The 72,089-nt window shown below is 33.3% G+C and overlaps 3 protein-coding genes, 1 long non-coding RNA gene and 1 pseudogene across 4 annotated transcripts; all 5 read right to left on the bottom strand.

The window, feature by feature from the left end:
- Window positions 1–918: 918 nt before the first annotated feature.
- Window positions 919–2,753, bottom strand: LOC116029688 (putative late blight resistance protein homolog R1B-8). The gene is made up of 2 exons (XM_031271731.1): window positions 1,185–2,753; window positions 919–1,104 (listed from the first exon to the last, which is right to left on the bottom strand). Exons 1-2 carry the CDS (start codon window positions 2,751–2,753, stop codon window positions 919–921), a joined length of 1,755 nt encoding a protein of 584 aa, XP_031127591.1.
- An 11,552-nt stretch (window positions 2,754–14,305) lies between these two features.
- On the bottom strand, window positions 14,306–16,229 carry LOC116029687. Its single transcript, XM_031271730.1, has 7 exons — window positions 15,996–16,229; window positions 15,661–15,915; window positions 15,313–15,575; window positions 15,121–15,222; window positions 14,854–14,962; window positions 14,514–14,609; window positions 14,306–14,413 (listed from the first exon to the last, which is right to left on the bottom strand). Exons 1-7 carry the CDS (start codon window positions 16,227–16,229, stop codon window positions 14,306–14,308), a joined length of 1,167 nt encoding a protein of 388 aa, XP_031127590.1.
- Window positions 16,230–28,000: 11,771 nt separating this feature from the next.
- Window positions 28,001–28,295, bottom strand: LOC116028372. Its single transcript, XR_004100137.1, has 2 exons — window positions 28,230–28,295; window positions 28,001–28,141 (listed from the first exon to the last, which is right to left on the bottom strand). It is a non-coding gene; the product is annotated as an uncharacterized LOC116028372 (long non-coding RNA).
- An 8,106-nt stretch (window positions 28,296–36,401) lies between these two features.
- LOC116029686 lies at window positions 36,402–55,338 on the bottom strand. Its single transcript, XM_031271729.1, has 8 exons — window positions 55,119–55,338; window positions 50,413–50,502; window positions 40,056–40,129; window positions 38,083–39,594; window positions 37,718–37,885; window positions 37,481–37,618; window positions 36,553–37,374; window positions 36,402–36,500 (listed from the first exon to the last, which is right to left on the bottom strand). The coding sequence occupies exons 1-8, from the start codon at window positions 55,336–55,338 to the stop codon at window positions 36,402–36,404; spliced, it is 3,123 nt and encodes a 1,040-aa protein (XP_031127589.1).
- Window positions 55,339–59,455: 4,117 nt separating this feature from the next.
- Window positions 59,456–60,700, bottom strand: LOC116029685 (annotated as a pseudogene).
- Window positions 60,701–72,089: the final 11,389 nt, after the last annotated feature.

Raw genomic sequence — 72,089 nt, 5'->3', positions numbered from 1 at the left:
CTAATCATCCCATACAGGCCCAGATGAAATATGAATTTACCTTCTTAGCAAGGAACTTGCCCCAGTCACCAACACATGATTTCTTCAAAAAGGCAAAACATCAATATTCGATCTCTTTCACAATGTTTGGTGGTAAAAAAATCAAGCATCGTCTTTTTTTGACAGAAAGCTCGATCTTGAGCCCATGTTTCAGTACCATCTATTACCAACTTCTAGATACTCTGCAGTAGTAATTAATCATAATAATGTTGTAGTAAGTTTATTGCATTCATGAGGAATCATTAACTTTTAGCCAAAGAAAGTAACTGAATGAGCTATTTATTGTCTTGACAATACTGCAGTGACAAAACCAAGTTAAGCAATACTTACATAAAATAAAATAACCTAACACATACCATGTTCTAACTGTTATCCAAAAATCAGCACTTGTAACGCCTTACATAGACACTTCTGTATGTTTATTCAGTGATTCATCAGATTTAGGGTCCAAAAAAATTAAAATAGTAATTGAATAGAAAAGAAATAAAAATTAAGAATGAAACATGCTTTAGCTTCTAACCTCAAAATCTTTGAATCTTCTATTCTTCTGTTGTAACTGCTTGGTAGAAGCGACAAGGGAAGAGTGACACCGTACCCCTCCAACCCAATTGACTCCAGTGACAGTATTATTTCAAAACACTCCGGGATCTGTTCCAAACAATTGCAGGATCTTAAGATTAACTGTTTGAGCATCCGAAACTGATTCGACCTAACTACCCACTGCTTGAGTTCTTTAGCTTCAAGGAGCAAGAATCCTAATTTAGGAAATCCTCTGTCAGCTACTTTCCAAACTGTTCCATGGAAGGCATTTTGCAATTTGAGCACCTCAAGTTGGGGTAACCAGGCAATTACATTTAAATCCCTCTCAGCTCAGAAATATTAATCCCACTCAACTTCAACTTCGTTCTTCAATCCTGAAGGATACATACACTCTTCTGGAAGGGCTGCATTCAAACCAATAGAATCCGAAATGCTAAGCTTCTTAAGCCCTTCCAAATAGTCAAAATGATCCAAAATAATAGGATTGCTGCAAGATCCTCCAATGTGACTGGGCTCTATGCCATCCTTCAGAAAAATTTTCAGATTCTTTAATTTATGTTAAGGAACTTGTTGTACACCTTTTGTCTGCAATGAATTGGTCTCACCACCCAAGATAATGTTTGTAAATTCTTTTTATCTGCACTTGGAGGATCTACCATATATGAATTGCCAAGTTCGAGATGCTTTAAGTTTGGTGGCTTCCAAATACTAGATGGCAAATGGACTATTGGTGCTCCATTACCGGAAACAACAAGTGTCTCTAAATTTGGATTATTTGACACTACATCATCCAGATCCTCAAACCATTTTGTTATGGATAGGTATCTCAGAAAAACTAAACCTCCTAATTGCACTGGCACTCTTTGAAGTGATATAGAAGTATCAAAAGCCAAAACTCTTAACAACTTGGGAGGAACAAACATTTCAGGATTTACAAGAAAGAAGAAAATGGAGCGAGGGATGTTTGTACCAAAGAGCACATAATAGTCAAAACTGTGTGAGTAAGAACTTAGCCAACGGCATGAATTTGTAAATGCTTTTAATGATAATCCTGAATGTTGCTGAGTATTCACTGCACATAAAATACCTCCTTTTTGAGCTTCTACTACACAAAAGCTATGTAAGGCACTGTGCATTCTGCAAGTCTTTATTTTGCCGTTACAACTTCGATCTTCAATTAAGAGAAGACTTCTATCAGTAAGCTCTTGTAAGTAGTCATAAACTTGATCTTCTAACTCCTTACATTTCAATGGCTTCACAAATCCCTCAGCAATCCACAACCCTATAAGCATTTTAACCAGAATTTTTTTACGTTTTGGGAAGACTCCAAAGTATAGAAAACAAACTTTCAAATGATGTGGCAACATATTGTAACTAACACTGAGTGCATTGCGATCTAGAAGTCCCAATGACTCTAATTCCTTTTCAATCTTTTTCCACCCTTGTTGTATGTTGTTGCATTTAGATAAACGCTTGGCAACTTCAACAATTAACTGGGGTAATCCATCACATTTCTCCACAACATGATTCCTAATTTTTTCAAATTTAGGGGCCAAGTGCTCTTCATCAATAGAAAGGATATTACAAAATAGTTCCCAGCTTTCTTTTGGATCTAGCAAAGTCATCTTATGGATATGGACATTTAGGTTGAAGTGTCTAGTGGTTAGTAATATGTAACTTCCATTTAATCCATTATCCACCCACCTTCTAATGTGAATCCAAGCTTGGTTCCAAATTTTCTTGCTCATAATGTTGTCCAAAACAATTAGATACTTCTTACCACCAAAGCATTTGCGTACCTGCATTTCTAGTTCATGAGGAGTGCTTCCCTTTTCAATTACATTTGGGTCTTCTACTGGTGTAATTGACTGAAGAAGTTGACTTAGAACTCTGCTCTTATTGTAATTTTGAGGAGGAGGCATAGTAATCCAAGCTCTTACATCGAAATAGGATGCAACTGATGGATCTTCATACACATTTCTTGCTAGAGTCGTCTTTCCAATACCCACCATTCCAACAATTGAGATTACATTTGGTCCATAACTGTCGAAAAAGAGTTGTTTCTTTATGACTGTACAGTCACGGTGACGACCAACCATTCTGCCCTCAGGCTTTAGAAAACCATAATGCGAGGTGGATCCATCAGAATAAACATTCGCAGCGCTATCATGCATGTTTTAACCAAGTATTTGATGGTTGAGTTTGATTTGCCTCATCATCATCAACATCAACTTCATTGCTGCTTCTACTTTTGATTATGTTCAACAATGCTTTGCTGCTTTTTGCAAGGTGTGATGGAGTTTCTGGGAAGCTTTTTCTTGATGTACGGTGTGTTTGACTAGAAGGACGTTTTTTAGTTGTATTTGGAGGTCATCTTGAGTTTTGAGTGCAAAGTTTGTGATTTTGGTTCCCAATATTTTGATTGCAGCAGCAGAATTATTGGAATTCCTCTCCTGCAATAAGCAGCGTCGCAGGGTAGAAAGCTTTTGTGAGAAATATAGCATTGCTATTGCTGTTTCATCACAACCATGCACCGTTGGGAAGTGTTGCCAATAGTAATGCTTAATTTTTTTGATGAGAGCAGTTAAAGCACTACCCGTTTTTGATGACTCCAACAGGTCTGTTGCATATTTTGCAGCTTGTTGCAAAGTTTGATGGAGGAGGAATTGATGTTGATGGCAAGCTGCAGCTTTTTCTCCTCCGTGTTGAAGGATGAAGAAGTTGCTAATGTCGTCTTCAGCTTTGAGTGCAAAGTCTCTTATCTCGATTTCTAAATCTCTGAGTTTGAGTACTGCATCACCATCACCATCACCACTGGATTCCTCCTGGAGATAGGCCAGATGGGCTTGCAAAGAATAAAGTTTTGCAATGAAAGACTTGATTATTCCTGCTCGATCATGATCATGAAGAAACAGGCTTACCCTTGTTGTTTGCCCAACAAACTCAATCTCAATGGTTTGAATGAGAGAAGTTAAAGCAACACAAGCCATTGATCTCTCAATTCCAATCTTTAATTTGCTGGTAAGAGTATGTATGTAGTTTTATGTTTGGTATTGCACACTGAAAACTAGATCGATCGATCAAATATGCAAGCAAGTGAGCAACACTCTGATCTGATCTGAAAACAAAAAAGAGTACTACAATTTTTTTTTATTATAGTCAACTTCATATTTGAATGGTAAAGGAGACATCCAAACAACTCTAAATTTATTTTATTATATACTAGTATTTTCGCCTGTGCGTTGCACGGAATGGATTTGTTATAATATTTAAAGAATATTTGGATCAATATACAATTATATATATTATAACATCGAATATTATATAGCGCAATTGATGAAATTGATTGGATCGATTATGTTTTCTGATGTTTTCCTTTGAATTAGAACAAATAATTGTCCAATTACCCGGGTATGGACAAATTTTTTTTATTATATATTGAGATAATAAAAATAAAGATGAAATTATAAAAAATTCTAATATTGAACGTGTACATTTATTTGGTTATAAGATTAGTACAAAAATATTACTCAATTAATTGAATAATATATGACTTGTTTGTCTAAAATTATCTTAAAAAGATCTAGAAGTAATATGACTTATATAATTATATTATGACTTATATAATTATATTATTACTAAAATAAATATGAGAAAATGAGAAATAAATTAATTGTAATTATTATAAAAATAAATTCAACGATGCTTAACTTAATTATCATAATAATTATTAGGCAATTATTATTAGTCAATTACACTAATATATGTGTAATTATACTTTTATACTTTAAGTATATTCATTTTCCCCATATTGCATTTAGTTTTATCTTCCTCCTCCATATTTGAATGAATTAATTTTGATTATTATAAAAATCTAACAACCCATGTTCAATTAATTTTTTTAAAGTTTAAATAACTTAGAGTTTTCAAAAGGAAAGTATAATTAACTATTAAAGTTTTTAAATAATTTTCAGTCAATTAGTAATATCCTTTTCTTTTCCCAATAAATGATTTTACTTTTATTAATAGTGTTGATACGTGAGTATACATATTATCAATTTATAGATATTAGTTAATTTCTATTTTACATTTTCTTAACAAATAAGCTTTATTAATTATTTGACCAATAAAATATTTCATTAATTGACTACAAAAGTTTAGGCGGGGAATGAAATAGGAGGATTTTACTTTTATATACAGTACTAGTTTTATACGCGCATTGCGCGAATGGTTAATGCCCAATGTTTATATTTAAATAAATATTTGAAAGTATATCAATGCAAGATTATATAGGAGAATAAATATTTGAAAGTATATCAATGCAAGATTATATAGGAGAAGTTTATTTTGAAAGTATATCAATGCAAGATTATATAGGAGAAGTTTATACATAAAGTATATCAATGCAAGATTATATAGGAGAAGTTTATACATAGATAATTGAATGTCGAATTTGTTTATTTAAATATGTAACTCAAAGAATATGAATACAAGATAATATAGGAAATTCATTATAATTGTCACTAAAATAAATGTTTGCAACTTTGTAAAATCGATAGTCTAAATATTTGGTCTAAAAATGATAATCTAAATAAATACTATTTTTGGTTTGAATTTTTCTAAACGGAGAAGTTTATACATGGGTAATTGAATGTCGAATTTTTTTATTTAAATATCTAACTCAAAGTATATGAATCCAAGATAATATCGAAAATCCATTATAATTATTACTAAAATAAATGTTTGCAACTTTGTAAAATCGATAGTCTAAATATTTGGTCTAAAAATGATAGTCTAAATAAATACTACTTTTAATTTGAATTTTTCTAAGTGTTCTAAATTCTCTTTGCCTTCATCTTTACTATTTGTTCTCTTCCTTTTTGTTGGTAGTGTGTTATTTGCAATTCGGATATTGTTGGTAGCATAGACCAATCCCCAAGTAGTTAATATAATTAGCTTCAAATTTTTAAAATTTTTTTTTTCATAGTATTAATAAAATACTTGGTAAATAAATATATAACATTATTTTGTACTAGAACTTTGATATTTAATAAAAAGATACTGTAAAAATAAGATAATGGACAATTTAATGAATATCAATTGATAAATTTGAATGTAAAGAATCTTTGTATGAGAGAAAATAAAGACAATATAACTAATTAAATTATTTCTCTTATTTAATTTAATTTTTTGATAATGAATAATTTTTTCAAATAAATGTATTGTAGACGCATAATTCTAAATTAAAGAAATACATATGTATCATTTTTTGTTGTAGCTACTAATTTATTTAATTTAATAAGAGTAAAATAGAGTGAGAAACTTAATTATGTCAAATTTGATTGAGATGAGGTTCGAACCTAAGACCTTTCTTATAGAAATTAATGAATAAGTTAAAAGTTAACGGAATATTAACGGAGAAGAGAATATTTAACGGAAAACTTAACGGATAATCATAAAAGTAAGGTTAAATTAGGTAATCTCTATTAATAATATTAATCTGAATTATCTTAACCATCTATTTGATTAAATAATTCATCTGAACCATCCATTTGATTAAATAATTTGACCGCCATTTTTTTTTACCCATTTTAGGCCTAACTCTCTTTTGCTCTTATTAGTATAGTAGATAGAATATAGATTACAATCTTTTTATATTTTAAATCAATTAGTAATATCATTTTTCTCGGAATAATGGTCAAATAAACCACTGAACTACACACAAAATTGCAATTAGGCCATCGAACTCAAAAAGAATGCAATTGGATTCCTGAACTATATTAAGTACAAATTGACATGTTTTCAAAAAAAAAAAAAGAAGTCCAAATTGACATGTTTATCTACAATTGTGATGACATGGTGGTTATTAATTTTAAAATAAACTTTTTAAATAATTTTAATTAAAATAATTAAATAATAATAATAATAATAATAAAATTTAAAAAAGAAAAATAGACGTCTCCGGCAGTTCTTCTATTTTTTTAATTTTTTTAAATTATTAGTGCCGATTGTTATGTATAAATTAATATCAGGCAACCTTATCTAGGAAAAATGAAAAGAATTACATAGTAATATTTACCTAATTTTCGTTCCATTTTTAATTGATGATGTAGAATATTATTATTGAAATATTTCCGTTTCATTTTTAATTTCCGTTCCTTTTTTAATTTATCTTTAATATTGTTTATAATATGCCTTTATTATTTATGATGTAGAATGTTTTCCTTTTTTTAATTAAATTGCAATGNACTAAAATAAATGTTTGCAACTTTGTAAAATCGATAGTCTAAATATTTGGTCTAAAAATGATAGTCTAAATAAATACTACTTTTAATTTGAATTTTTCTAAGTGTTCTAAATTCTCTTTGCCTTCATCTTTACTATTTGTTCTCTTCCTTTTTGTTGGTAGTGTGTTATTTGCAATTCGGATATTGTTGGTAGCATAGACCAATCCCCAAGTAGTTAATATAATTAGCTTCAAATTTTTAAAATTTTTTTTTTCATAGTATTAATAAAATACTTGGTAAATAAATATATAACATTATTTTGTACTAGAACTTTGATATTTAATAAAAAGATACTGTAAAAATAAGATAATGGACAATTTAATGAATATCAATTGATAAATTTGAATGTAAAGAATCTTTGTATGAGAGAAAATAAAGACAATATAACTAATTAAATTATTTCTCTTATTTAATTTAATTTTTTGATAATGAATAATTTTTTCAAATAAATGTATTGTAGACGCATAATTCTAAATTAAAGAAATACATATGTATCATTTTTTGTTGTAGCTACTAATTTATTTAATTTAATAAGAGTAAAATAGAGTGAGAAACTTAATTATGTCAAATTTGATTGAGATGAGGTTCGAACCTAAGACCTTTCTTATAGAAATTAATGAATAAGTTAAAAGTTAACGGAATATTAACGGAGAAGAGAATATTTAACGGAAAACTTAACGGATAATCATAAAAGTAAGGTTAAATTAGGTAATCTCTATTAATAATATTAATCTGAATTATCTTAACCATCTATTTGATTAAATAATTCATCTGAACCATCCATTTGATTAAATAATTTGACCGCCATTTTTTTTTACCCATTTTAGGCCTAACTCTCTTTTGCTCTTATTAGTATAGTAGATAGAATATAGATTACAATCTTTTTATATTTTAAATCAATTAGTAATATCATTTTTCTCGGAATAATGGTCAAATAAACCACTGAACTACACACAAAATTGCAATTAGGCCATCGAACTCAAAAAGAATGCAATTGGATTCCTGAACTATATTAAGTACAAATTGACATGTTTTCAAAAAAAAAAAAAGAAGTCCAAATTGACATGTTTATCTACAATTGTGATGACATGGTGGTTATTAATTTTAAAATAAACTTTTTAAATAATTTTAATTAAAATAATTAAATAATAATAATAATAATAATAAAATTTAAAAAAGAAAAATAGACGTCTCCGGCAGTTCTTCTATTTTTTTAATTTTTTTAAATTATTAGTGCCGATTGTTATGTATAAATTAATATCAGGCAACCTTATCTAGGAAAAATGAAAAGAATTACATAGTAATATTTACCTAATTTTCGTTCCATTTTTAATTGATGATGTAGAATATTATTATTGAAATATTTCCGTTTCATTTTTAATTTCCGTTCCTTTTTTAATTTATCTTTAATATTGTTTATAATATGCCTTTATTATTTATGATGTAGAATGTTTTCCTTTTTTTAATTAAATTGCAATGATATGAACATTTCCTTTTTCATTTTAGTTAATTATGGATATTTTTTTTATTTACAGTCAATTATTAATATTCATTTCCTTTTATATATTCAATCAATTAGTAACATCAGATTCATTTTTAGTCGATTTTTTTTTATTTTCAGTTAATTAGTCAATTAGAATAATAGATCCACTGGTATTTTTACCTAATTTCTGTTCTATTTTTAATTAATGATGTAGAATATTATTATTGAAATATTTTCATTCTATTTTTAATTTACCTTTACTATTGTTTAAAATTTAAAATATGCCTTTACTATTCTTATGTTTTTATATATAGTATAGATTAATATTATGCTAATTATGACGTCCATGTATTATGAATAAGTATGGTAATTAAGGAGTATATATTATAATTAAAAAATAATGTATATTTTAATTTCGTTTAATTATGGACTTAATATGTGTATGTTTAATTTTCTTTAATTTTATCCGTAATATATATGTGTATGTTTAATTTTCTTTAATTATGTCCGTAATATGTGTACCATTAATTTCTTTAATTGATTAGATAAAATTACGGCAAGTATAAAAAACCGTTTAATAAAAGTATAATGTTTGAACTAATTTCTCAATGANATATTGGTACGTTGTGAGAGAAGAGTCATTTCTCATCATTATATAGTGGAGGATAAACATAATATGGAAGATTTTTCAAAAGGAAAGTATAATTAATTTTAATTTTATGTAAATATAGATGATTGACATGTAAAAATTTTACTACAATATATTATATAATTTTTTCATTCTAATATAGTTAATCACATGTCAATTATATAAAGATATATAGATATATAGATATAGATTATCATATCACTAATCATCAATCACCAATTAATTAATTAATATCAATATCAATCTATATAGATATAAATATTAATATATAACAATATTACCATATCACTAATCACCAATCACCAATTAATTAATTAATATTAATATAAATAAATAAATAAATATATATATATATATTAATTAATTAATATTAATATATAACAATATTACCATATCACTAATCACCAATCACCAATTAATTATTCTTTTTTAAAATAATCACCAATTAATTAATTAATATTAATATATTATATATATTAATATATTATATATTAATATATTAATATTAAGAATATTACCATATACCATATTATCAATTATCAATTATATATCACCAATCATCCATCACCCATTAATATTAACAATATTACCATATTATCATATTATCATTATCATATATTACCATAATAATATTATAGGATGGATAATTAATAAAATAATAAAATAATAAATAAATAAAATAAATGATTTTACCAAAATACCCCTAAGTTTTAGGGGGAAAATTTGGGAGGAGGAAATTGTTTTTATATATAGTATAGATAGATTACTAACAACTTCAAATTTGTAATTTGTATATTGATATTATCATCAACCAAATGGAATACATTATTCACATTTTTAATATAGTTATGCTTTAATATGTATGGTCAACTTGTATTAAAAAATTTTCTAATTATTGAAGCTTCAGAAGACTAATTACCGACAACTAATTAAGACAGTTTAATAATTAATATAATGTTGGTCGGGCAGGCCGGTTATAATAATTTAAAAAATTACAATATGAACACTAACATTGAAAGCTTCAACACACGTCGACTAAAACCTCCAAATATGTTTTTTTATATATTACTAACAACTCTAAATTTGTCCTATGTATTGGCATCATCATCAACTTGTAAAATAAAAAAATTTAAGAGTCTACAAATGGTTGCAACTTGTAGGAGAAGAAGGAAAACAATGTCAACAAATAACAAAGAGAAAAATTCTTAAGAACCAAATTAATTAAGAAGTTTTTTAATCGTATTCAAAATTGGAACAAACTAAGTGTTGGAAAAAATAACAAAAATGATATTGTAAGTGTCTATTTTGTGGTACAAATATATGTATGGTCCACTTTCGATTTGTGTCGGGTCAAAGTGGATTCGGGTTCTTTGTAATGAGACGAAGATTAGAGATCGATATATTATACGTTCAAAATGGATAATGGGTGAATGAAAATTTGATTCTCAAAGTAGACCCATTTGAGTTGGAAAATAGATGTGGAAAGGCTTGTAAAAAAGCACTTGCACCACATTAGAAAAAGAAGGGGATTTGCACCACTATATATACAATAGTCTTTTAGCTATATATATATATATATATATATATATNTATATAACAATATTACCATATCACTAATCACCAATCACCAATTAATTATTCTTTTTTAAAATAATCACCAATTAATTAATTAATATTAATATATTATATATATTAATATATTATATATTAATATATTAATATTAAGAATATTACCATATACCATATTATCAATTATCAATTATATATCACCAATCATCCATCACCCATTAATATTAACAATATTACCATATTATCATATTATCATTATCATATATTACCATAATAATATTATAGGATGGATAATTAATAAAATAATAAAATAATAAATAAATAAAATAAATGATTTTACCAAAATACCCCTAAGTTTTAGGGGGAAAATTTGGGAGGAGGAAATTGTTTTTATATATAGTATAGATAGATTACTAACAACTTCAAATTTGTAATTTGTATATTGATATTATCATCAACCAAATGGAATACATTATTCACATTTTTAATATAGTTATGCTTTAATATGTATGGTCAACTTGTATTAAAAAATTTTCTAATTATTGAAGCTTCAGAAGACTAATTACCGACAACTAATTAAGACAGTTTAATAATTAATATAATGTTGGTCGGGCAGGCCGGTTATAATAATTTAAAAAATTACAATATGAACACTAACATTGAAAGCTTCAACACACGTCGACTAAAACCTCCAAATATGTTTTTTTATATATTACTAACAACTCTAAATTTGTCCTATGTATTGGCATCATCATCAACTTGTAAAATAAAAAAATTTAAGAGTCTACAAATGGTTGCAACTTGTAGGAGAAGAAGGAAAACAATGTCAACAAATAACAAAGAGAAAAATTCTTAAGAACCAAATTAATTAAGAAGTTTTTTAATCGTATTCAAAATTGGAACAAACTAAGTGTTGGAAAAAATAACAAAAATGATATTGTAAGTGTCTATTTTGTGGTACAAATATATGTATGGTCCACTTTCGATTTGTGTCGGGTCAAAGTGGATTCGGGTTCTTTGTAATGAGACGAAGATTAGAGATCGATATATTATACGTTCAAAATGGATAATGGGTGAATGAAAATTTGATTCTCAAAGTAGACCCATTTGAGTTGGAAAATAGATGTGGAAAGGCTTGTAAAAAAGCACTTGCACCACATTAGAAAAAGAAGGGGATTTGCACCACTATATATACAATAGTCTTTTAGCTATATATATATATATATATATATATATATGCATGAACGTGATATATTCAAGAAGAGTTTGGTCATCGTCTTTTAATTTGGACAAAAAAGACACTTGACACGCAATAATCCTTCCGTTTGTGGTCAGCTAGTTAAGTGTTATATGTGGGGGTAAATGAGTCTTTTCATGTTATTGTCTTCTTCTCCCCCATTTTTCACGTGATTTCCTCATCTTTAATTACACAATCTTCCTTATAATAAACGGATTCTACCGATTCTATTCTATATATAATTACACATCTTTATATATACGTATTGTAAACCCTTTTTCATCTTTAATTACACAATCTTCCTTCACTACTACACATACGGCTTTTAACGTCGGCTAAGTAGACCCTTTAACGTCGCCTAAAGCCGACGTTGATCTGGCCGACGTTGTAAGTGTACACATACAACGTCGGCTAATTACAAATAGCCGACGTTGTAGGTAATTTGAAAGCTACTAAAATACCCTACAACGTTGGCTAATTACAAATAGCCGACGTCGTAGGTACCCTACAACGTCGGCTATTTGTAAATAGCCGACGTTGTAGGTAATTTGAAAGCTACTAAAATACCCTACAACGTCGGCTAATTACAAATAGCCGACGCCGTAGGTACCCTACAACGTCGGCTATTTACAAATAGCCGACGTTGTAGGTAATATTAAACCAAAAAAATTACCCTACAACGTCGGCTAATAAGACTAGCCGACGTGCCGACGTTGTAGGGTAATTTTTTTGTTTTTAAATATTAATTTTATTTTTCTATTTACATCCAAAACCTGCTCAAATATATATAGCAATCACAATCACATTCAAAACTTGGACAATTTATATTTATAATATCAAAATTAATAAAAGCAATAAATCTCACAATTGATAATAATTAATAATAGAAATTCATCAAAAATTATCTATATTAATTAATACAAGTCATAATATTATCCCAAACTTTGTACCGAATCAATAAAAGCAATACATCACATTACTATTTCACATACNAAAATTGGAACAAACTAAGTGTTGGAAAAAATAACAAAAATGATATTGTAAGTGTCTATTTTGTGGTACAAATATATGTATGGTCCACTTTCGATTTGTGTCGGGTCAAAGTGGATTCGGGTTCTTTGTAATGAGACGAAGATTAGAGATCGATATATTATACGTTCAAAATGGATAATGGGTGAATGAAAATTTGATTCTCAAAGTAGACCCATTTGAGTTGGAAAATAGATGTGGAAAGGCTTGTAAAAAAGCACTTGCACCACATTAGAAAAAGAAGGGGATTTGCACCACTATATATACAATAGTCTTTTAGCTATATATATATATATATATATATATATATGCATGAACGTGATATATTCAAGAAGAGTTAATTCCAGCAATGGTCTCCCGATTATGTTAATTTTCCAAAATTGGTCATCGTCTTTTAATTTGGACAAAAAAGACACTTGACACGCAATAATCCTTCCGTTTGTGGTCAGCTAGTTAAGTGTTATATGTGGGGGTAAATGAGTCTTTTCATGTTATTGTCTTCTTCTCCCCCATTTTTCACGTGATTTCCTCATCTTTAATTACACAATCTTCCTTATAATAAACGGATTCTACCGATTCTATTCTATATATAATTACACATCTTTATATATACGTATTGTAAACCCTTTTTCATCTTTAATTACACAATCTTCCTTCACTACTACACATACGGCTTTTAACGTCGGCTAAGTAGACCCTTTAACGTCGCCTAAAGCCGACGTTGATCTGGCCGACGTTGTAAGTGTACACATACAACGTCGGCTAATTACAAATAGCCGACGTTGTAGGTAATTTGAAAGCTACTAAAATACCCTACAACGTTGGCTAATTACAAATAGCCGACGTCGTAGGTACCCTACAACGTCGGCTATTTGTAAATAGCCGACGTTGTAGGTAATTTGAAAGCTACTAAAATACCCTACAACGTCGGCTAATTACAAATAGCCGACGCCGTAGGTACCCTACAACGTCGGCTATTTACAAATAGCCGACGTTGTAGGTAATATTAAACCAAAAAAATTACCCTACAACGTCGGCTAATAAGACTAGCCGACGTGCCGACGTTGTAGGGTAATTTTTTTGTTTTTAAATATTAATTTTATTTTTCTATTTACATCCAAAACCTGCTCAAATATATATAGCAATCACAATCACATTCAAAACTTGGACAATTTATATTTATAATATCAAAATTAATAAAAGCAATAAATCTCACAATTGATAATAATTAATAATAGAAATTCATCAAAAATTATCTATATTAATTAATACAAGTCATAATATTATCCCAAACTTTGTACCGAATCAATAAAAGCAATACATCACATTACTATTTCATGTACCGAATCAATAAAAGCAATACATCACATTACTATTTCACATACTAGCTAATGAAAAGCAATACATCACATTACTATTTCACATACTAGCTAATGCAATGTATTAATTCACATTACTATTTCACATACTAGCTAATGCAATGTATTAATACATTCATCAATGAAGTACTTGGCCCATGTGTCTCTAATTTCATCAATCTCTTGTTGATTGTAGCTCAATGAACCAACTCTCTCCACTATCTGTAATAATTTTGAAAAGTAATAAATAATAATTAGTAAGCTGATTTAATCTAGTATTTTTAAAATTTGAATGAGAAATGTATTTTCTTAAATTACTTGCCTTATCCATTCCTTCGTATGCTTCTTTGGAAAGAATTTCAAACATGTACTTCATCACATAATACCCGCATTCGGTAGCTCCAACTTGTTTGGCACACTATATATTTGAATTATAATACAATTAAGAATTCATTTAATTAAAAACTATGAAATATATGTAGTTTTACAAATGTATAAAATACTTACCAAACAATTAATCCATTTTGGTTGACGATTTGTTTTCCTTCCTTTGGAATGTAATGTTGATTTCATATACCTATAAATATAAGAGATATGTATATATAAATACTATATGGCACCGTACTTTATGTATAATAAGTATTAATTAGTTATAAGTTTACCGACGTTTCAACTATGTCTTTAATGTCCTGACGTGGTTCGCGTCCAACGGAATCAAACCAATAGATTTCATATAACAGTGGACAAATTGCCATCAACATCCAATGTTCCCTACAAACAAATAATTTATTAGTTGTAAGTAAATATAATATGTAATAAAAGCACATTGTATTTAAGCTATTTTATTTAAAGCAATTAAAACTTACTTATAAATGTAAGGGGCTAAATAACATTTTTTCTGTCCATATTGCATGGTGACATTTATATACCCTGTTCGTTGTGCTTTAGTCGTCAATTTTGGTTGAATGTAAAATGGATCTATAAAGCCATACGTGGTCTTGGATGCCAAATGAAATTCCTTATACAGACACCTATTACAAAAATACATCCAATTGTTTATATATTTATCAAATAATTGAAATGAAAAATATTATAAACAAATAATAACAAAGAACTTATACCTTATAAAGAACTGCATACAACAAATATCCAACGTCTCCATATTCAAAAACCGCATGGTCTCCAACTTCTCAACATATACATCATATTCAATGTCGCCCACAATACCACGAGACATTTGCACCACAAGATTTTGTTCTAGTTTTCGAGCAACTTTATATGCCTTTTGACATAAAGGACTCAAAGAAGTCGGATCAACTATAATCATATCAACATTAGGTTGTTGCACATCGGATTCAATCGTCAATTTGGACATTCTTTTTAACTGTTCAATATAAGTAATAACAATTACTATTTTTAAAGAGTAAATTAAATACTTTTTAAGAACCAAAAGTTTTGAGAATGCATACCTCATCAGCTTGAGTGCATAACTCTACCAACTTCTTTGACCAAATAACAAATTGGTGCATTGCAGCTCCTACTAGCTGAACCTCATCGGTAGGGAATGGTACAGGAGCTCTTGGATCAATAACTTTATCCACACTTACTTTCACTTGATCTGTATTTAATTCTACCCCGTGAACCGTTTCACCCTTGTAAGCTATCCCAAATGCCACTGCACGTCTAACGGGATCTTCCAAATACAATTGGCATCGTGCTCCTATCTACATGATTTCATATTTAAAAATCAGCAAAACTGTGTTTTAACATATAATAATAAGATTAACTATAAATGATTACTTACAGCCGGTAAATCAGCAAAAGGGTCTGGAGAACTAGCTTTGTCACTATGATGAGATTGTGGGTCGACATATATGTCATCCTCCCGCCTTGATTGTGCAGGTTGAAAAATGGGAGTCTGCATCAAACCAAATTGCTTCCTCAACTCATCCATGCTTGCTTGAAGTTGTTTAGAAAACTCCTCTTGCATTTCCATTTTTTGACTAAGTTGTTTAGAAAACTCCTCTTGCATTTCCATTTTTTGACTGTCTAATGCCTAAAACTCCTCTTGCATTTCCATTTTTTGACTGTCTAATGCCTCAGTAACTGCATGCATTTCCATTTTTTGACTGTCTAATGCCTCAGTAACTGCAGCTTTAATCATTTGTTTAACTTCTAGCGTAGGCGTCTCACTTTGACAGCGTTTTGCATAGCCAAAGTAGCTTTTTAAGCCATGCCGACAGCGTTTTGCATAGCCAAAGTAGCTTTTTAAGCCATGCCATCTTCCCATAGCTCTAACACGTCCACAATGCTTATCAGTACCTATGCCACTAGACAATATATCTTGTCTACCCGTCTCAACAAATTCTCCTTGAGAAGCTTGCAAAGTGAGAGAATCCTAACATATATTAACAATATTGAATAAGGATTACTATTATAGTTCAATTTACTCAACATATATAATTATTAATGTAAAAAATTATAACATATTTACTTACAATTTTTTCCACGACCAATCTAGTCGCTTCGTGGCGAATATTTCCTGATTTATCCATTCTTGCCCTTTTCCACTTTTCATGTCTAGGTGGTGGAGACAGAGGAGAAATTGTATACGATGGATCTGATTTTGCAGCTTCTTCTTGTTCTTTCATCTTCTCATCCATCATAATCTTCTCCAATCTCTTATAGCCTCCTCGAGCTAAATTATGTGGATGGATATTCTTAGCTTGTATCTCTTGATGTTTTTTTCTTGATGCCTACATAAAAAGAAACCATTAAGTAGTAATACATATTTAATATATTTGAGATAATAATAATGATATATATATACCTGAAATTGTGGAGTTTGACGAAGAACAACATATTGTTCCCATGTGGCTGGGTCAATGAATGAGTATGAATCACAAGGGTTCTTGCTTGAGTCATTGTTGAATATATAGTCTCTATTTAATCTTGATTTAAAGTCTTTCCACCGATCACCCGCATATGACAACATAGCCTTCCTCACACTATCTGTCTTGGGAATATCATAAACACTCTACAAGACAAGATTATTGATTAGTATAAATGTAATTATATTAATGTTTTTTTGTAAATATCTAAATATAAAAATAAGTTACATACCAAGATATCATCCCAAATGTTGTCTTGAATCTCTTCTGGGACTTCAGGCCATGAACCTATTGTGATAGGAATTTTGCTTCGTCCTAACAATGCAACATAACTTTTGAATTCAGACCTGTTTTTTCCAACTGGCTCCAGTCCTTCAAATTCAACTACCTTCTTATTTCGACAGTAGCACGCTGTAAAATTAATTTATTCAGTCGAGGGCACCCCTCTTTTTCTTAGCAGCGGGATTAGTATCTTGGGTGGTACTGTCATTAGTGGGATCATCTGATGAATCCATATGTCTGTTTACCAAAGAAATTATTAGTAAATGACAACACAAAATGGTATGCATAAATATAAATATTTAGATAGTGTAAACACAAGAACAACTTAAAAGCATTACAAGTAATATCAACGCTCCCATATCCCTTCATGATGATTATCCTGTGATGCATGCACTTCATCTATCTCATTATCCACAATGACTGGCAATAAACTTAAAGAAAATGGTGGGATTTCCTCAATATCAAAACTAACATCTTCATTCAAATCACCAGTAATTTGTTTCTTTCCATGAAGGACAATTGACCATTTTTTATCACAAGGATCAGTAACATAAAATACTTGTTTTGCTTGGGATGCCAAAATGAATTGCTCATTTTTGTGACCTTCTCTGTTCAGATCTACAAGTGTAAATCCTAACTCATCAGCTTTTACACCGTGTTTACTATCTACCCATTTACATCGGAACATCGGCACCCTAAACTGAACATAATCAACCTCCCATATCTCTTCAATCACACCATAATATGACAACTCTACAATCACAGGATTTTTATCTTTCGAACTATTGAAATGCATTGAATTTGCAACTAAAGAAACTCCACAGGTTTCCATAAGCTGGAAAGTCATTGATTGTGCAGAAAAGCATAGCTTGCAACTTAAAATTCTCTTTCCGGTATGCATCAAACACTATCACACCTTCATCCCACAATTTTTTCAAATCTTCAACCAAAGGGGCCAAAAAGACATCTATGTCATTACCTGGTTGTTTTGGACCAGATATCATCAAACACAATAATATATATTTGCGTTTCATACACAACCAAGGAGGTAGATTATAAATCACCAACATTACTGGCCACGAGCTATGCTTACTACTTAGGTTTCCGTGAGGGTTTATTCCATCAGTACAAAGTCCAAGTCTAAGATTTCTAGACTCATGGCCAAATTTAGGAAAAGCATTATCAAAAGTTTTCCATTGAGGAGAATCAGCAGGGTGACGAAGCTTTCCATCAGATATTCTTTTATCTACATGCCATGTTAAGTTTTTCGCGTCACTTAGATTTGAAAACAAACGCTTAAATCTTGGAACAATTGGGATATACCACAAAACTTTAGCTGGTGGCCCTTTTAAACTTGCCGTACCAACAACATGCTCTCTTGGTTTGTACCGAGATGCCCCACAGATTGGACATGCATGCAATTCTTTATAATCATTCCTAAACAATATGCAATTGTTAGGACAAGCATGTATCTTTTCATACTCCATACCCATGGGACACAGAATTTTCTTGGCATCATATGTATTCTTTGGAAGTTCATTATCTTCTGGAAGCATATCTTTTAATAACCCAAGTAAAGCTGTAAAACTCTTGTCGCTCCATCCATTTCCAGCTTTTAAATTGAATAATTTCAGAACAGCAGATAACCGAGTATATTTACTACACCCTGGCCATAAAGGTTGTTTTGAATCACTTAATAATTCATCTAACTCATTTGATCGATCGGTGAACTCTTCTCCAACATCGCGAAACATTTTATCCAACCGATCTTCAGACTCATCATCTTCATTTCCTTCGTTCTCAACATAAGTGTTAGATGTACTAGTTCTTTCCCCCCCTTCACCATGCCATATCCATTTTGTATAACTTAGATTAATTCCATCACAAATTAGATGATCATATATGTCATTTGCACTTAATTTTGTTAAATTGCAACACTTCTTACAAGGACAAAAAAACCTCCCATTATTATTCGGAAGACGGCGTTTTGCAAAGTCCAAAAATTCTTTAACTCCGTCATCATATTCCCTACTAATCCGAGAAGCATGCATCCAACTTTTATCCATGACAAGTCAATCTAAAATCATTATTAACTCTAATTAATCTAGTGTTAACATTCAATCATTGATTCAACAAATATAATAACTAAAACTTACTTCAGCACAGACCACGGTGTGGCTAATCACCGGATGCATAATAGAAAGCCGAAAAGTTAAAAAAGCACAGACCACGATATGGCTAATCACCGGATACATACGAGAAAGCCGAAAACATAAAGAAGCACAGACCACGGTGTGGCTAATCACCGGATGCATACGAGAAAGACGAAAACATAAATAAGCACAGACCATGGTGTGGCTAATCACCGGATGCATACAAGAAAGCCGAAAGTTCGTAGAAAAATAAATGAATAAAGATCTTACCTCACCAAAGCTTTGTCCACGTCGATAAGCTAAACCTCGAATAAAACAAATCACCTACAATGGAAAGGGTGATTTGATCATAACTACAACTATTTGTAATGTAGTATAAAGTAATGTTCTAGGAAATTAAAGGAGAAACTAAATACTTTAATGATTTTATAATTTTATAATGTTTAAAATTTAAGACATATAATACTCCTTAATGATATTGGTTCATTGTGATTCAAGATTAATTTAACTTTTTTTCCTTGAAACCCAACACAAAGAAGAAATATATTAATGAATAATTTAACTATTCTTATTTAATTTAGCTAACAAGCAAACATTAATCCATAAACATTAATGTTGTGAACAATTTAGCTAACAAGCAAACATAATCTAGTGAACAATTTAGCTAACAAGCAAATATCATTAAAAAAATCCATAAATATTAATGTTGGAGGCATCTACTTGCTAATGAATAAAGTGTAAGATCCATATTTTTAAATAAAATAATTCAAAAATTAAAAAAAAAAACAAAAAAAACAAAAAAAATCCTTACCGTGAAGCTGATCGGCGGCAGGCTCCGGCGAGCAGCGGTGCGGCGGTTCGGCTGCGGCGGCGCGCTTTCGAGCGACTTCCGATCTCCCGCGGCGGTGCAGCGGTGTAGCGGCGCGCCTTCGAGCTCGGCGGGAGTGCTTCGCGGTGCGGTTCGGCGGGCGAGCTTCGCGACTCCGACGACTTGTAGCGGCGGAGGCGCGGGATGGGTGGGCGACGGCGGTCGGCGACGGGGATGGGAGGCGACGGCTTAGATTAGGGATGGGGGGCGACGACTTGGACGTCCGAATTTTGGCTTTGTGTTATTAGGGATTGAACGTCCGAATGTTAATTTGGGGGAGACGGGTTGGATTTGTTAAACCCTTCCACGTCGGTTATTTTACATAACCGACGTTAAAAGTCAATCAGGCACAATACGACGTCGGCTACTTACTAGCCGACGTCGTATTGTATGCGGGCGGTCGTCCGTTAGGTGATACGACGACGGCTAAAAATGTAGCTGTCGTCGTATCACCCGTCGCCGGTTTAAAACTGCGATACGACGTCGGCAACCCAGCTAGCCGACGTCGTATCGCGTAGCTGTATTAGCTTGAGACTTTACACGTCGGTTATGTCTTGAGAACCGACGTTAAAGGTTATACGTATCATATAACGTCGGCTAAGTAATTAGCCGACGTTGTATGTGATTTCTGTAGTAGTGCTTATATATTGTGGATACTACCAATTCTATTCCATTTTCCATTTTAAAGATAAATAACCTTATTATTAAAAAAGTGTAGGCGAGAAACTAGATAGGAGGATTTTATTTTTATTAATAGTATAGAGTATAGGTATAAATTATTAAGGTTAGAAAATCAGTACTGCATTCCATACGAACGAAACAAAAAACAAACCAAAGACTGGCATAGAAAAGGTTATGAACACCGTTGTGTGCCTATTTACTGAGTATTGTGTGCCTATAACGTATGAGTTGTGTGCCTAACGTGAAAAATAATAGAAGTAGGTTAATGAAAAGATTTAAAGATAATTGTTTTTTTTAAAGGTTATGAACACCGGTGTGTGCCTATTTACTGAGTATTGTGTGTCTATAACGTATGAGTTGTGTGTCTAACGTGACAAATAACAGAAGTAGGTTAATGAAAAGTTTAAAGATAAATGTTTTTTTTAAAAGAGTTATGAACACCGGTGTGTGCCTATTTATTGAGTATTGTGTGCCTCAGTATTTCCTTCCTGTCCGTTTGGGCACACGTTTTAATTATTGAGACATACATTATATCAGTAAATGTCACACATTGTATGTTTCCTTATGCATACGGAATATAAGTACAATATATGCACAAAATTCTTCCAAAACAAAAATTAATAAAACAAAAGCATAAAAGCAAATGTACAAACGCACTTGACAAACTTAAGAGCTGAAATTCACAATAGTTCTAACAAGTCACTAGTTCATTTGAATGAAGTTTGAAGAAACACAGTTTACAGTTTGACAAAGGAAACATTTCTTCATAGGAAGACAAAAAGCAATACTTTTTTAGTCATACGCTCTTGAGTTTCTTCAATCTCAAATGATTACCACAAATACTGGCTTATTAAGAATTTAAGATGGAAATTACAAATTGAATAGGCCTCAAAGCATTAAAGTGCATAAGAAAGGAAAAAGAAACTATGATGAAACACACAGAGGAACATTTGTTTCCAGGGAACACAGAACTATGGTTGGCACCTGAACTCAATACACATCATAACCCAAAACCAAATTCTTGATAGCTTGAGTTTCCTGCCCCAAATGTTGTGTCAAATGAATACCCCAGAGACAGACAGAGAGAAGATGGATAATTGTTGAATTTTGTTATTGTCTAAATGTTGAAAACTTGGGAGGTTGCATTATGATTTTGTACTGAAATATTCATTTATGAACAACCCAAACCAAAACATAAAATTTCAGTGCAATGCCAGTTATTTTCGCAAAAGACCAGGCTGTAGCTCCCTCCTATTCAACATGTGTTGCCAATTATTGAAACAAAACTTCTCCTCTTCACTCCTTTCTTCTCCCTGCTTCCTGAGACTAAACTAATGTCTCTTGCACCTGTCCTCAACATCATCATGTTGACATAATGAGCTTAGAGGACAAAAGGGGAATCAAATATATATAGGCAGAAACACAGAACTAACAACCATGCATATATGCATTTGATAAGTGCAGTTTTACACTTATTTAAATTCTCAATCAAATTAATCAGCTTAAACTCATCACTACTTCAAGTTCAGAACCGATCCTATCTATGACAACAACAAATCCCAAATGGCTATAAACCTCCTATGTTTGCAGCCTGCAAGAAGATGTGGCAAAAAAACATACTGCACTTAACTTCTAAAAGATACATACGTGGAACACAGTGGTATTAAATGCTTAAAGAAAAAACCATTTCAATCAATAATGTAAATCACCCATCCTACTTTATCTTTAGTAAGTTGATTCCTATAAATTTGCAGAGATGACATTGAATATGAATTGAAACTTCTTGTATGTAACAAATACATATTCATCTCAACAAAAGAAGGAAATTTCAATAAATTTTCCTCCAAGTTGGAAACTAGAAAACTAGCCATGTTTTATGATAGATCATATAGTATGTTGGAATTATTTAGCAGATAGGTTTCTGTGTACATACCATTGTTCAAATGGAAGTTATTCATTGTGATCCTGGCTAAGTCCTCTTATACATGTGGATACGGTGATTGTTCATATTCAAGCCCATCGATTCTGATCTATGGAAAATGGAGAGAAAGAACTGAGATCAGAAAATGAAAGAGTAACAGCCTTTGTAAAGAATGCAAAATAAAATAAAAAATTAATGAAGCATGCATGAACCTCAAACATTATATTCTTCTTCATAATGGATGCAGCCCTTCTTGAATCTGCTTGGCAGCAACGACAACAGAATGGCTGCACTGTTTCAACTCAATTGACTGCAAAATATATGAAAAACTCCTAGGAATCTCTTCCAAACAATAACATAGTCTTAGACATAAGCACCAGAGATGTGGGAATGAATATTTATTAGCCTTCAATTGCTCCAGGTTTTTTGCTTCAAGAAGCAATAATCCTAATCGATGGAATCATCCTTCAGCTACTTCCCATACTTTTCCATGGGAAGCACTTTCTAGATTGAGCACCTTAAGCTGGCCCAACATGCCAATTACCGTTAAATGCCTCTCAGAGAGATTAAGCCCACTCAATCTTAACGTCCCCAGTAGGAAAGGAAACATAGACTGATTTGAAGAGTTACAGTGCAGCTGAAATCATTAGCTTCTCAAGCCCTTCCAAATACTCAAGATTATCCAAATTATGGGATTACTGCACAATCCACAAGTGAAATTGGGCTCTAAGTCATATTTAATGGCCTGCAAATGAGAAACTACTTGTCTGTCAAAGAATACCCACTCTAGTTTTTTAAACAAGGCAATTGTGATCAATGATAGCACTTGGAATTTACTAACAAGGGGAGAAAAGAACCAAACAACAATGCAGTGCGATTAGTTGATGAGGAACCAATTCATTTGTAACCTTCAATTATCTATACAAGGTAGCAACACCATTTCATTTCATTTAGCATGCAGATATAAAGGTAGCAACACCATTTCATTTCATTTAGCATGCAGATATAAAGGCACATGAAGCCTCAAACATCATTTAGCATGCAGATATAAAGGCACATGAAGCCTCAAACATACCATTTTTAAATAACTGTTAATTCACTGTGAGCCTTACCAAGTTGTCTTGTACAGACTCTTCTATTTGTGATTCATCATATTTATTGTCTTGTACAGACTCTTCTATTTGTGATTCATCATATTTAGGGATTTTGACAGACTCTTCTATTTGTGATTCATCATATTTAGGGATTTTGATCTACGAAAATTGTGCAAAACAGAAAACAAAATGAGATCAGGTCAGAAAAAGAAATAGTAACAAGTTTGTAAAGAAAGGTAGCATCCATATGGAATGGAAAAGAAATAATTGAGAATGGATCAGACGCTGTAGCTGCTAACCTAAAAAATGGCATTTCCTATTCCAACTTGCCAGTCTTGAAAATACTTAGCAAAAGCAACAATGGAAGGGTCACACCAATCCAACTTAATTGACCGCAGGTTCAAATTTTCTGTGAAACACCAAGAGAACTTTTCCAAACAATAACATCTCAAGATTAACCACTTGAAACATGGAAAATCACCACCGCCTGCCCAATGCTCGAGTTTATTAGCTTCAACAAGCAAGAATCTTAGTCTACATAATTCTCCTTAGCTACATCCCATACTTTTCCACAATAGGCATTCTTCAAGATACTGGTAAGCCTTTTCAAATTTCAAACTCTCCTCACTACCCTGTTTACACTGAAAAGAACGCAACAGACATATCATAGTGACAAAAACAAATTGTATAGTTGTTAGCAACCTTAAGGGTGAAAGTTTTACTAGATAATTTCATGCTGTGGTTCTAGAAAGATACAACCTCTCCATTTTTTATTTCTTAATGTTAGTTGGTCGCAAATTGAACATTTCGTTCATTTATCCTAACAGAAATATTAATCCTTTTCAATTTCGCTTCAACTAATTTCATAGAATTGTGCCACTTTTTTTCCTGTACTCCTCACCACTCTAACTGCATTGTAGTAAACCATTTACCACTAGCATTTTTAAGTGGTTAGTTAACCCCTCAAATTTTACTCCATAAAAGTAGAGTTGTTAGCAATCAAAGAGGTGTGAGTTTTGGGAGATTATTTCATATTGTAATCGTAAAAGTAAAATGGTTACATATCACCTAAAGACTGACTTCAGGGTTGAACCCTTTGTTTAAAACCAAGACAACTGTCAAATCTTTGCTTTGAAGCCGTGCAGGATGCATAAGATGGAGGTTATTTATAGTCAATTCTAATTAATAAGATAAGTTTTCAAAGTTATACTTAATTAGCCTTGCAAATCAATAACAATCTAATAGACACGGAACAAAATAACCAAGCAATTCTTCTTACCTCTACATCTCCAATACTTGAGACTAGCAGCATTCTAGCTCGAAAATTTTTCAAAAAGGTATTCAATTAGCATATATGAATTTACCTGCTTGGCGGCTTGCCCCAGTCACCAACATTAGATCTCTTTCGCAATGTTTTGCAATAGATAGATCTTGCATTCATGAAGATCTCTTACCAACTTCTGGATACTGTGCAGTAGTAATCATAATGGTGCCGTAGTAAGTTTATTGCATTCATGAGGAATCATTAACTTTTAACCAAAGAAAGTAATTACATGAGCTATTTATCTCCTTGACAACACTACAGTGACAAAACCAGGTTAAGGAAAATTGAAGGATCTGTGAAAAATAATGTAGAAAACAAAATGAGATCATAAAAGTAAAATAGTGTTTGATTTTGTAAGCAAGAATCTTAGCCTTCAGAATTCTGCGTTAACTACTTCCCATACTTTAATCTTTGAATTAATAGAATATAACTAGTAGTTCAATAGTTGTGAAGAATTGAAGTTAAAATAAAAAGTAACACCAGTCTAATATTCTCTGTTAAAAAAAATTTCATTCTTCTGCACTTCCTGCAACCCCTGAAGAATACAATTTTTGCAGGTTCTGCAAGCAATTTTAAGAATAAGANGTACAGACTCTTCTATTTGTGATTCATCATATTTAGGGATTTTGATCTACGAAAATTGTGCAAAACAGAAAACAAAATGAGATCAGGTCAGAAAAAGAAATAGTAACAAGTTTGTAAAGAAAGGTAGCATCCATATGGAATGGAAAAGAAATAATTGAGAATGGATCAGACGCTGTAGCTGCTAACCTAAAAAATGGCATTTCCTATTCCAACTTGCCAGTCTTGAAAATACTTAGCAAAAGCAACAATGGAAGGGTCACACCAATCCAACTTAATTGACCGCAGGTTCAAATTTTCTGTGAAACACCAAGAGAACTTTTCCAAACAATAACATCTCAAGATTAACCACTTGAAACATGGAAAATCACCACCGCCTGCCCAATGCTCGAGTTTATTAGCTTCAACAAGCAAGAATCTTAGTCTACATAATTCTCCTTAGCTACATCCCATACTTTTCCACAATAGGCATTCTTCAAGATACTGGTAAGCCTTTTCAAATTTCAAACTCTCCTCACTACCCTGTTTACACTGAAAAGAACGCAACAGACATATCATAGTGACAAAAACAAATTGTATAGTTGTTAGCAACCTTAAGGGTGAAAGTTTTACTAGATAATTTCATGCTGTGGTTCTAGAAAGATACAACCTCTCCATTTTTTATTTCTTAATGTTAGTTGGTCGCAAATTGAACATTTCGTTCATTTATCCTAACAGAAATATTAATCCTTTTCAATTTCGCTTCAACTAATTTCATAGAATTGTGCCACTTTTTTTCCTGTACTCCTCACCACTCTAACTGCATTGTAGTAAACCATTTACCACTAGCATTTTTAAGTGGTTAGTTAACCCCTCAAATTTTACTCCATAAAAGTAGAGTTGTTAGCAATCAAAGAGGTGTGAGTTTTGGGAGATTATTTCATATTGTAATCGTAAAAGTAAAATGGTTACATATCACCTAAAGACTGACTTCAGGGTTGAACCCTTTGTTTAAAACCAAGACAACTGTCAAATCTTTGCTTTGAAGCCGTGCAGGATGCATAAGATGGAGGTTATTTATAGTCAATTCTAATTAATAAGATAAGTTTTCAAAGTTATACTTAATTAGCCTTGCAAATCAATAACAATCTAATAGACACGGAACAAAATAACCAAGCAATTCTTCTTACCTCTACATCTCCAATACTTGAGACTAGCAGCATTCTAGCTCGAAAATTTTTCAAAAAGGTATTCAATTAGCATATATGAATTTACCTGCTTGGCGGCTTGCCCCAGTCACCAACATTAGATCTCTTTCGCAATGTTTTGCAATAGATAGATCTTGCATTCATGAAGATCTCTTACCAACTTCTGGATACTGTGCAGTAGTAATCATAATGGTGCCGTAGTAAGTTTATTGCATTCATGAGGAATCATTAACTTTTAACCAAAGAAAGTAATTACATGAGCTATTTATCTCCTTGACAACACTACAGTGACAAAACCAGGTTAAGGAAAATTGAAGGATCTGTGAAAAATAATGTAGAAAACAAAATGAGATCATAAAAGTAAAATAGTGTTTGATTTTGTAAGCAAGAATCTTAGCCTTCAGAATTCTGCGTTAACTACTTCCCATACTTTAATCTTTGAATTAATAGAATATAACTAGTAGTTCAATAGTTGTGAAGAATTGAAGTTAAAATAAAAAGTAACACCAGTCTAATATTCTCTGTTAAAAAAAATTTCATTCTTCTGCACTTCCTGCAACCCCTGAAGAATACAATTTTTGCAGGTTCTGCAAGCAATTTTAAGAATAAGATGCATCTTAGTCTAGAGCACTCAGTAGCTTAAAATAAAATGGTAAAGAAAATCACCTGAAGACTGACTACAGGATTTGAAAGCCTTCTCTTTGAAACCAGGATCGCTATAAAATCTTTGATTTAATGCCTTACAGAATGCCTGGAGTGGACATAATCAATCTCATGAAGAAGTTTTTACGATTATAATAAGTGTAGTCTCAATATAAATTTAAAGTTTTAGTTGAAACGAAATACATCCTTCAATTAGAAGGAAATAATGAAGCAATTCTTCTTTCCTCTAGATCTTTAATACTTGATCACTAGCAGCTTCCCAGATTGAAAATTTTTGTAAACGGTATTTAATTGACATACCAATCTGCAAAAGCACATTAGTAGTCAGGAATAATTGCAAGAGGTAGAGAAAAGAAACAGAGATGTATAGTATGATCATCACATATAGGCACCAGATGAAATAGGCAGAGACAGAACAAATAACCAAGAAATTCCGCTTACATCTCCGATAGCTTGAGTATTAGGACTCTATGTGTCTGAGTCATATTAGGACTATCAATTCTACTCTACCTGAGTCTCCTCTTGTATATATATCTCGTATTCCTGTTATTGTATTTTACAGAACTCAATCTATACAATATTAAGTTCTCATCTGGTATCAGCTAGCCTAGGTTTCTTTCGTTATGGCCGACGGATCTGTAAACTCCTCTGAACGGACCGTTTCTGATGCCGCTCTTTCTTCTTCAATTTCTTCTGCTGTTGCTACCCTTTCTTCTGCTCATCACTTTGTGAGCATCAAGTTGACAAATAAAAATTTTTTGTTTTGGAGAACACAAGTTATTCCGTTCCTTCGCGGTCACGAACTTATGGGTTTTGTTGATGGTACCAACCCTTGCCCTAATGCGTTTCTCCCTACTGTTGAAGCGCCGTCCGCTACTCAGCCCGCTCCACCCGCTCAATCCAATCCTCTATATGCTCCTTGGGTGCGTCAAGATTAGGCTGTGCTCAGTATGTTGATTTCTTCGTTGTCACTGGAGGTTATGTATCTTGCTGTTGGTTGCCGAACATCGCAAGCTTTATGGTTGGCTCTCGAACAGGCGCTTGCTTCCTCCAGCCATGCCCGTGTCATGCACCTGCTTGGACAACTGCAAAATTTGCGTCAAGGTGATCTCTTTGTTGTGGACTACATCGCACGAGCGCAGGTGGTGGTGGAAGAATTGGCTCTCGCCGGCCGGGCTGTGCCGTTAGTGGAGCAGAACATGCACGTTTTCAAAGGTTTGAGGCCGGAATATCATTCACTCACAGCTTCTTTGAACGTTCGCGGACAGCCCGTAACTCTCCCGAAACTTGCTGACCTTCTCGGCTCTCACGAGTTTCTCACCGGTGACGGCACCTATGGTGGTTCTCAACCTCTCCTGTCTGTGTTTGCTGTCCAGCGTGGTGGTGGTCGGCATCAATGCTCCTGGCGTGGTGGACAGCAGCGTGGTGGTGGTGGCTCGTCGCGAGGGAGAGGCAGCGATCACGGTGGTTTTTTCGGCGGCATGCAGCGAGGAGGTGCTGCTGGTTCTGGATGCAGCGAGGGGGAGGAGGACGGTCACGTGGCCGTGGATCTGGTTCTGGTAATTGGCAGGGTAGCAACACATGGCATTCAAATAATAATTGGCAGGGAAATAATTCTTGGCAGCCACGTTGCCAATTATGTGGGAATATTGGTCACACTGCACCTGTTTGTTACTCTTTTATTAATTCTCGTCCGCAGGCCAATTTGACGTACTCGGAGGGCACTCCAAATTTTGCTTCTGATTCGCATCTTTGGATCTCGGATACTGGGACAACTAATCACGCCACTCCAGATATTGCTTCGTTATCTACTTCTGAGGAATACAATGGTGATGGTATGGGTTTACTTATTAGTCGTACTGGTCATGCTTCTATTCATACTCCTTCTAGGATTTTTAGGATGTCTGAAATCTTACATGTTCCTGGTCTATCTTCATCTCTTTTGTCTGTTCAGCGTTTTACTAAGGATAACAATGTCTTTTTTGAGTTTCATCCGTCTTTTTTGTTGTGAAGGATTTAACAACCAAGGAAACCCTCCTCCGCGGCAATAGTTCAGGTGGCCTATACACGTTGCCCGTTCCAAAAGTCAATCCTCAAGCTTTTGTCTCCTCTCGTGCATCCTCTTCCGTGTGGCATGATCGTTTGGGTCATCCTCATCAACGAGTCTTAAATCGTATTCTTCCTTTTTGTTCTGTTAGTAGTTCCAATAGTCATACTCGTTGTACTTCTACTTTATGCTCCGCATGTCAGTTGGGCAAATCAGCTCGATTCCCACTGCCACGTGTAGACTCTGTTAGTTCGAATGTTCTTGATTTAATTTATACTGATATTTGGGGACCAGCTCCTGTTTTGTCTTCTTCTGGGTATCGTTATTTTGTCCTCTTTGTTGATGATCATTCTCGTTACACATGGTATTATCCTATGAAATTGAAGTCAGACTTATATGCCATCTTTGATAAATTTCGTGCCTTGGTTGAACGCTCCTTTAATCTCAAAATTAAATCCATTCAATCTGATTTAGGAGCTGAATACAAAAAATTGCATGCTCTCTTTGTTCAATTAGGAATTAATCATAGGCAGTCATGTGCTTATACTCATGAGCAGAATGGTCGTGTTGAAAGGAAACATAGACACATTGTTGAAACAAGTTTTACTCTTATGGCTCGTGTGTCTGTTCCGTCTCGTTTTTTGGATTTTGCCTTTGAAACTGCTGTTTACTTGATTAATAAAATGCCATCAAGTGTGCTGCAGAATTCTAGTCCTCACATGGTGTTACATAAATCCTCTCCCTCATACTCCTTTCTTCGTGTGTTTGGTTGTCTTTGTTATCCTCACTTGCGTCCCTATAATCGCCATAAAATGTCATATCGATCATCTCCCTGTGTCTTTTTAGGTTACCCTGAATCCTTTAGGGGGTATAGATGCATGGACCTACAGACTAATAAGATTTATGTTTGCAGACATGTGCACTTTGACGAATCTGTGTTTCCTTTTGTTGGTTCACCTCCTCCTGTGCAGAGACCGTGGGCTGAATCAGTTTTGCAACTGTTGCCGTCCCCTCCTACTGCATGTGATCAGGTTGATCCTCCTACTGCCACTGCTGTTGCACCTACTCGCCAAAGAGGACGTCCCCGTGGCAAGTCCACCCTTCCGACTGTTCGATCCCATGCGATGGCTACTAGGAGTCGGTCTGTGGCCCCGCTCTTGGCTCTGTCTGCTCAAGTCTGTCCTCCTGAGCCCACGTGCTACTCTCAGGCTGTAAAATTTTCTGAATGGCGTGAGGCAATGGATCAAGAATTCAATGCACTGTTGCAAAATCAGACTTGGGTTCTGGTTCCCCCTTGCTCAGGTATGAATGTGATTGGCTGTAAGTGGGTTTTTCGTACTAAACGTAAAGCTGATGGTTCAATAGAGAGACATAAGGCCAGACTTGTGGCAAAGGGTTTTAATCAGGTTCCTGGTCAGGACTTTTTTGACACATTTAGTCCAGTTGTTAAACCCACTACAGTCCGGTTGCTCTTGAGTTTGGCTATTTCTTCAGGTTGGGTGATTAGGCAACTTGACATACACAATGCTTTTTCTAAATGGTCATTTGAATGAAACTGTTTATATGCGTCAACCACCTAGGTATGTAGACACTCAGTTGCCTGATCATGTATGTCTGTTGAAACGCTCCTTATATGGCTTAAAGCAAGCTCCACGGGCTTGGTTTAATCGGTTGCATATGTTTTTACTCTCGGTTGGATTTACAGCTTCAAAGACAGATGTGTCCTTATTCTATTACTCTCGTGGTTCTGCATGTGTGTATCTATTGGTCTATGTTGATGATATATTAGTGATGGGGAATGATCAGTCCCTACTGTCTGATATACTTTCCAAATTATCTACTACTTTTAAGATTAGAGAACTTGGTGAGCCCGGTTTCTTTCTTGGCATTGAGTTAGTCAAAACTGGCAATGGTGTTATTCTCTCTCAGCAGCGATATATGACAGACATCCTGAAGCGGGCTGGTATGACTGATTGTAAGCCTCTCGCCACTCCTATTTCTGCTTCCAAGTCTCCGTTGATCAGCACAGAATCATATGAAGATCCAACAAAATACAGAAGTCTAGCTGGTGCTCTCCAATATCTCACTATTACACGACCAGATCTGTCCTTTGCAGTCAATCAACTGTGTCAACATATGCATGCTCCAACTGTGTCTCATTGGGAGCAATTGAAACGAGTGCTCAGGTATGTCAAGGGCACTCTACTCTTCGGCTTGCGTGTGACTCAATCAAAATCTAGAGAACTTCATGCTTTCTCTGATTCTGATTGGGCTGGTTGTCCTGAGTCTCGTAAATCTACTAGTGGATATGCAGTGTTTTTTGGCACCAATCTTATCTCTTGGGTGTGCAAGAAATAGAAAACAGTTGCGAGGTCTTCCACAGAGGCAGAGTATAAAGCTTTGGTAGATGTCTGTGCTGAGGTGATATGGATCATGTCTTTACTGCGTGAAATCAACATTGATGGCATTCCTGCTCCCAAATTATGGTGTGACAATCTTGGTGCTACGTACATGTGTGCAAATCCGATTTTTCATGCCAGAACCAAGCACGTGGAGATTAACTATCACTTTGTTCGAGACAGAGTTGCCAATGGAGACATTCAGGTGAACTTTATTTCAACAAAAGATCAACTAGCTGACATCTTTACGAAAGCTTTGCCCAGTCCTAGATTTTCTTTTCTTAGAGACAGGCTTCAGGTTATGAGTTTACCTACGCTTGAGGGGGAGTATTAGGACTCTATGTGTTTGAGTCATATTAGGACTATCAATTCTACTCTACCTGAGTCTCCTCTTGTATATATATCTCGTATTCCTGTCATTGTATTTTACAGAACTCAATCTATACAATATTAAGTTCTCATCTTGAGCACTACCAGCTTCCCAGTTTGAAATTTTTCTACATGCTATGATAGGTGCAGATTTAAAGTGGTTCTTGATCTTAATTGTCAAGTAATCAATCAGCATAGAAACATCACTACTTCAAGTTCATAAGCATTTGCCATCTTCTACTAAGACAAGAACAAAGCCCACATGGCTAGCTTTGGGATATGCATTCTCATCAGATGGAAACCAACCAGTGAGTGCCTGCAAGCAAGAAGACTTTGGAAGAACCATTTACTCTACTTTCACTTCACTATGTCTATATCTATAACTTTGCAAGAATGATATTAAGGTATCACGCAAAACTCCTTGCTTTTTCAAAACTGATATTTTTTATTTCTAAAAGAACACTAGCATATATGAACCTCTAGGCAACTTTTAATTTTCTTTTTGATTTTGTTCTATTAAAAATTCAGATATTTGATTTTTATTGAGTATCATATTTTGAACAGGTGTAGCGCACAAGCTCTTCCCAGCCATGTTCTACAAGTGCACATTCATCTGCACAAAAAAAGGAAAATGTAGTACCCACCGCTACAAGTGCCTTCAACTGCACTCCAAGTTGCTATCAGCCTTTTAAAAATCTCCTCACTACCTTGTTTGCACGTTAAAGAGTGCAAAACACATAATCATCATCATAAAAATAGTGTTCTTAGTCATCAAAGAGGTGTGAGTTTTGAGAGCTTCTCCATTATTTATTTCATACTTTGAGTTGTTGCCGTGTTGGCAAATTGAAAGTTTCATTCATTTGAGTAATACAATATAAGTAGTAGTTAATGTGGTTCAATAGTTATTAAGTGAACATACAGAGCAACATCAGTCTAATATAATTCTTGTTGGGGAAAAAGGCCTGTTTCTTCTGAAGAGTCTACAACCATTTTGAAGAATACTAGTTTTGCAAGTTCTACGAGCTATTTCTAGAATGTGATGCATCTATAGTCTAGAGAATTCAGCTGCTTAAAACAAAATGGTTAAAAACTCACCTGAAGAATGACTACACGAGCTAAAGCCCTTTGCTTAAAACAAAGATCACAGTTAAACAAAATGAGATCAGAAAAAGAAATAGAAACAAGTTTGTAAAGGATATATGGAATAGAAAAGATATAATTGACAATGGATCATATGTTGTAGCTTCTAACCTTAAAAATGAGGTTTTCCCTTTCAACTTGCTAGTCTCGAATATGCTTCGCAAAAGCAACCACAGAAGTGTTACACTGGATCCAACTTAATTGACAAAAGGGTCAAATTTTCTGTTAAACACAAAGGGAACTCCTCCAACCAATAACATCTCAAGACTAATCACTTGAGATGTAGGAAATCACCATCACCTGCCCAATGCTTGAGGTTATTAGCTTCAAGAACGAAGAATCTTAGTCTATAGAATTCTCCTTGAGTTGCACTCACCCCATATACTGTTTGCAAATTCCATTTTTCCCTTCTTGAAGAGTTGGAGGATTTACCATATATAAATTGTAATGGCTCCCAAATTCTGAAAGACAAATGGGCAGTACAACCTGTGACACATGAAGATAGTGGTATGCATTAAATACTTGAAGCAAAACCTATTTCAATCAGTAGCATATAGTAAATCATTAACTCTGTTTTATCTTCATTATTTCTATTATCTATAACTTTGCACATATGATATTAAAGTATCACAAAAACTCACTTTTTTCAAAAGCGGAATCTTTGATTGCTAAAAGTATCACAAAAAACTCACTTCTAACCTTAGCCTCCATGTACTCCAAGTTGAAGAACATCTGTCCAATATAATTTCTCTGTTATAGAAGCTTGCATTCTCTGATCTGTTGGGGAAAGGCATAACTGTTCTGCAACTTCTTTAAAGAATGTGATTTCTGCAAGCAATTTCAAGAATACAATGCATTTGTCGTTTAGAGCATTTGGCATCTTAAAATAAAATGGTAAAAACAATTACTTGAAGACTAACTACAAGATTTGAAAGCCTTCTCCTCTTTGACACCAGGATCACTGTAAAATCTTGGATTTGATGCCTTATAGAATGCATGAAATAAATGTAATCAATCTCATGAAGAAGTTTTAAGAATTATACTTAGCCTTGCATATCAACATCAATTAGAAGTTTTAAGCCCACTCAAATGACTCAATCTCAACTTCTCCAATAGGAAATGAAACATAGACAAAGACCAATTTTAAGGGTTATAGTGCAGCAAATAGAAATGAAAATCATTACCTTCTTAAGCCCTTCCAAATAGTCAAGACAATTTACAAGGTAATTGTGATCAATGATAGCACTTGGAATTTTCTGCTATGTAACAAGGGGAGAAGAGCACAAGAAAAGAAATATATGCTACAAATTGAAGATCAATTGATGACATCATGAGGAACAAATTCATGTTGAAGACATCATGAGGAACAAATTCATTTGTAACCTTCAATTATCTTAATAAGGTAGCAATACCATTTCATGTCATTTCATTTCTTTTGGCATGCAGATGTAAATGCACTAACATGGTGATATGTAGGTAATTTTAATAATAAGGCATTCAAAGTATTATAACTTAATTAAATATACCTTGAACTCCTCAATCATGAGATTTACTTCAAAAATATTCCATTATGCTTCAGTTAAGAAATCATAAAACTCATATAGAGATTCATATTTTGGGTGCTTCTTGTCAATGTACTCATGCACTATTCTGGTTCTAAAAACCTTCCACTGCAACCCAACAACCTTTAATACTGTTTCTCTCAATTGATGATCTTCAATGTTGAACACTTACTAGCTGCACACAAGAAAAAAAACTCACACCAATCAATAGTCAATACTTATTTTTAAACTAATAAGGTAAAAATCAATATGAAGAAGTATTGTATACCTTAACATAATCCCAAATTGTATCCTTCAATCCTTTGTCAACTTCATGTCAATCACTATATTAATATCCAAATGCAACCGAACCAAAGTGTCAATGCAAGAATTGAAGTTCTTCATAAACTGAGAGACTCTATGATACTCATCAAACTCAACACTTATTACTTCATATACCTTCTTCTTTTTCAATCTCTTGCAGGTTGTAGGACTTCTCGTCTTAGTGATGTAGGATAAGGGAAACAAGAACACAAACAATATAATTCAAACTCAAAGGCTTTCAATAATATTGAAAACTTGAACTTCTGAATACAAAAACTTATTTAAATAAAAAACTAAGAAAATAGAAGAGTTGCAAATATTAAAAGCATGCATGGGAATGGTAAAATAAACATAAAGAGGATTACAAGTATTAAAAATATTTAAAGCTAATCCAAATTTCCAATAAAAGTAGCCACCAAACACCATGTCTCTTAGACTTCATGCATTTGACCATCATTGCCTCAATTCATGTACTGCATCACTTAGGCTATGATTTAGAGTCTGAAGTAGGTTGTGAAGTAGACTGCAAATGATAAACCATGATATTATATTTACACATGCAATATATATATATATATATATATATATATATATATGTCAACATACAATTTTCAAAAAATAATAATCGTTTAACAAGCAAATAAACTTACAATTTTTTAACAAAAAATGATTATGTGTGATTATCAATCCACAAGCCCTCCCCATGATCACAACGCATGTAACTTGTTTCAATGTCATCTTCCTCTAAAGCTTGAATGCCAATAGAAAATGGAAGTGTTTCATCAAAGTGATTATATTCTTCTTCATCCACAGCATCTCCAATGTCAACAATATTTCTTTTTCCTTGTAATACAATTGACCACTTACTATTAACAGGATCAGAAACATAAAAAACTTGTTTTGCTTGAGATGCAAGTATAAATGGCTCATCCTGATATCCCAACTGATCAAAATCTACTAAAGTAAAGCCCAAATCATCTATTCGAACACCTCGTATGTTATCAACCCAACTACACCGGAATAGAGGAATCCTAAAAGTTGCAAAATCAAGTGCCCAAATTTCTTCAATCACACCATAATATGGCATAGCAACATCTACTGGCTCGGCATCTCTGGCACTAGAGTAATCTCTGGATAGTGCTTCTACTGTAACTCCACTGTTTTGCACAGAACTCTTATCATCTTTACGTTTTGTGTAAAATGTATACCCATTAATTTCATATGCTTCATAACAGAACACAAGTATACCAGGGCCATAAGCTAGCCACTTAACGGTTTCACTGATGTTATTTGGAACTTTGGATAACTCTTGCATCACTCTATCTTTTAACCATCTTATAAATGTGCGGTTGTGTTCATTGGTCACCCACTTTTCACTCTTTGAAGGATTTTCATGCCTTAATATGGACAGGTGTTCGCCAAAGTATGGATGAACCTCAGATTCATGTTGCAATACAACGAGGTGAGCTTTATCACGAATTTCAGCTCTTTGTGAAACTAGTTTAAGCCCAATAGTACCTTTCCCTGTAAGTTTACCCTCGTGACGAGATTTAGGAACACCACTAGATTCAACATTTGCCAAATAATCCGTACAAAACTCAATCACCTCCTCAGCAACATAACTTTCAATGATACTACCTTCTGGTTGAAACTGATTTTTCAAATATCCTTTTAGTATCTTCATGAATCTCTCAAATGGATACATACATCTTAAACACTGGATCACACATCTTAATTTCTCTCACCAAATGAACAATTAAGTGCACCATAATGTCAAAAAATGAGGGAGGGAAATACATTTCAAATTGACATAGAGTCACTACCACATCTGTCTGCAAATCATCCAACACCTCAATATCAACAACTTTACTACAAATAACATTGAAAAAGAAACAAAGTTTTATAATAGCATGCCTAACATGTTTTGGTAAAACATCTCGAATTGCTACGGGTAACATGTGCTGCATTAGAATATGGCAAACATGAGACTTCATACCAACCAACTTCAAATCCTTCATTGAAACATGTTTTTTAATATTGGATGAGTAACCTTTAGGAACCTTCACATCATTCAAACATGCACAAAAGCTTGTTTTCTCTATTTCAGACATTGTATAACAAGCTGGAAGTAAGTATGTCCGCTTTCCTGATTCTTGCGGTGCTAACTTATCTTGTATTCCCATTTCTACCATATCTTTTCTAGCATTAATGTCATCTTTAGTCTTACCCTGCATATTCAATAATGTTCCAACAATACTGTCACAAACATTTTTCTCAATATCTATCACATCAAGACAATGTCGTACAGATAAATGCTCCCAATATGGTAAATCCCAAAATATTGACTTTTTTTCCAAAGATTATTTTTAGCAAGTTTAGATGTTTTGCCCAATTCAACATTAAGATTTTTAACTCGTTCATAAACCGCACGGCCTGATAATGGAAAGCGAGCAACTCGTGTCTCAACTTTTCCATTAAAACACTTTATCTTCTTTCGATAAGGATGACCAGTAGGGAGAAAGATCTGATGATTCATGAAGACATTTTTTTTACTGTTGCTCAACCAAAGATCATTTGTTTCATCTTCACAAATAGGACATGCCTTCGCTCCTTTAGTATTATAGCCTGATAAGTTATCATATGTTGAAAAATCATTTATTGTGCAAAATATCATAGCTCGCAAAGTGAAGTTTGTTTGACTATATGCATCAAACACCGTCACACCTTCATTCCACAACATTTTCAAATCTTCCACAAGTGGTGCTAAGTACACATCTATGTTATTGCCTGGTTGTTTAGGCCCTGAAATAAGCAATGACAGCATGATGTACTTACGATTCATACACAACCAAGGAGGAAGATTGTAAGCAACCAAAAGAACCGGCCAAGTGTTATGTCGACTGTTAATGTTACCATGGGAGTTCATTCCACCGGTGCATAACCCAAGCCTAAGATTCCTATTCTCATTACCAAATTTAGGAAACGCTCGATCAATGTTCCTCCATTGAAGAGAATCGGCTGGGTGTCTTAATTTTCCATCATTTTTTCTCCCTTCAGCATGCCACTGCAAATATTTCGCATCAATTGGATTCGCAAACAAACGTTTGATCCTCAGAATTATTGGTAAATACCATAACACCTTCACCGGAGGGCCTTTCTTACCCTCACACCCATCATCAACACCCTTTATTTTGTAACGTGATACCCCACACTTTGGACACACATGTAAATCACTGTACTCTTTCCAATAGAGTACACAATCATTTGGACATGCATGTATTTCCTTAATCTCCATACCTAACGGACACAATATTTTCTTTGCCTCATAAGTTGAAATAGGAAGCTCATTATCATTAGGAAGCATGTCTTTTAAAAGTTCTAATAACTGTGTAAAGCTCTTATTGCTCCACCCATTCTCTGCTTTTAATTTATATAATTTTAACACAGCATATAACTTTGTAAATCTACTACACCCAGAGAACAAAGGTTTTTCTAAATCAACAAGCAAACTTTCTAATACATGAGGCACTTCACTAAAATTTCCTTGAATGGCACGTATGAGTTCATCTATTCGATCACTCTCTCCATTTGTATCAGTGTCTACATTCTTTTCATTATCATCATTCTCTTCATCATTGTCTATCCTATTATCACTGGTGCTTGTACTAGGAAGTACACTTTCACCATGCCATATCCACCGGTCATAACCTTTCTTAAACCCACGGCATATTAAATGACTCTTCACTTGCTCAGAACTACGGAATTTCCTCAGATTCTTACAATCACAACAGGGGCACACAAGAAATTCTTCACCATTTTTACTTTTATTTTCTTCAGCATATTTGAGAAAATTTTCAACCCCTTGCCTATATTCAAACGTATTGCGTTTCCCATACATCCAGCTACGATCAGTATCTCCCATTGCAGCACAATCAATCTGTAAAGTTATGAAACTTTAATTGAAGTAAATATCATATGAGATATGGAAAAACGAAGATGAATGCATTTAGAAACAACATTATTATAAATTGATGGGAAATCAATCAGACTTATTATTATAAACAATTTTATGATATTGGTAATAATATTCTGGTTTTGACACTGTATCATATCAAGCATCATGCAGATTGTTTTGACAATAATTATATATACTGCAATTTATAGATGGTGACTTTGGGTAATTATACTGATAAACTTTTCTGGGTTTAAAAAGTTTACTTACTGACTCATTATCACTGCAAGAATAAACTGAGGGGCAAGGAATGCAGAGAAGCAGATCAGAAAAGAATGAAAACTAATACTCTGTATTATTTAGACAGTGCTTGAACTCTCACTCACACTAAAAATATGTAAAAAAAAGAATGAAAAACAAAAGAAGAGAAAAGAAAATATATATACCTGGTGGCAGTTCAGCAGGAGTATCAGTTCGTCATAGTCGTCGGCGGCCAAAACAACAGCACAAGAAGTAGGTGCTGCCATACACAAACCAAGAAATTATTAGCCAACAGCAGCAGTAGAAGTTTGAGTACGTGATGCTCTGAGACAGAAACTAACCTCACGTTGCAGCACCAGAAGATGGAGAACGCTGCAGACCCGTTTCTAATCTCACGCTTAAGAGATAACGTTGTGGCAACACCTACCCTCATGCCACCGTCTTCAATCGCCTGAGCTGCGCGTCAATAACTAGGGCTTCATTTTTGGAAGATAGCAGAGAAGAGTGTTTTTTTTTGTTTTTTGTTTTTTTTGTTGGGGAGTGGTGGTCAATCGCTAACTTAGAGCATTCCTATCAATGAATCAAAGGGAGATATTGGAACAGTGATGATGCAATGGGTTGATCCAAAACTGATGTGAAGATGGGATAATGGACAAAAGCTTCCCCCTGCAAACACTTGGATATTGTCAGAAAAATTAAAAAAAAATATATATATATGTGGCAGGCGCTGGGGTGCTTCTTTTTTTTTTTTTTTTGAAAAAACTGGGGGCGATTGTTTTAGTTTCATTTCTTTTTCTTAATTTGTTTTGGCTGTTGCTACGGCAACGGCCAAGCCTTTCAATTTTATTTTTTTTTTACTTTCTTTTTAGTTTATATAATTTTTAACTTTTTTTTTTGTTAAATTTTTAAAGTTTGAACACAAAATATAAATGTAGTATATAATTTTGATTATTAGAATTGAAAATTTAAATTTATTTTAATTTTGACATGTTTAATTTAAATATAATAAAAAATATTAATTGTAATTATAATTTTTATAATGATATTAAATAAGTAATTAATTAAAATATAGTGGGGTAAAATGGTGGGTCCACAAAAAACTAAGAAAAAACTCAAACTAGTGTGGAGAAGAGTTATTGTGATTGAATGAGATAGTGGATGATGAGGTGGAAGTTGGGGCCCACAAAAAATTGGATAAAAAACTCCAACTGATAAGGATGCTCTTAGGGCTTTTTTAATTTTTATTGCCTAAGACAATAGGCGTCTATTTTGCCTACAACAATTGCCTATTTTGGCCGAAAATCCCAAAGAAACACTTCGACCCGAAATGTGCCCATCTGGGTGCTATTTATTACGGAGTATTTAAAAAAATGAATAAGGTTCAAATTGACAATTTAACGAAATTTGAAAGTGCAATTTGGTCACTGAATAAAAATAAAGTGCAATTAAGTTACTCAACACATCAAATGTATGCAATTTCACATGATAGCAGGTTAACACTCCATCTAATAGGTTGCATGTTGACGTGGACGATGACTTGACATTTTTTAAAATTTCATTTTCATTTCGTTCATATTTCGTTCAGTGGTCAATTTGAACCTTAAAAAATGTCACCAATGTTTTAATATCTCTTTTTAAAGTCACAATGGTAATTAATGGTAAAGGTACAAAAAATGAGTGTATAATATAGGAATAATGTAGAGAGCTTAATTGACTCTTGATAAAAGAATTTTTAATGTTGAATTATTATATGTAGAGAGCTTAATTTGTATATATAAATTTTTAAAATTTCAAAAATATTTTTAGAATTTGATTGAATTATTATTACTGAATTTATGATTAGTTAATATATTAATGTTGAATTTAGTCTTTTGTTTTAAAGGAAATTTAGTCTTATTTAGTATTATTGAACTTCACTTCTACTTTAGTGTATTAATGTTGAATTTATGGTTATTTAGTATTTTTAAACTTCACTTCTAGTTTAGTATATTAATGTTGAATTTAGGGTTTCAGTTATTTAGTATTATTGAACTTCACTTCTAGTTTAGTTTAGTTGGAGAATCTAATTAAGTTTTTAATTTTATTCATTTATATTACCGTCCTTGTTGGACAATAAACCATTTAGTATATTAATTTACAAATAATAACTTGTTGGTGATTAGCTTTATTTGTGGTTTGTTTATTAACATAGATAATTTTTCAATTTTCTTTGGTGAGTGCACTTGTTGCTAGGCGTGTGCAGAGGGCGGATCGGGCCTGCGGATCGCCCACACGTTCAGGTTGCAATATTTAAATCCAAACCGTGAAAATTTATTAGATACCCTCTTCGGATTTTGCATGTTCAGATTTCGGTTATTTTGGGTTAGGAAAAAAATTTTAAAAAATGAATCTAAACTAATAAACTATAAAAGATTTAGCTAAGTTATACTAACAAAGTTACAAGAAACATTGTAACAAACTTACAAGTTACAACTTAGAAAATACAAAGTTACAAACTAGTAAATTACTAAAATCTAAATTTGTAAATTACGAACTTAAAATTACAAAGCTACAAATAACAAAATATTAAAAGTCCAAAGTCCAAAGTTGAAACTAGAAAGTTCAAAATACCAAACTAAATAACTAATCAAAGTGTCAAGTGGATAAGATAACTGCCTAACTCCAAAATCAAAAATAAAAGTTACAATTTACAAAATACTAAAACTAGTAGATAGTTCACACTTCACAACAAATCAAAATGAGGACTTCTCATTCTGGCTTTCAGCTACTCAGTACTCAGCATTTCAGCAATCGATCAGCATTCATATGTAATCCATTCAACACTCGTCTTCTTCTTGCTCATATTTAAATCATTAGCTTAAAGACAAACAGAAGTTAAATAAAAGAAATAAGGAATTACAGTTCTGCTAAAAAATTAAGGTAGACTCATATTGTTTTTTTTTTTTCATATCAAGGTAGAGTTGGGGGCAAATTGCTACATGAGTTTTTGAATAAGACTCGGAGCAACATACCAAACCCAAAGTCCTTTTGATTTAGACAAGGTGGAAGCATCATCATAGCCATAATCAACAAATGAAGTTAGTATAAAGTAGTAATCAATAACTTAATTTGAAAGGAGACTAGGAGAGTGATTTGTCCTCCAATGATTAGCTACACCATGATTTGTCCTGGTTTATATGAAGTTTACTAGTTTAATTCTATTATAGGCAAACCTCATGTAAATATCAAGAAAGTAGTTGGCAAGTGCGTGATTTCAATGAATTTGACATTACTTTACATTATATTAATGTAATATATAGTTACTGTAATTTGTATATATTATCTTTTTTTTTTTGTGTGTGTATTTTATGCAAGATTATCTATCAACTCAGCAATCCAATAGAAACAATTCAAATAGGTTAAAAGAATCAAAATGGATTATTTGTGATGTAAGTATTTCACAATCGTAAATATTACATATTATAATGATATTATTTTACTTTTAATTGCTTTTTAAATATGCTCTAATGCATCAATAACCTGGAAGTGTTGAAAGTGGATATTATGTGATGCGGTATATGTTTGAGATTATTGAAGTTGAAGCACAAAGTGATGTGAAAAATGTAAGTAATACAAAGTAATATAAATAATTAGAGTAAGTTTAATATAATTTCAAATAAATATTTTATAATATTTGATCATAACTTTGCAGTTTTTTGGTCGGGGTGATAAAACCTGCTATAATCAAGATCAAATTGACTTCCTAAGAGGTTTATGGTGGAGTTATCTTCATAATATTTGGTGGTGATTGTAATATTACATTTAGATTATGATGTTTTAGTACTTGTAATATTACATTTAGTTTAGTTAATTGTTTATATTTTGAAGGAAAATATTATGTGTAACCTATTTTTTACCCCTAACTTTTGCTTCAGCACATAAAATCTTGATGTAGACATTTGTACTGGGACCCATATGAAAAAGTAGCTTATCATACCCGCCACATTAATGAGTAAATTTTAAGGATTAAGATTTATGAGTCCAGGTAGTAGAACTCTATTTTGAATCTATTAATTTGCTTTGTGAAGTACTGCTGTTAAAAATTGTTTAGGTACATTTGAATGAATTGTTGTTGATAGTTGTTTCTATTGAATATTTTTGGACAGACTATTTTACAAAGCAATATGTAATATTTAATATTTTATTTTTTTAATAAAAAAGAAATATACGTTGGTTGTTGCATACAACCGATGTATATTCTTTTTTTCTTTTTTTTTTTAACTACAACAATAGCTAGACGTTGGTTATGCCTTATAACCGACGTCTGATCTAATCTATTTTTTTAATTAATATACACCGGTTTTGTGTATAACTGACATATATATGATAGTATAGACGTCAGTTGTTGAACCGACGTCTATAATTTAATATACTACGTCAATACTTTTTATGTCACTTTAATAACTGACTTAAATTAGGAAAAATAACCAACGTAAAATCCTATAATTGTAGTAGTGGTAAGAGAAATGGTGTGTTTGGTTCGCACATGGGAATCATAATCGGAATGGGTATCAAATATTTAGTAATGGTAATATTTTGCATGTTAGGAATGAGTTTTGGTGAAAGTATTTTGCATGTTTGGTAGTAGGGTAGAATGTGAATGATTATTAATAGTTGGGAAAGCAGTTGGGGAGGAAGGGAATGAAACCCTTATTTTATTAGGCAATGTGTTTTGCAATTAAGGGGGTAATCAAAACCCACAGTAGTGTTATAAAAACTTATAAACTAAAGAATAACAATAATTTTGATACCAGTTCATCATAGCTAAACTTGTCAACCAAACACATCCAAAGTTGTTCTCTTTTTAAAGTGAGCACGGTCCTCGTGAGCCTGGTCCTCTTTGTCTGATTTTGAGTCTTTATATACAGTCATCTCCTTAGAGTTGCAACTTCCCCTAACATCATGGACACAATCACTTGTTTTATTGTCTTGATTCCCTCTTCTTTGACTTTCCCATTCTTGATAAATAATGATAATATAATATAATATTATTATTCTATCATAAGCCCCCACTTTCTAATGCCGCAAAATGCTTGTCGATGAAAAAAAAGTAGAAATCTATCACATGTAAAACCAAACAGTATGTAAAGCTAACAACACTCAGAGTGTATTCTTAATGACGGGTATAATCCGGACTATAAGTTTGTACACTTGGCACTAAAGTTGAGACCTCCTTACAAAGCGTTTGAAAATGATGTATAACGTCATAATTGGCGCACAAGTGCAAAGCACCTGGAGTAAACATTTGAAGCACTGAGAATATATGCACCAGACTATGAGTACATGATTGTTATCTCCAGCAAGCTTAATAACACATGACTTGAGGGCATGCCCTTAATATCAATTTAAATATAAATTTCTAAAATAAAAGATAGGCTCGAAAATCCATATCTTCCTTTCTTGTAACAAACTACATACTTTTTCATTGTGACTACTATTGTAAAAGGTAGCGCAGAGCTTACCATGTCATTTAGGTGGCAACATAGGGTTTGCCTTGCAATGTAGTTGGTAGCACAAAGCTTATCATATCATATTATGTAAACGGCAACATGGAACTTTCTTTATTATGTAGAGGAAAATGTAGAACTTGTCATGTTATTGTTTTTATTTAAACAAATTGCCGGTTTGACACATTAGCTAGTTACATAAAATTAATATAAATATAAATAATACTTCGTAGTAATTAATAGTAATAAGAACGATACTTATCTTTTAGTGACATGATGATGTCTTTTATGTGTTGTGCTAATAAAAATATATATCTTGAAATTGGGATTTATTATCTACAGTTCCTTAATCGATGGCAACACTCATACTTAGGTTGAACACGAATTTGGCAAGTTCTTCACATGGCGAAGCAAAATTGTATCTCTTTTAAACCTGCTAACATTTTGTTGAGTTAAACTTGCCACAAGTCCGTGACCTACTAAAGAACATACAAAACTGGAACTACTCCAATGATTCCTAGAAACCTAGCAACTAACCCTCACCGTAGCAGTGCACATATAAGTTGCACTAGACCACTTTAACCATTGTTTATTAGGCGCTTCCTGATGACCAACTTGCAGTTCTAAAATAAAAACATATCATTATCACTTATAGGCATGGTTTGAAATATGAATTTACATACCTACTTGCCCGCATGACTAACATAATTTCTTCGAGCATCAACATTAGAAAACTCAAGCAAAATGGCCAGGGTGCTATTGAAAACTTTGAGCAAAAATGACATTTTAAGTGCCTATTTTATGGTAAAATATATGTGGATCTACTTTCGATTTGGATCGAGTCAAAGTGGATTCGAGTTCTTTGAAGTGAGATGAAGAAATCAATATATTATATGCTCAAAACGGATAATGGGTGAATGAGAAATTGATTCTCAAACTAGACACATTTGAATATCAACTGTATTTTTTTTTTTTTGTTTTTTTTTTAAACAAGGCAATTGTTACGTTGTAGCACTTGAAATTTACTAACAAGTGGAGAAAAGCACCAAACAAGAAATTTAAGTTCTGGATTGATGAAGATCAGTTGATGAGATCATGAGGAACCAATTCGTTTATAATGCTGAATTATTTGTTCAAGGTAGCAACACCATTTCATCTTATTTGGCAGGCAGATGTAATTGCAGATCAGATACAAAGACAAATGCAGCCTTGAACACACCATGTTTAATTCACTGCAAGCCAAACCAAGTTGTCTAGATAAAGTCTTGTAGTTGTGATTCATTATATTCAGGGATTTTGATCTATGAAAAAAAAATGCAAAATAGAGAAAACAAAATGAGATCAAATCATAAAAAGAAATAACAAGTTTAATTTGTACAAAAAGTTAGCATCCATATGGTATGGAAAAGTATTAAATAATTGAGAATGTATCACACGTTGTAGTTTCTAACCTCAAATTTTTAGTTTCTCATTTCATGTTGCCAGTCTCGAATCTGCATAGCAACATCTGTCTAATATTCATTCTATTAAAAACAATTACAATTTTTGCAAGCAATTTCAAGAATACGATGCATTATTGTAGTCTAGAGCATTGAGTAGCTTAAAATAAAATGGTAAAGAAAATCATCGAATCTAAAGACCGGCTATAGCCTATAGGATTTGAAAGCTTTCTCTTTGAAACTAAGATCATGTAAAATCTTTGATTTAATGCGTTACAGAATGCCTGAAATTGATGTTATCAATCTCATGAAGAAATTTATTTTTAGCTAAAATTATAATTAGTCATGAAAATCAATATCCAATTAGGGAGAGACAGAACTATTGAACAAAAAATATATAAATAATACGTGTAGTCTCACTATGATTATAAAAATTTTAGTTCAAACAAAACACATCCTTCAAATATAATGATATAACCAAATAATGATATATAGTGTAGTCTCACAAGATGTTTTCAAAAAAAGTGTAGTCTCACTAGATCTTTAATACTTAACCACTAGCAGCTTCCCAGCTTGAAACAGTTTCAAAAATGTATTCAATTGACATATGAATCTGCAAATGCACATTTGTACTCCGGATTAATTGCAAGAAAAAAAAGAAAGACAAGAAATAAACAAAAGAAATATAAGCAACAAATGAAATACCTTGCCAATGATCACATTCTGGATACTCTATCTATAGGTTTATTCCATTAATGAGGAATCATTAAATCTTAACCATGGTGTGTTTGGCTCAAACATTGGAATCGAAATGATGAGAATCAAATAAATGGTAATGAGTTTTAAGTAGAAAGAGTCACTTTGTTTGGTATTAAATAAGAATTTGAATGCTAAAGACCTTTGTAGTTTAGTAGCACCCGGTTTTCACTCCCATGTGGAAGGGAGTGGGTTCGAGTCTCAATGGAGGTGACTATTGACTTTTTGTGCTCCAGTAGATTGAGAAAGGACAATGGCCTTTTTATTTTATTATTATTTTTTATTTTTCTCCCTTATTTTATATTCCATTATTCAAAAGTAAAGGAGTAAAAATGTAATGTGTTTTGTAATTACTAAAGAAGTATATTGCGGCCAATAGTACGATAACAAAAGTAGGCAAACAAACGTATATGGTAATGAGCATCAAAGTTCATAGTAGGGTGCAAGAGTCTCCAACCAAACACCACTTTATTTTTTTATATGCAACTATACAACCCAGACTCTAGTGTAAGCCCAAACTAGGATTGTACAATCATTATATCGTGGACCAGGGTCCACAGTAAACGACATCGTTTCGATGTTAGTGGACGCGGACGCGAATGACTCCAAGGAATTCATTATCTATAATACACATAATCATTATCGAATACACAGAACGTTTGCCTAGAATACACAGAATATTGACACAAAATACACAGAACTCATCCTCCTAACATTCGAATGCACAAACACACCATAACCTATGTTAATAACATGAATACACAGAATATTGACACAAAATACACAGAACTCATCCTCCTAAACATTCGAATGCACAAACACATCACAACATGTGTTACTACATGAATACACAGAACGGTTGCCTAGAATACACAGAATGATTGCTTGGAATACACAGAACAATTACGTAGAATATAATAAACAGAACTCATTTTGGTAAGGGCCGTGGTCCACGATATAAATTGCCAAGATTGTAGGTAAATTATTATGTGGACCCTCCACACAACGGTCCACAACGATGTCGCTCTGACGTTTAAAAAAATTATTTAGTCAATAACGATGTTTGCTCAGTCGTTTATGTGTTAGAATAATAAACTTTTTGGGGTAAGATAATGTATTTTATGAATTAGAATAATGTATTTTATGCTTTATAATAAATAAATAATATACTTTATGAGTAATAAAAATGTATGTTGGGTAACTTCTTAAGTGTGCACAAGCAGTCCATTATTGGTTTGAATAATGTACCTTTGGTAAGTTTTACAATTGTCCATGGTTTATAATAATGTCCTTGGTGAATACTATAGGAAATAATTCTCGAAAAAACTCAAAAAATGGAGAAAATAGATAATACACAATAAAAGATTCAAGGAAATAAATCTAGAAAGCCTTTTCAAGCTCAGTTTGGAATTTGATTTGCAATCCTTGCGCGCGAAAGAGAGCATCTATACTATACAAGTTAACAAGTCATAAAAAGACCCTTGTATATATAGTGGGTCAAATCTTCTTTCCCAATCAATGTGGGACAAAAGGCTTACTTAAAGCTTTTCCACACAAATTCCATCTCAAATGGGTCTACTTTAAGAATCAATTTCTCATTCACCCATTATCCATTTTGAGCGTATATTATATTGATCTCTTCATCTAACTACGAAGAACCCGAATCCACTTTGACCCGACCCAAATCGAAAGTGGACCCCACATATATTTATACTACAAAATGGCGACTTAAAATGCCATTTATGCCATTTTTTTCTAACAAATACTCCTCCCCTACTACAACCTCCATCAAATGACCTTGATCTTTGGATTGCCCTGCGGAAAGGTAAGCGTAGTTGTTGTCATCCTCTTTCGTCATTTGTTTCATATGGTCATTTGTCAAAGTCCCCTCGTACCTTTATATCCTAGTTGGATTCTATGTCTATTCCTAAAACATTGAGCCAAGCAATGTCTGATGACATGTGAAGATATGCTATGGAGGAAGAAATGGTAACCCTTGAAGAAAATCAAACTTGGGATCTTATCCATTTCCCTGCCGAAAAAGATTGCAATTAGTTGTAAGTGGGTTTATGTCATCAAGACATTGAGACCAACCACGCATGCCAATGATACTATATATGTATTCATGTGAAAAAATTCATGCACAAATTTATTTAATGTTTTTTTTAACTTTAATATTTATTTTTAAATATAAAGATTAACTTTATCAAATTTCAAGATTAAATTGAAGAAAATAAAATTAACTTATTAGAATTTGACATGTCGAATGAAATTTTATCACCAAAGTATATATAATTTGATTCAGTTCATTAGTTGAATAAATCATGTCATTTACTAGAAATTTGCCAAATTATGTTATTTCGGGGCTTTTGGAGATTGGAAATATGATCAACTTGTAATAAATATAAAAATATAGTTTTTAATTTTTTTTTGTATTCATTAGTTATTCTTAAATTTATTGTCCTCCTTATCAATTAATCAAATAAGTACTATACTTAAAAAATTTACATAAAAATTAAATAAACAAAATTAATGTGATAATGTCTTTTTTTTTTTTTTTGAAAAAATGTGATAATTTCATAACACAATGAATATGAATTTAATAATTTTATAAGAAAAATGTAATAATACTTCTAAAATTTTTTAAATATCGTATAATCAGCTTCAAACAACTTGCAAATCAAAAGAGACAACCTAACAAGTAATTTGCAATCAATTCTAATAAGATTACAATGTAGTAATGTCAAAGTGCAGATCCATTCTTTAAAACCAAGATCACTATCAATCTTCGCTTTGAAGCAATACAGGTAATTTAATTTGCAATCAACTCTAATAAGAGAAGTTTTCAGAATTATACTCACCTTGTAAATCAGTATCAATCAGCCATATCAGAGGCAGAACAAAGTAACCAGTCAATTCCTCATATCTCAACATCTCCAATAGCTTGAGTACTACCAGTTCAAAAAAATTTCGGCAAAACCATGTCAAAACAAAGAATTATTTGCAGAACAGAAAAGAAAGCCAGATGTAAAGTCATATACTCACATAATCATCTCATATAGGCACCAGATGAATAAACTTGGCTGCTATAGCCACCAACATGAATCCTTTGAAAACCATCTAACGTTAGTTAACTCAATTAAGCATACTGGTATTGATCACCAGCATGCATCTCCTTCCTTCAGAGGAAAAACCGACCATTAACAGGAGATTGGGAGTAGGGAATTAGGGGGGAAAAAAATTGTAATTCGGTAGAATTGAAATTCAATGAATAAAGTAGGGATTGAAATTCCAGTGTTTGGTATGCAAGAATAAAAGTACAGGGAATTAGAAGGTAAGAAGTGACAGAAAGACTAAAATGCCCTTATGTAGTCATAATAATAATAATAATAATAATAATAATAATAATAATAATTTAAAAAACAAAGGCGATGAGAGGAGGGACAAAATTGTCTTTACACTAACAAAATTGCCCCTCCTCTCCATTGAATTGTCCCATGAATTGCAATTCCTTATTTGGAGGGAATTGCAATTCCGCCGAATTGCAATTCCCTCCATCCAAACGTTGTAATTCGATAATTCATTGAATTGCAATTTCTTTACACCTAAATTCATCCCAAATTTTTTCTTCTTTCTCTTCTTTTTGCTTTTTCCTTTTTTTCATTTCTTTTTTTCAATATTCATCAATCATCTCTTAAAAAAAAAAGAAAAAAAAAGAAAAAGGCTGCAATGGGTTATCACTCATTAGTTAGCCAGAAAGTCAAGGGCCCAATGTATCAATATTAGCATAAATTACTACTCCGTAGTTTGTTGTCGGGCTTCACGAATAATATTGGCCCATGTAGTGCCATAAAAAGGTGGAGATCCGAGTCATTATAAAAGGGTCTTTCAAATTGATAGATCAAAAGTGACATGAAAATTATTATGTAAATTGATCGTGAGAAAGTAATGAACTACTTATTGGGTGAAGTTGTGAGCGATGACCCCTTGTGAAATCTCACAAAAAAGAGCAAGCATTTGTTGACAAAGAATTTAGAAGTTTGGATCCACCACGCTTTCTACAAGTATAATAGAATGACAAGTTGGATGATCTATTGTTGTATTGTGAAAGAGGAATGAGATTTGTGTTATACCTTGTGAGATAGTAGTAGGGATTGTTAACATTGACAAATTGGGATAGCTTGCCTAGTTAATAACCCATTACTGGTGATTATATTTTTAGTTCTTTGTTCGGGTGACTCCTTTGGTTGTTTTTTTTCTTAAACATAATTTATTTTTTTTTTCATATTTTATAATATCATCATATATAATCGGTGGTCCACCTAAGCATCAACCGCCTAAGCCGCCTAATCGGCCGATTAACTATTATTCTTTTTTTTTAAATAGGCTATTTCACTCAAAACGACGCATTTTGAGCGAAATATATAACTCTAAATCGTTTAAACCTTAAATATTTTTAGGTTAATATTTATTATTTTAGTATTAGCTATTAAAGTATTAAATACTTTATAATTATCAAGTCTTAAAAAAATTAAATTTTTTTTTAAATAATAATAATAATGATAATAATAAAATACACAAGCCCCTAGCGATTATTTTGAACCATTTAAAAATCCAAAATTGTAAAAGGTAGTGAAAAATGGTACGATTTATTTGGTTAAAACAAGTAAGTATGTAACCCATGCGTTATACATGTTGTGCCAATATAAGTCGAACACTCAAATCTTGCATCACTAAAGCACATAACGCGACAGGGGCGGAGCTACCATTGGGGCAACTACCCCCATTGCCCAAAATTATACAACCCCAATGATGATCTTGATCCAAAGATGAAAGAAGTGATGGAGCTAGTCTTTAGGGATGGCAACGGGGCGAGGTGTGAGCTGCAGGGAGTATACTCTCCGTCCCCGGTGGAAAATTGGAAATATTCCAGCTAGGTTTTTTTTGGCCCAAAGTCTTACAAATAAAATCGAATTAAAAATAAAATATAAAAAATTAGAGTGATTAAACACATGCGTTGGTTCGTGCATGCGTCGTGCATATTTTTTTAATTGTTTTTTTTTTCGCTCAAATTGATGTCCTTTTGAGCCAAAAAATAAAAAAATCCAATTACCCAAATTAACCAAGAATTCCTAGCCCTTTGTCAGCCCTAACACCAAGGAGATCATGACATGTGTCACACAACTCTTCACTAGTTCCTTTGGGAAACTACTCGTCACTGTCAAGCCATCAACTCGTAGTCCTAAGAGCATCTCAACATCCTGCAATGTGATTGTGATTTCCCCAAAAGGGAGCTGGAAACAATGGGTTTCAAGTCGCCACCTATCCACCATTGTAGTGATTAGAGGCCAATTTAATATTATAAATCTCAATCTAGACACCCCATAAAAGCCAACCAGTCGAATGTAAGTCATAATTGTATCATCTGATTGTAGTTTTGAATCCAAGAATCCAAAATGAGTTGTCATATCTACAACACCTTAAGGGCTCATTCTTGTGATGAGATTCTTTCAAAACTTTAGTAGATCTGTGAGGCTTTTGCTGAGTATGTAAGAACAGAATGACAATGGGACCTGGCTCAAGTTGTGCCATATCCTACCATACAAAGCCAAGTGAAAGAAAATATATTCAAATACAGATATTGCAATTCCTCTGCCATACACACATGAAAACTAAACATTTTAGTTTTTTAGATGATAAAACAACTATGACAAGATAATGAAATGTAAGAAAGGCACAAACTAATATAAAATAAGTTATCAATCCTATTTTATTTGGTAAATTCAAAATTATGTTATAGGTTTACAATTCATTTTTTATATTAATTTAATTGTTTGTGTCTATACTTTGTATACATAGGCATTATATTAAAAGTTTATTTAAATAATTGAATATAAAGAATATTTTAAAAAAATAGTCGAAATCACGGGAAAATTTAGTGTTTGATACGTTGTACCTGTTTAAAACTAAAATTTATACCACTAAAACAGAGAGAATATGATTACCCAAAATGAAGGTGAATGATGACTAGACCGATTCGAGTTCTTTGCAAAAATGGAGGAATATTGTGAGAAGTGAGTCAGAGATGAACTACGAGGACGAGATTGATTGTGTTGGATATCTACGCAGAAGTGAAAGAAAATGAGCAAGGGTGATGCCAGTTTATAATAGACGTGGCCCTATAATAGTGATGGCAGCAACATGAGCAATTGATGACTGGTCCATTTGAAAACCCAAAAAAATGACTTCTAAATGTCATTTTCTAAAATTTTTCGTGTTTGTGTGGTCAAAGAAATAAGTTTAAAAATTTTCTATTTGAAAAATAAGAGTTCAAAGTATTCTTGTTACCGAAAAACTTTTTTATTTTTATTTTTGGCCCAAGTCTTACAAATAAAATCCAATTTAAAAAATAATTTAAAAATAAATTTGGAGTGATGGATTTCAAAGTATTTTTGTTAGGGATCGGAATTTTTTGTTAGGTGGCCCAAGTCTTATAAATAAAATATATTTAAAATAATTAATCTAAAAAATTGGGATGATCAAGCATATGCGGTTGTCCGTGCACGTGACGTGCCTCTTTTTTTTTTTTAAATTATTTTTTCACTCAAAATTACTTCGTTTTGAAAGGGAAAAGAAAAACAAAAACAAAACAAAACAAATTTTTCAAATTAACCACGGATCTTTAGCTAACGGTGAGGTGACGGAGAAACTGAGAAGTAGAGAAGGGACGAATTTTTGAATTGTATGATCGATGACGAGGCGGAGACCGATAGAGGCAGCGCAAATGGCAGAGGCAGAGAGGAGATCATGAAGTAGGGTTAGGGAGAGATGCATTTAAGAATAAATTAGGAATTAGGAATTAGTCAGAGAGGAGACCATGAAATAGGAATTTTTTATAAATAAATTTCTTAGACGGATTCAAAAATCCATGGCTAATCTTGAAATAAGAACTCAATAAATTCTTTATAATATCTTTGTTTTATACCGGTCCAAACACATTGATAATGCCCATTGTGCTTATAACTCATAAGTTGTAAAACTCCCAAACAAAACTGAACCATAAATTACATGCATATGATCACCAGTATTTTTATATATGTAAGATCATATATAAAATCCCACGAACATTCAAGGAATTTCAATATATAACACATGAAATTAAGCTGCTTTCCACTATCTTAACACAACATATGATTGATACCAATAACACCCTAAGAATCTTAACACAACATATGATTGATACCAATAACACCCTAAGAGTTATAAGATTTATGCACAAAATAAAAGTAATAAAATACCTTTAGAAAATGTAAATTAAGTATCCAATTTTCAGTATATACTCCATATATTGCTTTGTTATAAGTAACAATTATACTGTATATGTCTTTGTTGATTTTGTTATAAGTAACAATTATACTGTATATGTCTTTGTTGATTGATTTTTATGCTTACATTTATTAGAGTGATTAAGCACATGCGTTGGTCTATGCATGCGTCGTGCATATTTTTTTAATTGTTTTTTTTTCGCTCAAATTGATATCCTTATGAGCCAAAAAAATCAAATTACCCAAATTAACCAAGAATTCCAAGCCCTTTGTCAGCCCTAACACCAAGGAGATCATGACATGTGTCACACCACTCTTCACTAGTTCCTTTGGGAAACTACTCGTCACTGCCAAGCCATCAACTCGTAGTCTTAAGAGCATCTCAACATCCTGCAATGTGATTGTGACTTCCCCAAAAGGGAGATGGAAACAATGGGTTTCAAGTCGCCACCTATCCACCATTGTAGTGATTAGAGGCCAATTTAACATTATAAATCTCAATCTAGACACCCCATAAAAGCTAACCAGTCGAATGTAATTAAGTCATAATTTTATCATCTGATTATAGTTTTGAATCCAAAATGAGTTGTCATATCTACAACACCTTAAGGGCTCATTCATGCGATGAGATTCTTTCAAAACTTTAGTAGATCTGTGAGGCTTTTGTTGAGTACGTAAGAACAAAATGACAAATGGGACTTTACTCAAGTTGTGCCATATCCTACCATACAAAGCCAAGTGAAAGAAAATATATTCAAATACAGATATATTTAAAAATAAAATCCAATTTAAAAAATAATTTAAAAATAAATTTGGAGTGATGGATTTCAAAGTATTTTTGTTAGGGATCAGAATTTGTTGTTAGGTGGCCCAAGTCTTATAAATAAAATATATTTAAAATAATTAATATAAAAAATTGGGATGATCAAGCATATGCGGTTGTCCGTGCACGTGCCGTGCCTCTTTTTTTTTTTTTTTCACTCAAAACAACTTCGTTTTGTAAGGAAAAAAAAAAATAAAACCATGTTTCCAAATTAACCAAGGATCTTTAGCTGACGGTGAGGTGACGGAGAAACTGAGATGTAGAGAAGATACTGATTTTTGAATTGGACGGTCGATGGCGAGGCGGAGACCGGTAGAGGCAACGCAAATGGTAGAGGAAGAGAGGAGACCATGAAGTAGGGTTAGGGAGAGATGGATTTTAGAATAAATTAGGAATTAGGAATTAGTTAGAGAGGAGACCATGAAATAGGAATTTTTTATAAATAAATTTTTAATAGTTAACGACGGATTCAAAAATTCGTGGCTAATCTTGAAAAAAGAATTCACTTAATAAATTCTTTATAATATCTTTGTTTTATACCGGTCCAAGCACATTGATAATGCCCATTTTGCTCATAACTCATAAGTTGAAAAACTCCCAAGCAAAACTGAACCATAAATTACATGCTTGATTACCAGTATTTTTATATATGTAAGATCATATATAAAATCCTACGAACATTCAAGGAATTTCAATATATAACACATGAAATTAAGCTGCTTTCCACTATCTTAACACAACATATGATTGATACCAATAACACCCTAAGAGTTATAAGATTTATGCACAAAATAAAAGTAATAAAATACCTTTAGAAAATGTAAATTAAGTATCCAATTTTCAGTATATACTCCATATATTGCTTTGTTATAAGTAACAATTATACTGTATATGTCTTTGTTGATTTATTTTTATGCTTACATTTATTTCTATTTTCACTATTTTATAAATATTTGTTTTTCAAAATAGATAATCAAGAAAATAGTTGTGTAACAATGTAATGAAAGCAAGAACACTCCACATATACAATTTAAATGAAAATTTACACGAAGTCAGTTTATTATCCATTTTTCTAGATCTCAAATAAAAAAAAAAACAAAATAAAAATTGAGACATCATATTTGAAGAAAAAATATTATCAAATGAGTTGAAAATATATGAATTGAAATTAAATAGATTTCACAACCATAAAATGGAAGTGATTGAAATATAAGACCTATGATTTGATTAGCTCTTATAGTCTTCCTTGGTGGAAATGAATTCACTTACCTAAAATAGTAGAAATCGCTTACAAATTTAGGGTTTGCATTTTTCACCTGTGCAAGACTAAAAATAATACAAGTGAAATAGAGTACAATTACTTAAAATATATGTGAACAATGATTAGAAATCCATTCTTCCTCAAATTAAATGAGTTCACGTACCGGAAATGGTCGAAACCGTGGAAAAATCTTGGGTTTGTTGTATCTGTTTAAGACTAAAAGTTATACCACTAAAATAGATAGAATTACCCAAAAGGAAGGTGAATGATGACGAGATCAATTCGAGTTCTTTGAAAAAATGAAGAATATGGTGAGAAGCAAGTCGGAGATGAACTACGACGATGAGATTGATTGTGTTGGATATCTACGCAAAAATGGAAAAAATGAGCAAGGCTGCAACCACTTTGTAATAGATGTGGGCCTTAACATTGGAGGGAGCAAGTTATAGTGGTTTTATCAATAGGTATTGGATCCAAAGTGAAACCCAAAAGCTTGTTGGGCAATTGTCGTGCGCGTATGGTGATTAGTTAAGAAATAATTTTATAAATATCTCTAGTTGAAAAATAAGATTTCAAAGTACTCCTGTTAGGGTTTTTTTTTTTTTTGGCCCAGGTCTTAAAAATAAAATCGAATTAAAAATAAAAGACAGATATAAAAATTGGAGTGATCGATTTCAAAGTATTTTTATTACGAGAAACTTTTTTTAGTGGCCAGGTCTTAAAAATAAAATAGAATTAAAAATATAATATAAAAAATTAGAGTGATTAAACACACGCGTTGGTCCGTGCATGCGTCGTGCATATTTTTTTAATTGTTTTTTTTTTTTGCTCAAATTGATGTCCATTTCAGCCAAAAATTAAAACAAAAAAATCCAATTACTCAAATTAACCAAGAATTCCTAGCCCTTTGTCAGGCCTAACACCACGGAGATCATGACATGTGTCACACCACTCTTCACTAGTTCGTTTGGGAAACTACTCGCCAAGCCATCAACTCGTCGTCCTAAGAGCATCCTGCAATGTGATTGCGACTTCCCCAAAAGGGAGCTGGAAACAATGGGTTTCAAGTCGCCATCCACCATTGTAGTGATTAGATGTCAATTTAACATTATAAATCCCAATCTAAACACCCCATAAAAGCCAACCAGTCGAATGTAAGTCATAACTGTATCATCTGATTGTTGTTTTGAATCCCAAAATGAGTGATTTATTTGATAAATAAGTTTAAAATTTTCTCTATTTGAAAAATAAGATTTCAAAATATTCTAGTTAGGGATTTATTTATTTATTTTCTTTTGTCCCAAGTCTTACAATTAAAATCGAATTAAAAAATTAATTCTAAAAATTGGAGTGATCTATTTGAAAGAATTTTTGTTAGGGAATTTTTTTTTGTGGCCCCGATCTTACAAATAAAATGTAATTAATAAATTAATATAAAAAATTGGAGAGATCAAGCATATATATGGTCCGTGCACGTGCCGTGCGTATTTTATCCCTAGCCTTCTCCAACAAACGCAAAGCTCCGCTCCTCCAATCTCCCGCTGTTTGCTGGTGTCGCCTGCTTCTTCTCCAGCCAGACCAGCTGTCGTCTGCTCGTCCTCCGCCTACTATGCACGGTTGCGCCGCCTGTACATCTTCTCTGAGTTCTCGTCATCGCCGGTGACATCGACTGGTACTAAGTTCATTAGTGGCATATTAACTTTAATTTGCCTTAGTATTGCACTACTGCCTTTGCCAATTCACCTAATTCGCCCAAGTACGTTAAAATATTAATACATATGCTGTATGTTATTATAGATACTGCTAGAGTTTCAATGATTCTTTAAAAAAATTTAGTTGGCCGTCTAGGCGCCTTATGTGCTAGGCATATATCCCCAAGACATCTGCGTTCTGCAACCAAATATATCAATTTCTCAATTAAAATTGTATATGTTGAAACATTTATACATATTGCCTTGGTGTCATCCTAATTGACGGAGAACTCTATCGGTCCGACACGTGCCACTCCAAAACCTCGTACTTAATCCAAGGCGACTTGGTCATCCAAATGTGTTCCCCGGCTTTGAAGAAATCTCGACACTCATCAAAGTTAGTTCATGTTATCATGTATATATGGTCTCCAATCAAATCGCACTCAAAAAATAATTCACCAGTTCAAAAGATAAGTAGCTCTGATTCGTGCACGACCGTGTGTATAAATCTCAAATAATTCCAATAGAATCACTGGCGGAACCAGCATGGGGGCAGCTGCCCCATTGTCCAAAATTATATAGTTTATATATATTGTATATATATATAAGGGAAAAAAGCACTTTCAGTCCCCCAATTAGTATCACATTTGAAATGTTATCCTTATCTTTTAATTTGAACAAATTTGGTCCCTCAATTATTGATACGGTTGTCAATTTAGTCCTTCTGTTAAGTTATCCCAATTAACACCGTTAATACCATGGGCAAATTTGGAATTTCACATTGGAAAATGCACTTTTGGTCCCTCAAAATCCCATGATCTTTCGCAGGAAGATTAAGCCAAAGATTCTTGCAATCTTTAGCTTAATGCAGTAATTTAGGAACTCCCTATCGGCCTCGATCTAGCGCTTGTAGCCTTTCGTGCAGGCAATCCAATTCCTCTTCGACAACAACCCTCTCGTTGTTTTGCAAATCATAGTCTCCCGTGATGTTTGAATCGTGGTGCACGCCATTGGAGTAGAAGAACCTGTTCTCGTGTGCAACGTCTCCATTTTCGTCACTAATGGCATCGTCGAAGAGAGGGAGAAGACTCTTCCCCATTGAACTTAAAATTTGATGTTTGCCATTTGTTTCTTTAGCAAAACCATTCGCGTGGCCATTGGAATGGCCATTGATCTCCCCCGCTTTCAAATCCTCCATTTCCCCGGCTTCCTCGTAATCCATGGTGATTAGCTTTTCCTCCAAGACTTTGAGTTGTTCGAGAATAGCCATCCTCTCGCCCTCGAAATCAGCCAAGGAATCCTCGAAATTAAGAACTTCATCAGCAGGTGTGGATTCTTGATGTGCATAAAAACTCTCATCTTCTTTAGCTTCTTGATTAGGATCGATAGACAACCCATCGCTATCCTCCTCACCGTTACTACAAGAAGCCAAGGAAAACGCACTTCTATCACTGCCATCTTTGCTTCTTTCAAAATCACAACCTTCTCTTTAGCCTCAAACTCCAACACCCTTTTCCTATACACCTCCAATTCTTTCTCAAGCTCCTGCCTTTCTTTCTCCCGCTTCACCATAAGCTCGTTTAGCAACTGCAACGCCTCTTGGTCATACTCCGATTGCTCGTCTATCATCCTCTGATACTGAAGAGCCTCCATCTACATTGTAGCCTTATCTTCTTGAAGCCGGTTTATCATAGCCATCGTCTGATTAGCCGCCACTGCAGAAGCACTCCTCTCCTCTTCCAGCTCGGTGTATACAGCGTGTAGTGCCTTCCTTTCAGATTTCAACGCTGTTTTCAATCGCTCAATCGTCGAAACTGGGTCCAAACTATCTAAATCACCTATCACACTCCCATCTAATGACTCCTCACTCGCGGAATCCTTCTTCTCGAGAAGTAGGAGTTTCCTGTGCAAACGATGGAGACTATCTACATAACTCGGTGCATCAGGAACTTTTTCTTCCTCGGTCTTGTTTAAGCTCATTGCATTCTCATTCAAATCAACAGACAAACCTCTTAACTCTATAGTTTCTTCGGCCTCGTTTAAACTCATTGCATTCTCATTCAAAGGTTGAATAAATTCTTGGTTTAGAACAATGGAATTGCGGTTTACCTAAAGCTCGGGCCAGTAATTTCCTGAATTTTTTGCGGGGGGTGAAGCATACACCAGCAGACATTCCTTTAGCTTAATCTTCATGCGAAAGATCAATCTTAGGATGATGAGGGACCAAAAGTACATTTTCCAATGTGAAATTCCAAATTTGCCCATGGTATTAACGGTGTTAATTGGGATAACTTAACAGAAGGACTAACTTGACAACCGTCTCAATAATTGAGGGACCAAATTTGTTCAAATTGAAAGATAGGGATAACATTTCAAATGTGATACTAATTGGGGGACCAAAAGTGTTTTTTTCCCTATATATAATTTTTAAATTTTCTTGTTATTTGTTCTTCAACCTACCAAGACTCCATTTCTTCGCTCTGGCTCGCTGTGTTTCTTTTCTCTGATACCACCGCGTACTGCCCAGGCACCACGGAACCACTCCTGCTGCTTCCGCCTACCGGTTCATCGCCTCCTACTGCCTCGCCACCCGCCTCTACCTCGGCACTCGCCAGTCGCCTTGACACTTGCCACCAGGTTTGGTCTTCTTCGACTCTTCCATTACTAATGAGCATCAACTTCTAACAATCTCACACCCTTGACGGCTTGAACTATACATGTTAATTTCAATAATTTATTCAATTGTTTGTCTAATTTTCTTAATTTTTTGTTTGCCTTAATTTTCTAATTTTCTTTTTGCCTTAGTTTTCCTAATTTTGAAGTTGCCCTAATTCAATTGATACTAGTTTTTGCTCTAATTGCCATAATTTTGTGTTTTTTATTAGTAGTTGTTGTCGTAGTGCCGTAGTTGCTGATATGATTCATTGCCCAATTCATTCTATCTGATATGATTCATTAATTTGTCAATTAGTTATTAGTTAATTACTAATTACTTAATCTGTTAATGTGGATTAGTAGCTCTGGTTCGTGCAGGTGTCGTGCGCATAAATCTCAAATAATTTCATAGTCATAAGTAACAATTATATTGTATATGCTTTTGTTTGTTGATTTTTATGCTTTGTTATTTAGTTTATTTAATTGTAAGATTATATTGTATATGTTTTTGTTGACTAATTTTTATGCTTAGTCATTTAGTTCTATTTTCATTATTTTATAAATATATGTTTTTAAAATAGATCAGAACACATCAAGAAAATAATTGTGTAACAATGTAATGAAAGCAAGAACGTTCCACATATACCACTAAAATAGATAGAATTACCCAAAAGGAAGGTGAATGATAATGAGGTCGATTCAAGTTCTTTGCAAAAATGGAAGAATATGGTGAGAAGCAAGTCGGAGATGAACTACGACGACGAGATTGATTGTATTCGATATCTACGTTAAAATGGAAGAAAATGAGCAAGGTTGAAGCTACTTTGTAATAGATGCGGGCCTTAACATTGAAGGGAGCAACTTATAATAGTTTTATCCATAGGTATTGGATCCAAAAGGAAACCCAAAAGCTTGATGGGCAGTTGTCGTGCGCGTATGGTGATTAGTTAAGAAATAAGTTTAAAAATATTTCTAATTTGAAAAATAAGATTTCAAACTATTCTTGTTAGGTTTTTTTTGGGCCCAAGTCTTACAAATAAAATAGAATTAAAAATAAAAAACAAATATTAAAAATTGGAGTGATCGATTTCAAAGTATTTTTAGAGTTGATTACCAAAATGGTCCCTCGATTATTGCGAAATTACCAATTTGGTCCTCAACAATTTTACTTGACCAATTAAGTCCCTCGACTTTGAAAAATTTAACCAATTTGGTCCTCCGTTTATTTTTCTGTTAAACATCCGTTCAATCAGGACCAAATTGGTAATTTTGCTATAGTCAATGGACCAAATTGGTAATTAATTTTTGGGATAAAATACAAATAAGTCATCGTACTATTTGGAAACAAGCAATTAGGCCATCCAACTGAAATAACCCCAAATAAACCATTGAACTCAAAAAAATAAAGCAATTGAGCGACTAAAATCGAAAAAAAAGGAGCAATTAACCCATTTTAAAAATTTTCGGTGACAAATTTCGGCACCGACAATCATTTCCAGTGGTCGCTGCCGGTCGCCATTTCTGGCGAGGGCGACCAAAAATGGCCGCCCTCGCCGGGAAGTCAAGGTCGCCTTCCCCAGGAGAAGGCGACCAGAAACCGCCGGTTGCCGGAAATGGTCGTCGGTGTCGGAATTTGTCACCGAAAATTTTAAAAATGGGTTAATTGCTTCTTCTTTTTTTTTTTTGGGTTGCAGTGGCTCAATTGCTTTATTTTCCTGAGTTCAATGCCTTATTTGGGGGTTATTTGAGTTGGATGACCTAATTACTTGTTCCCAAATAGTACGATGGCTTTATTGTAGTTTATCCCTTAATTTTTTACTTAAATGGTCCCCTGACTATAGCAAAATTACCAATTTGGTCCTGATTTAACGGATATTAACGGAAAAATAAACTGAGGACTAAATTGGTTAAATTTTTCAAAGTCGAGGGACTTAATTGGTCAAGAAAATTTGTTGAGGACCAAATTGGTAATTTCGCAATAGTCGAGGGACCATTTTGGTAATAAACTCATATTTTTATTACAAGAAACTTTTTTTAGTGGCCAGGTCTTACAAATAAAATAGAATTAAAAATATAATATAAAAAGTAAGAGTGATTAAGCACATGCGTTGGTCCGTGCATGCGTCGTGCGTATTTTTTAAATTATTTTTTTTTTCGCCCCTAGCCCTTTTTCCTTTGCAGCTCGCTCCTTCTCCAACAAATGCAAAGCTCCACTCCTTCTCCAATTTCCCGCCATTTGTTGGTGTCGCTTGCTCCTTTTCCAACTGTTGGACCATCCGTTGTTTGCTCGTACATACTCTGCTTGCTCTCCTCCGCTGCGTTGCATGCACGTCTTCTTTGAGTTCTCGCCGTCGCTTGTCCCCAACGGCATTGACTGATACTAAGTCATTAGTGGCATATTAACTTTGCCTTAGTATTGCACTATTGCTTTTGCCAATTAACCGGTGTTCCGTGGTGGAAATGAGTTTACTTATCTAAAATGGTAGAAATTGGTTACAGATCTAGGGTACACCCTCTCCACTTGTGAAAGACCAAAAATAGTGAAAGTGAAATAGAGTATAATTACATAAAATAAAGATGAACGATGATGAGAAATTTGATTTTTCTCAAAGTAAGTTCACCTACCTGAAATGGTAGAAATCGTCGACAAATCTATGCTTACAAGTGAAATAGAGTAGAATTACAAAACAGAATGGTGAATGATGATGAAATCGAGTCAAATTGTTTGCAAAAATGGAAGAATTTGGTGATAAGCGATTCGAGGGTGAACTATGATGAGATCTATTGAGTTTTAAATCTAATAAAAAAATGGAAGAAATTATGAACAAGGGTGAAACCACTTTCTGATCTACGACGCTCTATAGAGTAGATGCTAGCAAACATGAGCTATTAAAAGTGTTGATTAGGCCAATTACAAGGTCATTGTAAAAAAAAAAAAAAAAGAAGAAGATTATGATGAGAAACTTATAGTAATTTTATCCATAAGTATTGGACCTAAAGAAACTCCCAAGTAAAGGTTTTGGTAGAAGAATCCATCAATGAAAGCATGTAGGACCAAAATCTTAGTAATTGTCCTACATGCTTTCATTGATGGATTCTTCTACCAAAACCTTTACTTGGAATTCTCTTTAGGTCCAATACTTATGGTGAAAGAGATTATCAGTCCTAACTCCCAAGTCTACATGCTTTGGTTGAGCAGTTTTAGAGATAAGCACAATATGGATAAAGTTAAATTTTCTAAACAAATACCCAAAATTTAAGAAATCTAGAACATACACAATAATGTTTCAAATTTTTTTTTTTTGAAATATCAAAGCCAATAATGTTTCAAAATTTTTTTTTTTGTTTCAAATTTTTTTTTTAAAAGAAAATGACTAACATACCATCTAGGCTAGGGGACTTGTGAGGAGACATTTGGGACAAAGTATAAACCTAAGAGTTGATGAAAGGTATAGACAAAGTCTCATTAATTCTCTTGGATACCTTTCTAACAATCACACTAAGTACATTTGGCCTCTAGGATCCTATCACTCAATTTTTTATTTTTTTTTGAAAACATCCTATCACTCAATTTAGTGGACTTGAAAAGAGATATGAAATAATCCACTACAATTTTATCAATCCAATTCTGGTCATAAATCCATTTGTTACCCTCATCTTTGATTTGTGTTATTCTATTACACCCCCTCTCTCCTTAGCCCTTGCATGAAAGTATTTTGTATTTTTGTCTCCTTCCATGATCCAATAAACTTTTGCACATTTTTTCCACAGCATTTCTTTTCATCTAAGGGTGTGTTTAGAAACCCAGAAAATGATTTCCGGAAATCATTTTTCGAGTTTTCTTTGTTTGGGAATACTTGAAAAATTTGGTCAACGGAAAACAAAACAATTTCCGTTGACCAAGGAAAATGGTGCCTATTTTCCGGAAAACAACTTCCGGAATAATTTTCCGGAAGTCATTTTCCGGAAATGAGTTAATGCACAAAGCTGCAGTGAAACCATGGCTAGTGGCCGAAAATGGACCACTGGCCAGAATATTAATCTGGTTTCCAGTGGAAACCTTGTACAAGGTTTTCGCCGGAAACCAGTACAGGTTTCCGTCGGAAACCATGGCAGAAACCAGAGTAGTTGCTCTGGTTTCTGCCATAGACCAGTACCTACTGGTCTATGGCGGAAACCAGAGCAACTGCTTTGATTTCCGCCGAAAACTGTAGCCTCGTGATGTTTTTTTTTTTTTTAAATAATTTGAATTTTAATAACATTACTTTCATATTATAATATTTTTTATATTTTAAATAAAATAATTAAAATGTATAATTATACCAATTTTCTTACCTATTTTTCAGAAAATGAACCAAACACACAAAGACTGTTTTCCAGAATGCATCCAAACACTGAAAATGAAATCGTTTTCGGAAAATGAAATCGTTTTCGGAAAATGATTCGTTTTCCGAAAAATGACTCGTTTTCCAGAAAACATTTTCCAAAAGTCACTGCTTTCCAAACACACCCTAACCCTAAGTCTCTCAAGCTCGTCCTTCAATACAGATCTTCTTTCTATATTATTGTACTTTCCACCAAATAGGGAAATACTGAATTTTTCTTCTAATTTCCTTGTTCTTTCCCCAATAAAGCCAAAACAATTTTTGTTCTATTTCATTGAAGTCCCTGCCACAATGCGATGGTGGTCTATAATGAAATAAAGTTGCAGCATTTCGAAAATGTGATGATGGTTTATAAAGATATAAAATTGTCCATCTGAAAGATGTGATGGTGGTCTATAATGAAATAAAATTAGGTTTTGCTACTATAGCTATAGCTTTTGGCGTAAGTGGTAAGCATCGTCAATAGTAACCCTGCCCTCTTCCTGGATCGATCCTCTATCTCTAATTTCATCCATAAACCTAGCAGGCGCGGACGGAGGGCATTCTGATAAACTAGCTGAGATCATGCTAAGTTTGAACTAACAATAGTGAACTGAGAAGGAAAACTGAAGTGTGTTCATTGCTAGAAATCTGAATCTTACATCACAAATGAAATACATCAGCTTATTATATAGCCTACTGTGGGGCGGTTATAACAAATAATGAGGAAAAGACAAGAAGGCCCTTGAAGGGATGCTGCTCACTTCATCACCTCCGTAAGCTCGAGCGCAAATTATGCCGTGGACCCAGGTGCACATTGCAAGGTGCACCTGGGTCAAAAACGACGTCGTTTATGGCTTTTTTTTAAAAAAAAAAATTTGTTAATTAACGCCGTTAACGGAGCAATAGGCAGGCGGTTGTCGACTACCAGCGGGAGAACCAGAGCAGAGGAAGGAAGGCGATTTCACAGTCCAGTCATTCACCATCATCGCAAATCAATTCATCATCGCCGCAACATCATCGCAAAACAATTCATCATCGCCGCAATTCTCGCAAAACAACTCATCGCCTTTGTTTGATTCATCATTGCAGTTCTCTCATTCATCATCGCAATTCTCGTTGGATTCATCATCGATTCGACATCGCGATATTATTTCGATTCACCATCGTAATTCTTCTTTTCAATTCTTCTTCAATGATGGCAGAGGCAGTAGATTCATGTTTGGATTCATGTTTACATGTTGATGGCTCATCTTCGATTGCAGGTTTTTTTCGAATTTAGGATTTGTGGTTAGATTGATTGTGTAACCATGTATTTGAGTTTTAGTTTCACACTTATACAACTCTACATTCACAGTTACATAGTGATAGATTCACACATTATGAACACTACATTCACACTGTTTCCTGATACTCTGTTTTATTTTTTATATTTGCAGTGATGGCAGAGGCAGTAGATCAACTAAGTTTACACGTTGATGGCTCATCTTCGATTGCAGGTTTTAAGTTTGGATTCTTGTTTGAAGAATTGTATAGATTTATGTTTGTTTTTTTTGAATTTAGGATTTATGGTTAGATTGATTGTGTAACCATGTATTTGAGCTTTAGATTCACACTTATACAACTATACATTCACAGATACATAGTTGTAGATTCACACATTTAGAACTATAGATTCACACTGTTTCCTGATAGTCTGTACATTTAGAACTATAGATTCACACTGTTTCCTGATAGTCTGTTTTATTTTTTTATTAGATTCACACTGTTTCCTGATAGTCTGTTTTATTTTTTTATATTTGTAGTGAATGCAGATTTAGTTGTTGTCTCAACAAGCAATGATCAAGGCTGTATAAATGTAGTTGTTGTCTCAACAAGCAATGATCAAGGCTGTATAAATGATGAGGATTCTACTTCAGTTCCAGGTTTTTTTTTTAAATTGTTTTTTAGAGTAAAATTAGTGATTCATATTGATTTATGATTTTATGTGTAGTTGTGTGTAATAGTGTTTGATGTGTGAATATAGAGTATAGGACTTGTGAATATATAGTTTTGAATGTATGAATGCATAACAGTGTTGATATAATTGCTAAACATATTGCCCCTGAAATGTGTGAATCTAGAGTTTTCAAAATGTGAATACACAGTATATGGTATGTGAATCTAGTGTATTGAATGTGTGAATGTAGAGAAGATAGTAATCCTATTACTGAACAATTATCACTGGAATGTATGAATCTGTTGTTTTCTAACTGTGAATATCTAGTATAGCTTATATGAATATATAGTGTGGCATTACCCGCCCCCCCTCTACATAGAGAATATATTTCCATTAGATTGCTTTTTATTTGTTTTCTTTTGGTATGTTTTTCCATACTTGAGGTTATATTTCATATGTGCAGTTGATCAAGATTTGGTGGGTATTGTAGTAAGTAATGGTGATGAAGCGTATGAGTTGTATAACGATTATGCATTTAGAGTTGGTTTTAGTGTGAGGAAGGGTAAGCAACGCTACCAAGGGTCTACTAAAAATGTTAAGATGAAGACATTTTTGTGCTCCAAGGCTGGTAGTAAGTCCAAGAAAAACAGTGGTGTTAAGGCGTATTCAAAGATTGATTTAAGGACGGGGTGTGGCGCATATATTCAGTTCGATGTAGATGGTAATGGGGTGTGGACAGTAACAAAACACGAGAAAGCTCATAACCACAAGATAAGCACTAAAGACAAGAGTCACCTACTTCGTTCGCACAGAAGAGTGGGAAACAATCAACTTTCATACTTAAGAGACTTAAAGAAGAGTGGGGTTGCCTTGGCAGATGGGATAAGGTTTTTGAAACATCAGTCAGGAGGGTCTCCACTCGTTGGGTTTACCAATCGAGATGCTTACAATTCATTGGCATCTGAGTCTTTGAAGAGCTTGGTTGGAACTGATTCGAATTCGTTGATTGAAATATTCAGGAGGAGGCAGTGTAATGAGCCTGACTTCTTTTTTGACTTTGAAGTTGATGATGATGCAAGATTAACTAGCTTTTTTTGGAGGGACGGGCAAATGAGACGAGACTATGCGTTGTTTGGAGACTTGTTAGTGCATGATACAACATATCGCACTAACAAGTACGACATGATATGTGGTCCATTTGTAGGGATGAACCACCATTGTATGAATATTATGTTTGGGTGTGGTTTTTTGATGAACGAAAGGATAGAGTCATTTGTATGGTTGTTTAGAGCATTTCTTAGATCTATGTGTGGCAAATGTCCACAAACCATTATGACTGATCAATGCGCAGCCATGGCTGCTGCCATCTCTCAAGTGTTTACAACATCACGGCATCGTCTTTGCATATGGCATATCGGTGAGAACTCGAAGAAGCACATCAAGACACTTAGGAACAATAGGAATTTCATGGATCTATTTAATTGTTTGTTGAAGTACACAGACACCGAAGCTGAGTTTGAGTTGTATTGGTCAAGGTATGTTATTGTATTTTACTCATTCACTTTTGAGTTTGAATTTTCAATACTATTTTTGTAAAATAATGACTTATTGATTTGTGAATATACAGTATAGAAGCTGTGAATCTAGAGTACTAAATGTGTGAGTGTAGAACATATAGTAATATAATTACTGAACAAGTATCACTGAAATGTGTGAATGTGTACGTTTGAAACTGTGAATGTATAGTATAGGGTTTGTGAATGTAGAGTTATGAATGTGTGAATGTTTATCAGACTTAAGTTCAGAGATCTTAAAAACTGTGAATGTAGAGGAGTGTATTTGTGAATATAGAGTTATCAGATTGTGAATATAGTTTCTAAAATTGTGTATATTTTTTCCTTTTGTGATCTTATGATTTTCAGGATGGTGATTGACTATAAGTGTCATAAGAATCCGTAGTTAGAAAAATTGTACGATTGTAGGGAAAAATGGTGCCCGGCATTTAACAAGGATTACTTTTCTGGTGGCATTTTATCCTCACAAAGGAGTGAGACCACAAACCATTCAATTTCTAGGAAGCTAACAAAGACAGTAGGGCTTTGTGATTTCTACTCATCATTTGTGAGCGTTGTTTCTGAATGGAGAAGTAAGGAAAATGGTGAGGATTTTCGGTGTGCTCAAGGCATGCCCAATATGATGATGGATGATGTGAAACTTCTTTCACATGCTAGAGAGGTATATACCATTGAAATATATTATATGTTTGAGGAACAATTCTTGAAAGGTGCTGCTTGTCATCAAGATAGTGTTTTCGACGATGGCTGTCATTTGAAGTATCATGTTTGGCGTCCTGATAAAGATATTATAAGGCATGAAGTTAGTTTTAAGCCTACCAATTTGGATATTTCTTGCAGTTGTAAGTTGTTTTCTGAATTAGGAATTTTGTGTTGCCATTGTTTACGCATTATGAATGTGCATTGCATTTGTTCTATCCCCGATAAATACATTCTGAAAAGGTGGACAAAGAAAGTTGCTGAAGGCAAGGCTGTTGATATGGGTTCTATGTCTTCTAATGTTGGTGTTGCTCCTTCAATTTGGGTTGTTGAGATGACTAGGAAGTTTCAAAGACTAATTGTTTCTTGTCAAGACAACAGTGCAGCTAGACAACGTTGTGAAGAAGCTTTTCAAAGTGCAAAGAAAAGTGTTGAAAGCGAGGTTGGTTATGTTCATATTGAAGAGTCTGATGTCCCATCTTCAAGTGGTATTGTACAAGATCCATCAAGCCGGAGATTGAAAGGTGAGCGTAATAAGAGGCGAAGTAGTATTATTGAAAAGAAGTCTGCTGTAGCTAGGGGGCGAAAGAGTTCTGCAAACAAGGTTGCTTCAATTACAAAGGGTGTTGTTCAATCTATTTTGTCGGGAAGTTTATCTGAGATTGCTGGGGATGGATATCTTGTACATCCAAGTTATGGGAGTTCTGAATTAGTTCATGTTAATAAGAGATGACAATATATTTTTTGTATTTGTGAACATTTAGTTATAAAATTTCTTTGGAGTTATTAATTAGTACATTTTAGTGATGCTTGTGAAGTGTTGAAATTGTGAATTTAGAGTTATTAAGTTGTGAATGTTTAGTTTTAAAACTGAAATGTAGAACAGATAGTAATATAATCACTGAAATGTGTGAATGTGTTGTTTTCAATGTGTGAATATAGTGTATAGAATATGTGAATATATGGAAACGGAAGTGTGAATATGAGCACTTTTCAGACTGTGAATATAGAGTATTGAGGCTGTGAATATAAAGACATGAACGTGTGAATGTAGAACAGATAGTAATATAATTATTGAAATTGTGATTTTGGATTTATTAAGTTGTGAATTTGGTTAACAGAGTTAAGATTATTATGGTCAATGGTCAATTCTATAGTTAGAGAAGTGTGAATGTGGTGTTTTGAAATTATGAATATAAAGCTATGGGTGTGTGAATATAAAGCTATTGGTGTGTGATTACAACATAGTTCTACAGGAATTCAAGGAACTATTGTATATTCACATTTGAGTACAAGCTGTTCATTTCTTGTTGTACAAGAGTTTGGTTTTCTTGATCACAATGTTTTTCAATATGTTGGCACGCCACCTTATGATTGTTGCGGCGTACCTGGCCCTCAATCCAATTAAGAAGTTTTCCTACAAATATACAAGATCAAATAAATACTTTATTGCAATGCTAGCAAAAAAAAAAAAAAAGATAAGAAATTATTCAAAGCTAGTATTTGTGTACTTACATTTAAGTTTGCTTGCTTTTTGAATCCCGGGTTCCATTTATTCAATGTCCCTTTATATGTTTCCATATGCCTCATTACAAATAGTCCGCAATCAATGTAATTTTTCGATTCTTTCCAACTCATGTCCACAACCTCTATGGTTAGCTCATCCACCTTCCAGAATAGGGAAGATGACCCCAGTGCTAGGTATTCTTTTAAAGCTGTAACCTGGACATAAATATTTAAGTCTACCACTGTTATACATTCACACATTCATAACAGTATATTCACAGATTATGTATTCTATATTCACAGATTGAAAATACCAGATTCACACATTTCAGTGTTAGATTTTCAGTGATTATATTACATCTGCTATACATTCACACTTTGATAACTCTATATTCACACTTTATATACTATATATTCACGGTTTGAAAAGTACACATTCACATACATGTAGCAACTGAAAAGGAGCTCAAGTTGGTGATCAACTTACCAAGAGGGTTGGGCAATCTCCATACTTGTCCTTCATGGTAACACCACGGACTAAGGACTTGTTGTCAATTATTTCAAGTTTTGAGGCTTTAACATTGATGCAAATGAGAAAATAGTGCCCGTGACGAAGCACTGGAAAGAATATCTAAGTTCAAAAAAGGAAAATAAAAAACAGTGTCATTAATGTCTTATATGTGACTAGATAAAACTGAGTG

The sequence above is a fragment of the Ipomoea triloba genome, chromosome 9 (genome assembly GCF_003576645.1).
Source record: "Ipomoea triloba cultivar NCNSP0323 chromosome 9, ASM357664v1".
NCBI classification, from domain to species: domain Eukaryota; kingdom Viridiplantae; phylum Streptophyta; class Magnoliopsida; order Solanales; family Convolvulaceae; genus Ipomoea; species Ipomoea triloba.
Note: the sequence above shows the minus strand (reverse complement) of the source record. Positions and strands in the feature narration are given on the sequence as shown.

Coding starts and splice junctions, on each gene's coding strand:
- LOC116029687 (XM_031271730.1), bottom strand. CDS start 16,229: ATGGAAATGCAAGAGGAGTTTTCTAAACAACTTAGTCAAAAAATGGAA. Junction 14,963..15,120: donor ACTAAAGCACAACGAACAGG/GTATATAAATGT, acceptor ATTTGTTTGTAG/GGAACATTGGATGTTGATGG. Junction 14,414..14,513: donor CATACGAAGGAATGGATAAG/GCAAGTAATTTA, acceptor AAATTATTACAG/ATAGTGGAGAGAGTTGGTTC.
- LOC116029688 (XM_031271731.1), bottom strand. CDS start 2,753: ATGCATGATAGCGCTGCGAATGTTTATTCTGATGGATCCACCTCGCAT. Junction 1,105..1,184: donor TACAAACATTATCTTGGGTG/GTGAGACCAATT, acceptor ATTTTTCTGAAG/GATGGCATAGAGCCCAGTCA.
- LOC116029686 (XM_031271729.1), bottom strand. CDS start 55,338: ATGGTGGATAGGTGGCGACTTGAAACCCATTGTTTCCATCTCCCTTTT. Junction 40,130..50,412: donor GATTGATACTGATTTACAAG/GTGAGTATAATT, acceptor TGTGTATGGCAG/CACCTACTTCTTGTGCTGTT. Junction 37,375..37,480: donor ATGATTTGCAGACAGATGTG/GTAGTGACTCTA, acceptor TGTGTGATCCAG/TGTTTAAGATGTATGTATCC.